Source organism: Terrapene carolina, unplaced genomic scaffold (genome assembly GCF_002925995.2).
Source record: "Terrapene carolina triunguis isolate 2854851 unplaced genomic scaffold, T_m_triunguis-2.0 Scaffold247, whole genome shotgun sequence".
Lineage (NCBI taxonomy): Eukaryota > Metazoa > Chordata > Testudines > Emydidae > Terrapene > Terrapene triunguis.
The window spans coordinates 16,204,113-16,265,060 of NW_020664598.1; the positions used below are offsets into that span (position 1 = coordinate 16,204,113).

General features: G+C 44.5%; 1 protein-coding gene across 2 annotated transcripts; it reads right to left on the reverse strand.

Annotated features, from left to right (window-relative positions):
• Positions 1 to 33,289: 33,289 nt before the first annotated feature.
• On the reverse strand, positions 33,290 to 60,674 carry LOC112125256 (cytidine and dCMP deaminase domain-containing protein 1-like). Of its 2 annotated transcripts, none has more exons than XM_026657547.2 (12): positions 60,575 to 60,674; positions 59,955 to 60,088; positions 58,129 to 58,315; positions 55,871 to 56,347; positions 51,344 to 51,393; positions 49,861 to 49,982; positions 48,986 to 49,106; positions 46,118 to 46,151; positions 44,470 to 44,556; positions 43,917 to 44,032; positions 34,609 to 34,741; positions 33,290 to 33,789 (listed from the first exon to the last, which is right to left on the reverse strand). In XM_026657547.2, exons 2-12 carry the CDS (start codon positions 60,030 to 60,032, stop codon positions 33,734 to 33,736), a joined length of 1,461 nt encoding a protein of 486 aa, XP_026513332.1. In that variant the 5' UTR covers positions 60,033 to 60,088; positions 60,575 to 60,674; the 3' UTR covers positions 33,290 to 33,733. The 2 variants fall into 2 exon arrangements, with proteins under 2 accessions (XP_026513332.1, XP_026513331.1); XM_026657546.2 differs by having other exon boundaries at positions 34,609 to 34,744.
• Between the last annotated feature and the right edge of the window lie 274 nt (positions 60,675 to 60,948).

Genomic DNA, 60,948 nt, shown 5'->3' on the forward strand with positions numbered 1-60,948 from the left:
CAACCTCCCTGCTGAAGAAACAGCACACGGTCTCTGAGACCTGGCAAACTGGTACCAGCACTGAGATGTATGAGGCATTACTTGTAACTGTCTTTCTGGTCACTGGCTTACAGCAGTGCTGCAAAGGTTGTGTTGGCCTGCTAAGCCTAATTCTTATTGGACAGAGACAAAAGGAGACAGGAAAGAGAAGAAAGAAGGTGATAAAGGAAAATGACACCAGGGAAGGGTTAATGACCTATAGCTCACATCCCAGGTGGTATTCAGGAGTTAGCTGATGCCGTTGGAGGTGGTGATGATATCGGTTTCCCTCTCTGGCCCGGGCTGGTCAGGATGCCTTTCAGGATCAGGACGATGAAGGCCCAAAGGTGTCAAGATGGGTCCCAGTGTCCCAGGAGATAGTGGGGGTGGCAACCATGATGGTAAAGCTTGTGTCTTCCAGACCATGTGACCTGACTTTCCCATCAGCAACCCTGACATAAACAACATCCAATTAGAATTAACCAATCAAAACACATTTCAGTGTTTTCAACTTTCATTCCTAGAGTCTTTTAGTTTATTGTTATGCCAACTATGACTTTACCAAAAGCCTTGAAAATCTCTTATCATAATTCTTTTAACTTAAACAAACCAGTTTGTACCAATCTGTTTGTCTCCAACTTTTGCTGACTTTTCATAAACAATTTTATGGAACCGGCTGAGTTGGCCTTTTTTTTTACCTTGGGCAACTTAGAGCACAGGACTTTGCACAACGCCACAAATCCTCATTATTCCTGCTTCCTATTCCAGACTCTTAAATGTATTCCCTCCCTTTGCCTGGCTAGGCCCAAAGCTGTGTTAAAACACAGCAGAACTAGCTGACCACAAACGCAAAAGAGCATTTCAAGCTCAGCAGCAGGGCACGGCTGCAGAGACATGAGGGCTGTTGCTTTTTTAATGAAATGTGTGACTTCTGTTATCAGTGCACTGCCTCTCACCTCTCAGCCGTATCTCATTCTGTGGGACATCACTCAGTTTGTAGACCCAAAGTTCCTGGTGTTCCACACAAATTTGGGTCTCAGTCCTGTTATTTCTTGCATGATGGGTGGACTGCTGGGCTCACACACAAACAATTGTAGCAGCAGGGCCTACACTTTTCTTACTTGATATTACTGAAAAAGGTTTACAGCACTAATATAAACTGAAGGCACAGAAAGAATTATCGACATGAAAGGAAGGAATCTCCGAGGATGTAAAGTTTCCTGCATGGCTTGCTTTTATGTAGCCCTCTTTCTGGGTGTTTGTCAAAACCTGGGTCCCACATTTGGGTCTTGGCAGGTGAAAAGTAGAGCTGGTCGACCTTCACAGTTTTCCATGGAAGGGAAATTCCAAAGGAACATTTATTTTGGAAAAATCAAAATGTTTTGATTTAATTTTTCGGAAGTGAAATGGAGCAGCCGGCTGCCCCAGCTCCCAGGGACTCTGCATGCTGCCCAACACTGAGGGACTCCCCAGGCCAGAGTCAGAGGCAGCCCAAGAAGTTGCCCAGAATTAGGGGCAGCCAGGGAGTCAGGGGCAGCCCAAAGGCTTCCTGGGAATCAGAGAAGTTCCTGTCACAGAGCAGGGAGTCTAGAAGCCCCGAGAGCCTTGGCTTCCCGAGCTACCAAGCTCCTGGCTGCAAGGTAGGGCACCTGGAAGCCCCAGTGGTTCCCAGCCCCCAGGCAGTCTGACGACAGGGCTGTCTTGGAGTCACAGACCCTGGTAGTACAGGCTGCCCAGCAGCCCACTTAGAGAGCTGTCAGGAAACCAGGCAGGTTTTGGTAGAAATTCATCAAAAGTGAAACCTTTTCACAAATCAGCATTTTCCAGTGAAAAACCAGTTTGTTGGGAAATTGCCAACCTGTTCTAGCTGAGAACTGTGCTAACTGCATGTGTACGGTTTAACTCCAAACCCAGTTTTATTGGCTAAACAATGTTTCTAAAATGGGCTTTTAGCCAAAGGGCTCTTTTTAAAAGTGTTTGTTTTCCTGATCAGAACTTTTGTTGAGTGCTAGCCTCAAACTGCTCTGTTTTTTAATGCCTAGGTCATAAAGTGCTGACTAGCAGGTTTCATAATGGAACTGCTACCAGACCTTCACCCAGACTGGCACTAGCGGGTGTTGAATGAGAATCATGGTAGTGATTTGAATCGAGTGACTACTACTGTATCTGTACAAGAACAAACATGGAATCTGCATTGCCCTGACTATACCAAGCTTTTAAACCTTCATACTCCTGGGCCCCAATCCCAGCAAACTTCAGACCTTCAAAAAGAACAGGAGTACTTGAGGCACCTTAGAGACTAACAAGTACTCCTGTTCTTTTTGCGGATACAGACTAACACGGCTGCTTCTCTGAATCCAGACCTTCAGTGAGCTAAATGTAAAATTTGAGCGTGCAAGGAATGCAGAATTGGGCCCGTTATGATTTTGCATTTACATAGGGTTTGGTCCTGAAAACTGTTATTCACGGGAGCAGTCCTTGGTGCTCCCTGATCTAGCTCCCACTCAGTGGAATTAACTTCATTAACTTCAATGGGAGTTGGATCAGGCCCTTGGCTAGTCTCAGGAGACTGCAGAGGAACGTCTTGTGTGAGTCAGGGTTTGCAATATTGGATCAATCAGAATTCCATCGTCATATAGTAGGAATCATTTTAATAGATGCCTATTTAGGGCAAAATGTGTAGCTATAATGTAAGAAAATTCTTATTCTAAGGGTATGTCTACACTACGAGAGTAGTTCGATTTTAGTTAAATCGAATATGTGCAATCGATATTAGAAAGTCGAACGTGTGTGTCCACACTAAGGACAGTAATTCGACTTTGTCAGTCCACACTACCAGGGAAAGCGTCGACATTGGAAGCAGTGCACTGTGGGCAGCTATCCCACAGTTCCCGCAGTCCCCGCTGCCCATTGGAATTCTGGGTCGAGCCCCCAATGCCTTCTGGGGGAAAAAAATGTCTCGAGGGTGCTTTTGGGTAACTGTCGTCATCCAATCGTCACTCCCGCCCTCCCTCCCTCCTTAAAAGCGCCGGCGGGAAATCAGTTCGCGCACTTTTCTGGTCAGTGACAGCGTGGACGCCACAGCACTGCGAGCATGGAGCCCGCTGCGACCATCGCTGCAGTTGTGGCTGTTGTCAACGCCTCGCAGCTCATCATCCACCTTTCACAGAGGCAGATAGAGAGAAATCAGGCGAGGAGGCTACGGCAGCGGAGTGAGGACCTGAACTCCGAGAGTAGCACACGCCTGTCAGAAACCACGACACCCAGTGCCGAGGACATCACGTTTGCAATGGGGCATGTGGATTTTGTTGAACGGCGATTCTGGGCCCGGGAAACAAGCACGGACTGGTGGGACCGCATAGTGCTTCAGGTCTGGGATGAATCCCAGTGGCTGTGAAACTTTCGCATGCGGAAGGGGACTTTCCTGGAACTTTGTGAGTTGCTGTCCCCTGCCCTGAAGCGCAAGGACACCCGCATGCGAGCAGCCCTGACTGTCCAGAAGCGAGTGGCCATAGCCCTCTGGAAGCTTGCAACGCCGGACAGCTACCGGTCAGTCGCGAACCACTTTGGCGTGGGCAAATCTACCGTGGGGGTTGTTGTCCTGCAAGTAGCCAAGGCAATCGTGAAGGTACTGCTGTCAAAGGTAGTGACCCTGGGAAACGCGCAGGCCATCATAGATGGCTTCGCTGCGATGGGATTCCCAAACTGCGGTGGGGCTATAGATGGGACTCACATCCCTATCCTGGGACCGGGCCACCAGGCCAGCCAGTACATCAACAGAAAGGGGTACTTTTCAATGGTGCTGCAAGCACTGGTGGACCACAGGGGACGTTTTACCAACATCAACATCGGATGGCCAGGCAAGGTTCATGACGCTCGGGTTTTCAGGAACTCTGGTCTGTTTAGACGGCTGCAGGAAGGTATTTACTTCCCGGACTACAAGATAACTGTTGGGGATGTGGAGATGCCTACAGTGATCCTCGGGGACCCAGCCTACCCGCTAATGCCCTGGCTCATGAAGCCCTATACTGGCGCCCTGGACAATGAAAAAGAACTCTTCAACTACCGGCTGAGCAAGTGCAGAATGGTGGTGGAGTGTGCTTTTGGCCGTCTCAAGGGGAGATGGAGAAGCTTACTGACTCGCTGTGATCTCAGCGAAACCAATATCCCCATCGTTATAGCAGCTTGCTGTGTGCTCCACAATCTCTGTGAGAGCAAGGGGGAGACCTTTATGGCGGGGTGGGAGGTTGAGGCTAATAGCCTGGCTGCTGATTACACCCAGCCAGACAGCCGGGCGATTAGAAGATCCCAGCGGGACGTGCTGTGCATCCGGGAGGCTTTGAAAGCCAGTTTCAAGACTGAGCAGGGTACCCAGTGACTTTTAAGTTTGTGGACACAGAAGCTGAACTTGCCCCCGTTTCTTTACCCAGTTACCCCCTTCACCCCCTTCCCAAAAAATAAAATCTGTTCTGTTTTGCTAATGAACACCGTTGTCTTCATTACTGTTTTCGCGGGAATGTTTTAAACCTGAGTTTAGTGTTGTGATGCTAATGATGCTTCTAAACTGCCCTCCCCCGCCACAAAGTCACAGAGCAACCCCGCCCCCCCCCCCACAGAACATGAAAGCCACCTCCCAGACTGACCAGGGTAACTAGTCACTGCACTGTGTATGTGCCCTGCTGCTGGGCCTGCCCCCTGCTAAAGGTGACTGTCCTGTCTAATTACCAAGCCCCTTCCCCCCCCTTCAGACAGACTCTCCTCCAAAAGAAGAGGATGGAAACAGTAATGAACAGAAACGTATTTTTTATTAACAACCACACATGGAACGGGGGGGTGAAACTTGGACGGGGTCTTGTGTGAGGCGGGTAGGAAAGGACTTTTCAGATTTTGGGGAATGAGAGCCTTCTAGTGCTATAGCAGTCCGCTGGGGTGGAGTGAAAGTTTTCACGGCCCCTGCCGCCCCTCCGTGTTTGGACTTTGGGTGAGGGGGGTATGGGACTTGGTGGCGGGGCAGGGCGGTTAGAGAGCGACTGCAGCGGGGCTCTCTCCTCCTGCCTCCGGTCCTGCAGAACATCCACAAGGCGGCGGAGCGTGTCCGTTTGCTCCCTCATTAGTCCAAGCAGCGTTTGAGTCGCCTGCTGGTCCTCCTGTCGCCACCTCTCCTCCCGTTCCATGTTTGCCCGGTGCATTTGGGACAAGTTCTCCCTCCACTGTGTCTGCTGGTCTGCCTGGGCTCGGGAACATCCCATTAGTTCAGCAAACATGTCTTCCCGTGTCCTCTTCTTCCTCCTCCTAATGTGCGCTAGCCTCTGGGCAGATGTGGCTGTGGGAATTGGAAAAAGGGAGTGAATTCCTGAGACAGATCAATGTATCTGTGAACAGAGAACATAGTCTTTCTCTGTGAACAAGACCATGCAGAGCACCTATCACACGTGCACTGAGGACAAAGTCGAATTTTCGGCCCTCGCCTACAGTGCCTGCGGTCTTGCTGTGGCGAGCTGAGGAGCGGGGCAGGACACCGGACTTTGTCTAGCTGGCAAACATGGTAAGCCGTAGACTTGTGGCTGCTTAAAACTTTAAGAGTGGCACTGGCCTCCTTTCACATAGAAAGCAATGCGAGTCTCTGCTGGCAGCAATCCTGCAAGCATGAACTCTGTCCCTGTCCCAGCCCCTCGCGGCTGTAAACCGCGTGGCTGTAAACCGGCGGTTGCAGTTCTGTAAAGGAACGGGCAAGCAGTCCCAATACTAACTTTCCCCTACCTAATTCAAAGCAGGGCGTCATGCCAGACATCACCCTCCTGAGGGTCTCGGAGAGCCAGAAGGAGAGGATGCTTCGGGACAGCCTGCAGAAACCGGGGCCATTTGCTGCTATGCTGTGCAAGGCCATGATCCCCGAATACCTGCTGGCGTTGTGGCAGGGAAACGTTTCTTACCACAGGGGGCCTAATAAGCTCTCTCTGCCAAGGAACCTGATAATTAGGCTGGAAAGACACCTGCAGGAGGCCTATGAGGAGTTCTCCCCGGAGGATCTCGCCTCTATCCCCGGACACATCGACCAGTTTTTGGGTTAGGTGCCCTTGGAGGGACAAAAGAGTGGAGCGTCTTGGGCAGTGTAATCATGAAGCGGACATTGTTGAATTTTCTTAAAATGGTTCGGACTATACATTGAAGCGGCCAAAGACACAATAATCATGATACCCTTTGTTCAGATTCCCGTTTTGTTGCACTTTCCTGTTTACATGTTTAGAAGCACTTTACCCATTGTTAATATTTTAAATCTTCCTGTTCTGTTATAAATAAAAGTTTACATACTTGAAAGCACTTTAGCTATTGTTAATATTTAAAATATGCAAGTTCTGTTATAAATAAATGTTAAGATATTTAAAACACTTACTGCTTGATCCTTCCCCTGAATCTGTGTCTGGGGTAACGGCGGGGGACGGTTGGTAGGGGATCTCTGTGAGGGTGATGAAGAGCTCCTGGCTGTCGGGGAAATCAGCGTGGTAAGCGCTGTCGACTGCATCGTCCTCTTCATCTCCTTCCTCATCTTCCCCGTCAGCTAACATGTCGGAGGAACCGGCCGCGGACAATATCCCATCCTCAGAGTCCACGGTCAGTGGTGGGGTAGTGGTGGCGGCCGCACCTAGGATAGAATGCAGTGCCTCGTAGAAACGGGATGTGTGGGGCTGGGATCCGGAGCGTCCGTTTGACTCTTTGGTCTTCTGGTAGCCTTGTCTCAGCTCCTTGATTTTCACGCGGCACTGCGTTGCATCCCGGCTGTATCCTCTCTCTGCCATGGCTTTAGAGATCTTCTCGTAGATCTTTGCATTCCGTCTTTTGGAGCGCAGCTCGGCAAGCACGGACTCATCTCCCCACACAGCGATGAGATCCAAGACTTCCCGATCAGTCCATGCTGGGGCCCTCTTTCTAGTCTGAGATTGCACGGCCATCTGTGCTGGAGAGCTCTGCATCGTTGCCACTGCTGCTGAGCTCGCCACGGTGTCCAAACAGAAACTACGATTCAAACTGCCCAGACAGGAAAAGGAATTCAAATTTTCCCGGGGTGTGGCTGGTCAGAGCATCCGAGCTCGGACTGCTGTCCAGAGCGTCAACAGAGTGTTGCACTGTGGGATAGCTCCCGGAGCTATTAGCGTCGATTTCCATCCACACCTAGCCTAATTCGACATGGCCATGTCGAATTTAGCGCTACTCCCCTCGTTGGGGAGGATTACAGAAATCGATTTAAAGAGAGCTCTATGTCGAACTAAATGGCCTCGTGGTGTGGACGGGTGCAGGGTTAAGTCGATGTAACGGCGCTAAAGTCGACATAAACTCCTAGTGTAGACCAGGCCTAATTCTCATTCTCCTCAACTTCTATAAGCAGCAAAACACACAGCAAATTGACTCTGGCTTGCATGGATCATTGTACACATTCAAAGAACAGCCTCTCTAGTCAATTATTAAGATTAATGTATTTTTAATTTTCTATTTTTACTATACTTGAGGAATAATAAGGGGAGCCCCCTAGGGCTGATTTAATGTAGTTTTGTGCACAAAGCACCTGCGTCACATTTCAAAGTAAATGAGTTTAAATCTTTTACAGATTGGATTGTGTTCACCTTTTGAATAACTTTGTCCAATCAATGCAATTCCAGAATTCTTTTGACCAAACATATTTCATTCTTTATATTTACAAATAATAATTAAAAAACAAACAGGGTCAAACAAACACTAGTGCCTAGCAAAAAGGGCAGTCCTCCGAATATTATTATTAGCAGCCGAGGAGTCCCAGTCATGGAATAGGACCACTTCTTGTCTTTTCCGGGATCGTTGAACAACCGAACTTCAATACAATTACAGACTTAACTTCAAGCCAGGGCTGATAACAGATTCTCACAGAAAGCTCTCTTTTTACTGCTGCAGGTGAACTAAATTTGTCCATAGTGCAACTTGATTGTAGTTAATGGATTGGCACCAGACATGGGTTTGGGCTTTTTTTAGAAACAATCTTTTTAAAGAACAACTTATGTCTGAATTAAGAACTATCAGTTGATGTATGTCAGATGAGCATTGTCTGTATATTCTTGCCCTTCCCAGGACTGGTTTTAATCAAAACAATCCAGGGAGTGTCCATATCACAGGGAGGATTTTTAAAAGTAAACTATAGAACTAGAATTTGTAACCCAAAATATTGCATAACTCTCTGCTTCATTCAGTAGCACTAGAACTATCAAAATATGTACTGGAATTGCAGCCTTTTTATGAGTAATACCTGCATAGTTGGAGACAAAAGTCTGCAACAAAGAGTGGGGCTCACTGCTTCTAGGTCCTTCTCCAATGAGGTTGGTCTGCAACCATTTGCTGGTGGGCTGTGTAAGCAGAAAAGATGCACAAAGTAAGTATTGAGCCTGTGTTTATTGAACTGCTCTTTAGTATCATTAGCTCTCCAAAGACAGGAATGAAAAAAGTGACAGATTCAGAGTCACAACTGGAAAGTTTTGGTGCCTTAAATTTCCATCCATCCTGGCGAGGACGTCCCATCACACAAATGAACTACATGGAATAACACCAGCCAGTTCGAGTAACAATAGCAGTGTAGCCAAAGCAACACAGGAGGCTGCATGGCCTACCCACTACCTTCCCACATACTTGAGCAGCCACTGCCCATGCCACTGCAATTTTACTGCTATTGTTACTCAAGCTAACTTTGATCTGGCTAGACGTGCTGCAGTCACACTTCCTGACTGCACCATCGACAGACCCTTAGTTCTTATTAGAAAGATGCTCCTCGGCTGCAGGACCGGTAGAATTTTCAATATCCAGGCCTGTAAGATGCATTCTTATTCTTTAGTTATTTTGCAGCACTCAGAAATGTGCTAAGCACTTCACACACGACATAGAAAGACCCAGCCCCTTCCAAAAGAGCTTCCAATCTAAAATTAGACACAACACTAGTAGTGAAGGTAACAAACTATAGACCCAGTTCAGGATGGACCAGAGTAAAGCCAATATGATCACATTGCTGTTTAGTGCATGGAATGGGCATGTCTTTTAATGTGCACATGTAAAACGGTGCCCTAGGAAAACAATTGACTCCCTTACTGTGGGTATCACAGAAGAACTGAATTTTCAGGAGTTGTGGCATTCATTCTTGGTTTGGTGAAGTACTAAGAATAGGGTTGCCAGTTGTCCGGTTTCCGACTGGAACACCTGATTGAAAAGGGACCCTGGTGGCTCTGGTCAGCACTGCAGACTGGGCTGTTAAAAGTCTGGTCAGTGGTGCAGCAGGGCTAAGGCAGGCTCCCTGCCTTCCATGGCTCCACACAGCTCCCGGAAGCAGCGGCATATCCCTCCTCTAGCTCCTATGTGTAGGGGAAGCCAGGGGGCTCCGCACACTGCCCCCGCCCCAAGCACCAGCTCTGCAGCGCCCATTGGCTGGGAACCATGGCCAATGGGAGTTGCGGGGGTGGCACCTGCGGACAGGCCAGCACACAAACCTGCCTGGCTGCGCCTCCACGTAGGAGCCAGAGGGGGGACATGCCGCTGCTTCTGGGAGCTGTTTGAGGTAAGTGCCACCTGGAACCTGCACTCCCACCCCCCCTTGCACCCCAAACCCCTCATCCCCAGCCCCACCCCAGAGCCCGCATCCCCACTGGAGCCCACACCCCCTCCCAAACCCCAAACCCCTGCCCCAGCCCTGATCCCCCTCCCACCCTCCGAACCCCTGAGTCCCAGCCCGGAGAACCCTCCTGCACCCCAAATCTCTCATCCCCGGAACCACCTCAGAGCCACCAGCTGGACCCCTCACCCCATCCCATGCCCCAGCCTGAAGCCCCCTCACGCACTCCAAACCCCTCACCCCCAGCCTGGAGCCCCCTCCTGCTCCCCAAATCCCTCATCCCTGGCCCCACACCAGAGCCCTCACCTCCCCCCAGCTCCAGCCTTGATCCCCCTCCTGCCCTCCAAATCCCTCAGTCCCAGCCCAGAGCCCCCTCCTGCACCCCAAACCCCTCATCTCCAGCCCCACTCAGAGTCTGCACCACCAGCCAGAGCCCTCACTCCCCGCTTCCCAATCCCCTGCCCCAGCCCGGTGAAAATGAGCGAGTGAGAGAGGGTGGGGAGAGTGAGTGACAGAGGGAAGGGGAGTTGGAGTGAGCGGGGGCAGGGCCTCGGAGGAGGGGCAGGGCAAGGGTGTTCGATTTTGTGCGAGTAGAAAGTTGACAACCCTAACCAAGAAGCATGAGACGTGCTACTATATATCATTCAATAAGCAATTACAACAAATAATCCCAGGAGAAGGCATTTGTAGAAGAACATCTTCTTTACCTGGAAAGGCTACTGTGATTTGAAAGAAGTGAGTCAATTTGTTGGGCTCTTATATTTGTCCAAGTGCAACCCTAAAAATCCAACCCAACTTCTGACCAGGTTCAGACAGAACAAACACTGCATTAGGCTCTATTTATCTCCATGATAAACACCTCCCTGCCATGGAGCCGACTGCAAACACCTCTTGGCTAACGAGTGCAGATATTTTTTCTTAGTTCAGATTTTTGTGTCCTGGTGGCTGTTGCACAATTCACTAAGCTGGTCTTTTACACTGGCTTTTGTTGTTGCTCAATGGTCTAATAAGTTTGATCAAATTAAATCAGAAGCTTTACGCTGAGCTTTGGGCAATTATGTTTTAATTCCTTTCTCTCCCTTACACATCAATTTATTTATTCCTCCTTACGCTACTTTGTTTTTTATTATTCCACCCAGAGTGGAATTCAGCTGCCACAACAAAGTGGGGAGGTCACTTTCATTTAGTTTGACCTCCCATCATAAGCGATTCTAGGGCTTCTTCTTAAGCTCAGCAAGAAGCTGGTCCAGGGCAGGCAGAGAAAATAATGTCCACCCTGTTGATTCAGTGGTTTATGTGCTGAGACAATAGCCACATAAAATAAAGGAAAGAAGACAGACAAGTGAAAGAAGGGCTAAGAAAAGCTCCAACCCAGAGAGAAATGAGAATCCCTTAGTTAAAATATTTTAAGTAATGCATGTTTTTCTCAGGGCGTCTTTGCTTTTCTGTTGCTTTTTTTAGCACCCTCAGATTGATTTCACCCTGCCTCAGCCTGCAGCCCATGCTGGAAAGGCTTGATTTATCAGTGCCCCATCACTCCTTTACGCTGTCTCTGGCCACAAAGAGTCATAGGTTTTTAAGGCCAAAAAGGGACCATTATGATCATCATATAGTCTGATCGCCTGCATATCACAGGCCAGAGAACCTCATCCAATAATTTCTGCACCAAGACCATAACTTCTGTTTGTGCTCTAGCACATCTTTTGGAAAGACATCCAGTCTTGATTTAAAGCTGTGCAACCTATCGTTGTCTCCTGCCCCGTCACCCTCTGTTCAGCCAGAGATAGCAACCTGGACGCCCTTTTTATTCTCTCCTCCCAGCCATCTCCAGCGCCACGCTTTTTTCCCCACACTGCGCATGAAGCATGGAACGCTCTTCCCAAATCTGGCCTGTCCCATGCTCCTCCCCATATTCAGGTCTCTCCTTAACACTCTCTTCCGCACCACAAAAAGTGAGTTGACGCTGATAACAATTATTTTTCAAAAATGGATTGAGCCGCCTAGGTATGTCTACATTAAGCCATAGCATCATCATTGCTATAACTCTTTCTCTCTCTTTCCCCAGTCCCTCCCTTCTCTTTGTTACCCCCATTTAGCGTGTCACATCTGAAATTAGCTTGCAAGATCTTAAAGCCAAAGGCAGGGCCAGACTTAGGGGTGGGCCACCGGAGCGGCCACCCGGTAGTCAAGGGGGCACCATACAGCAGATCAGAGGTGTGCGCTGCCAGTATAGTGCCAGAAACTGCTCCCTGGGGAGTGCCACATGGGGAGGGGGCTCCCAGATTTCTCCCCGCTTCCTTCCAGCGGAGGAACATGGATGGGGGCAAGCGGTGACACACAGATACTGCTCACCCCCCTCCCATGTTCCTCTGTGCCCCCCTAGGGGGCTGTGAGGGGAGGAGCGAGGAGCAACACCAAGCGCTCCATGCATCCAGGTCACTTTCCCACCTGGGCTGTGCTGAGAGGCATCAGGAGCTGCTGCTCTCCTGCCCTGTCTTTATGCAGCTCAGGTGAGGAAAATGACCTGGATGCAGGGAGCCCTGACATTGCTCCTCACTCTCCCCCCCCCCCCCCCCCACACACAGCCCCCCAGAGGGGTGTGGAGGAGCAGCATTTCATGGGGGACCAAGCAGCAATGCCAGGTGCTCTGTGCAGCCAGGTCAATTTTCCCACATAGGTGCAGGAGGGGGGGGTGCAGGGGTTAGGAGCACAGGAGGGGGCAAGGATTAGGGGTGTAGGAGGGGAGTGCAGGAGTTGGGGGTGAAGAGGAATAGTGCAAGTTTTTGGGGAAGAAGTGGGGGTAGTGGTTGGGGCAAAGGGGGGGAGTGCAGGGGTTGGGGTGAAGGGGGGGTTGGGAGCCTAGGAAGCCCACGGGGGCTGGGGGGCACCCACAGGGTCTAGGGGCAATGAGGGGCACTGCGTCCATGGGGGCCAGGGGTGCCAAAATACAAGTTCACTCAGGTTGCCATTTTCCCTAAGTCCAGCCCTTGGCAAAGGTGATGATGGGCCAGCACGCCAGGTCCAGCTATGTTGAATGTGGAGCAAGGACCCATGGTATATTGGTGTAGAAAGGTGAATCTAAGCCATCCATCCTCTTGTCTGATCCCTGGCCCCCTCTCCTCTGATCCCTGGCCCCCAGCGCACGTTAGAGCAGGCTAAGTGTTGCTCTAAGTTACTATAGCTACAGTGGTCCCCTAGGGACAGTTTCACCAACTGGGAACTGTCAGAGGAGCATGTGCTTTAGCTCCACCATCTTCTGCCAGCCTATTTTGGGTTGCAGATCAGGTGGCATAGAGCCATGGGCTTTACACCACCAGGGAATTCCCTGGCTGCCCCCTTTGAACTAGGCCCAAAATATTTTGATAGTCTGCAAAGAGCCTTGCACAATTTGGGGGCACTATGATAAATATAACTATTAATCAGGTTTCTTTGATTGTCCTCAATTGCAGTAGAAAGCCAAGAAATTCAGGCAGCTCCTCGCCTTGTACTGTTAATGGGATCTTTGTTTAGAGAACACATGCTTTGTCTGAAAAAAGTGCTGAACAACGTCCTCATACCAGGTTAAATTGAGCCAATAGTTTCACATGCAGCAAATTGTTTACCCAGCTGCACCTGGCCTTATGAAGCCCATACAAATCAATGAGCTCCATTGCATTCTGCAGCTGTCTGTTTTTATGATGGGTTCTGAAATAGCATTTCCCCTTATCTACTTACCTTTAAATATACCGGATCTAAGAAATGTAAGCAGTTAATGGTAACACCATAGCAGGCAGTAATGCTGAGCTGCTTCACTGAGTGAGGAAATGGTATTTACACTTTTTCAGGGGAAATTCAGTAACTGCAGGAGGAGAAAGACATTTCCCTTGCTTGGCATTCCCCTTCCTCCCACACACACTGTATCAAGTTTCCAAGCAATGTACGAGTCCTAAAGTAATAGGGCAGATTGTTCATTGCTGCAATATATTTCAAGTATATGCAGAAAATCTAATGACTAATCATTGTTATGGAGATTAGTCAAAGACTGGCTAAGCAAATTTATGACTTCCATGGAATTCTCACCGTCTTTGGTGGCTTTGTGGAATTGGCTTGGTTACAGGATCTAGGTAGCCATAATTTGCGTTGTTACTATACAGAGCTTTGGTTTTCAAAAATAATCCAATAAGCATCATTTTACAGCTTGGGGAACATGGTCATAAATCCAGCTGCTAATGGGAGTGGATGTTAGGCAGCTTCAAAGCTCTAAGAGTCAGTGGGAGTGTTTGTTTATATTTACCATTGATTGAAGGAATGATTGTCTGGACTGACTGACCATTCAGTGGTCAAGACATTAGGCAGTTTTTCAGACTCTCTTGGGTTGATCTGATTAGTGTAGCTGGCAACATTATAACTAAAACAAAGCCACACACACTGCAGAGGATGCAAAATATACAGAGCAATGTGGGTCATTTTGTAAATCGGGCCCATTCATATGAAATGCCTTTTAATACAACCAAATGCAAAGTTATAGATCTAGGAACAAGGAATGCAGCCCATACATACAGAATGGGGGAATGGGTCCTGGAAAGCAGGGACCCTGAAAAGGATTTAGGGATCATAGTGGTCAAGCATCTAAACATAAGTGCCCAGTGTGATGCTGTGGCAAAAAAAAAGGGGGGGGGGCAGGCAATGCAATCCTTGGATGTATAAACAAGGCAGTAGGAGTAGACAGGTGATTTTGCCTCTGTACAAGGCATTGGTGAGCTCCCATACTGGAATACTGTGTACATTTCTGGTGTTCACGTGTTCAAATTGTGAAAAATTTGAGAGGGTGCAAAAAAGAGCCACAAAAATGATTTGAGGAGTCGAAAAAATGCCTTACAGTGCGAGACTTAACAAGCTCAATCTGAAGATTTAGAGGTGACTTGATTATAGTGTATATACCTTCAGGGGGAGAAAATAGCCAGTACTAAAGGCTTTTTTTAACCTAGGAGAGGAAGGCATACCAAGAACCAAAGGTTGGAAGCTGGAGACAGACAAATTGAAATTAGAAATAAGGCACGCATTTTTAACAGTGAGCATGATTAACCTTTGGCACAAACTACCAAGGGAAGTGGTAGATTCACCATCTCTTAATGTCTTCAAATCAAGACCAGATCATAGCATCATATCATATCAGGGTTGGAAGGGACCTCAGGAGGTCAACTAGTCCAACCCCCTGCTCAAAGCAGAACCAATCCCCATCTAAATCATCCCAGCCAGGGCTTTGTCAAGCCTGACCTTAAAAACCTCTAAGGAAGGAGATTCCACCACCTCCCTAGGTAACCCATTCCAGTGCTTCACCACCCTCCTAGTGAAAAAGTTTTTCCTAATATCCAACCTAAACCTCCCCCACTGCAACTTGAGACCATTATTCCTTGTTCTGTCATCTGCCACCACTGAGAACAGTCTAGATCCATCCTCTTTGGAATCCCCTTTCAGGTAGTTGAAAACAGCTATCAAATCCCCCCTCATTCTTCTCTTCTGCAGACTAATCTTCTGCAGATGCCTTTCTGGAAGATATGCTTTAGTCAAACACAAGTTATTGGGCTCAATAGGTTGAACTTTTGGGGCCTATTATATACAGCAGATCAAACTATATAATCTAATTGTCCCTTCTGGTCTCTGACTCTATGAATCGTCCAAAGATTCCCCTTCAAGAGGCTCCTGAGAAATCTTGGCTCTCAACTCAACCAGAGGCTAAAAAAAATCCCCACGTGAGCAAGTGACTGATGTGCTGTTCTAGGTTCCAACACAGGGAATTCAGTCAGTGATGGATTTAGGCAGGCTACTTTGAGCCCCGAGATCTGAGCCCTCAGTTTATAGGGCACTAGACTATGAAGGAGGGAATCTCCTCCCTCCTACAGCCTTTGGAACAGAGACTTCAACTTGGCTCTTTTACATTGCAGGTGAGGGCCCTAATTACTGAGCTGCTGGGTCATTTTTTTCTTGCTCTCTCTCTCTGGCCCAATGACTATTTAATCATTTATACAAAATTGGATAGCTCTACCAGTAGAGATTGAGAGACCCACCCCAGACTACCCACATCGCCCAATGGCTAGGGCACTCATTTGGGAAGGCGGAAGCCCTCGGTTCAAATTGCTGCTCCAAATCAGGCAACATGGGGATGTGAACCTGGCTCTTCCAGGGTGAGTATACTAACCCCTGGGCTAAAAGGTATCCGGGGGCAACCACCTACTCCTCCAGTATCTTTTGTGCATGGTCCAATCCAGCAGGCAAGAAAACATTTCACTTGAGGATCCTGCTGGGGCTTAGTCCTGAGCTGGGCACCCGGATTTAGGCGGCTGGGCACCACCTACTGGCAGACATTTGAACACTATGGGAATTTTACTAGCACCTAGGGATTTTGACACCTTCAGGGTTAGACAGCAGTTGACCAGGAGTTTTGAGGCTTTAAATTTGGACATAGGCACCAGAAATATTTTGTAGATCTAGCCCTAAGTAACTTGCCCAAGGTCACACATGGAGCTATAACAGATCAGGGCAGGGCCGGCTCCAGGGTTTTGGCCGCCCCAAGCAGCCAAACAAAACAAAACAAAAAGCTGCTATCGCGATCTGCGGTGGCAATTCGGCGAGATGTCCTTCGCTCCGAGCAGGAGTGAGGGACTGTCCGCCAAATTGCCGCCGAACAGCTGCCCCTCTCCGAAGTGGCTGCCCCAAGCACCTGCTTGGTAAGCTGGTGCCTGGAGCCGGCCCTGGATCAGGGACTTCAACCCACAGCTCTCAGTTCACAATCAGCCTCACAGAGGAACTAGATGATATCTCTGAGTAGCTGGGTATTGTTTCTTTAAAGGGTGTAGCTGGAAGAGGAGCTGACAAAGGTTCTAGCAGAAATCTGCAGCGAAGTAGAGAGAGAGACACACGCACACAGAGACAGAGTAACAGTATTTCAATTAACATCTTTGTTCACTGTAAGAAGAAAGCAGATTCTTCTGTGATTCTTTACCATTGTCATATGACAATGTCACAGACTCCATGCAACTTTAGTAGTACCAGTTACAACTGGTGGGAATGGGAAGGGGATTGACATTTTAATGATTAAAATAGAAGAATAGAGTTGAAAATGTGCCACGTGACTTGCAATTCGTTTTCGATAGACGTTTGTGTGCTGTATTAAGCCTGTTTATCACCTAAAACTTTGCTTTAGTTGGGAGGATGGGAACATACATTATGCTGGTACCAGCAGATTTCTCATGCTTTCCTGTTCTCTCACTCTATCTAACATACTCCAATAGGTGAACTAGGTCACATCTTAATCCTCTACTGATATGAGCAGTCAAACACTGCAGACGTATTTGGCAATATTGTAACAAGCAGCATTGTGCAAAACACTCAATCTTTGCTTGTTGTGAAAACACTGATTTATACATCCCCCCAAAAATGTGGCTCTGTAAGTTTGCACTAATTTTCATTATCCCCCACCAAGTGAGACCAAACTGTGCGTGAAGCTGCATCGTAGAGTAGATGTTGTCATCTGTGTTTGGTGTCCTCCCAGGGAAATGAGTTGGTGGCTTCACTGTCATTCCTAATGGACAGGTTTCCACCACAAACCCCTCCCCACCAAAATTGGCACTAAGGCCCAGATCCTCAAAGGTATTTAGGCACCTACCTTGCGTTGATTTCAATGGGCATTAAGCACCTAAATATCTTTCAGGATCTTGGCCTAATTCCCCATGCCCCTCTGTTGGCATCATCAACAGAGATACTGAGAGACGAAGAGCCATGGAGACCAAACGCCACTCTCAGCCCAACCAGGGGGCTTTCTAGTTCAGGATGGAGGCACGTTGGCAGGCCAGCATGGGGATGCTTTGCACTGTGCCTGCCATGTTATGCTTGTTCTGTTGGTAGAGTTTCTAGTATCCAGGACCTTTCACCACTACTAAAGTCACAGTCACTTTTTTTTTTTTGAACCCTCTCACCTTAAGCACTTTGCCTCTTTTTTGCCAGAGCATTTTTTTCACCAGGGAATAACCGTTTTTGCCACAGTGACGTTGGCAGCAAGACATTTCTTAGGATAAAAAGGAATTTTCATCTGTGGAAAAGTTACTTTCTCCTTAGCGGAAAATACCACCTTTGAGGTGAAAACACTAAGTTTTCTGCAAATCCAGCAAGAATGTTACTTTTCAGGGTTCTCACCATCTTGAACTTTATGTGATTGGGGACTGTGCCTTTAAGGGCTTCCCAGGCAGTGTAGCTGGGTGGGGTACTGTGAAGCTCTTGTTATGCCCATCCAATTGGAAATGGCCACAGAATAAAGCAGATCTCAAGCACCTTAAGCACCAAGTGATAATTGATAACCACAAACTTCATAGGATAGCCATCATTTTGCTGTGTCGCCTTAATATCCTCCATACCAGGTTAGATACTATGGCACTGGGATACTGCAGTGATGGGCATTCTATAAACATGATTAGATTAAAGCATCCTGAAAGATCTTTGGGGATTCATGCAATGTTATCACTTCATGCCATTGCAGCATGATGTGCTGTTTTTGCACTGCAGTGAGCTTGTCCAGCTGATCTATTGGTGACACCTGCAACAGGCAGTGTTTGTCATGAGAGCGCCCTCTCCCCCTTGAGCGCTATGGGAAAGAATGGCTACTAAATTGCAATGCAAAAGCCTCCCTGCAGAATCCTAGAGGTGCTTTAATGCATTAGCTTTCACTTTTCAATAGTCCCCTCTCTATTTTATCATGAGGAAGAAATATGTCTTTTCACAACAGTTGGGCATATTCATCTGACAAATACAGTACAACAAAGGAGACATTTGTATAATAAAGTTTCTTTTTTCTTCTTTGGGCCAAGCCATTTCTTTTAAATTAGTTTGCCATGACAAGTTGGGTCCTAATTAAACTATGCATGTGAAAACACAGCTCTACACTTGTCTGCAATTTAGTTTTTATACCAGTCACTCCCATTATATTTAAGAGCTATTTGCATGGTCTATGAAAGGAACAATCTGTTTAATGAGCGAATATGATCTTGAACCAATATTTTGGCAGCTTTGCAGTTACACCTAAATGTAAACATCCCCCGTTGAGACTGAATCTAATCTCTCAGTGTTAATCCAAGATCTGGGAAAGTATTACTGTGATAGAGCAGTGTAGGAATGGAAGTTTACTGTAGACTCTCCTATAAAGTTATCTCTGACGATAAAGCCTTTGATGATTCAGCCCTGCTGCCGTTCATCAGAAACCCTTGTTAGCTTTTTCCACCCCCTCATAGTGGAGGCTTCACACTTCTTAAACACTCCTGTGAGGGCATGTGCACTGTGTCTTGACCAACCTGAAAACTGGGTCAGATAGCTGTGCCTCAGTCTTAAGCTACTCTTCAAACTCACTGTAGCCCATCTCCACACACAAAGGATATGGCTTCCTGAAAGAATCCTGCCCAGAAAAATCAAGGGCCTCTGAGCATCAATAACAGACAAGTTGGATACTAAAATAAAATGTTGCTTTTATAGAGCATCTTTTCTCTGTGGTATATACTATTCCTACTGAGTCGGCTACTCCAGCACGAGTCCATGCTTCTCCACAGCGCAGGCTGGTGTTCCATATAAATCTGGGTATCGGGGGTGGGGCGGGGTCCAGACGCACAGGGTGAGTGAACAGGGGAGCAGTTCCCTGTTCAGTGACCTCTCCCCCCATGGCTGAGGAGTGATGGGGGCAAGAAATGTGGGGATTGGAGCTTCCTGCACCTAGGGAGGTTTCTGGGGATGTGTCTGACTCAGCCGTGACCAAGGCCACTCTTTGCAGGGGAAGAGGAAGTCCCGTCCTCCCTTGCCCCCAGCCCAGCCGGGACTAGCAGCTAAGCCTGGTACAGGACAGGCGCCAATGTCCAGAGCATCCCCATCCCCCAACCCTCAGATTTACCTCTTCGCTGGCTGCTCTGGGCGCCCAAAATGACATGTCCACACTGCTGCGCAGGGGCGGGTGACTGCTCTTGCAGCTTCCCTCTGCTTCCCTGTCAAAAAGTCATTTTTCTGCAGGGAAGCAAATAAATCTGCAGGGGACATGAATTCTGCATGCACGCAGTGGCGCAGAATTCCCCCAGAAGTAACACTGTGTACAAGGCCATCAGTGAAATGTTGCCTAAGCCTTCTTTTGAGTGGGTCCATCCATGGCTTTAGTTGGAAACAGCAAGGATCCCCAACTACTGCTGCTCCAGAAGACGTTCAAGCCCATTTTGCTTCCTTATTGTTTCTCAGCAAGTGGGAACATATTTCTCATGCAAGAATGCACTAATGGAATGCCAGCTTTAAGATCACAGCATTGTTATGTTACACGTCTAGTGTGTGAAAGCAAGGAACCTATAAACACCCCAGTGTCACATGAAATGTGGCTAGAGTCCTCTCTATACTGGGGGCTTTCCAGCACTGTAGCTACACCAGAGCAAATCCCCACTGTAGGTGAGCTATACCAATGGCAGATAAGGCTTGCACTGGCGATTTCCACTAGTAAGTTGCCAGAGTAAGTCAAACTGGTGCAACTAGGGGTTTGCACCTACCTCAATGTAATTACACTAGTGCAAATTTCCCTTAGCTATGCATACATATGAAAACTACCACAAGAATGCTTTATAGGTACATTAAACATGAAGGCACTTAACTGCAAATAAATAAATGAGACACATATTAGGTGTGTTTGTCTTAGCAAGGTGTGGCACGGAACTCTTCTCTGATGAAAACCCTGCATTGGGAACTTTGTTGACTATTGGCATTTTCAGCCTGTCGCAATCTCTATCTGTAGGGTGTCTGTGGCATACTCAGGAGAGCTCTCATGGGCTTAAAGGCCTCTAAATGGACTCCTGTTGTCTGATTCGCCATTGAATCATATGGAGGTAGAGAGAAAAGTGAGTAATGAACAGCCTGAACTAAGTGCACTGACTGGCAATTCCTAGGAAGAAAAAAGGCGTATCCCCTTTGGGTAAAGAATCAGTATTTCATGTTGTTCATATGGGAAGTATCAGTGACACCTACGGTGCTGTATAAATAAAAACATGATTATTAATATCTACCTCCACCCTATTATGAAAACACGAGCTGTTCTCTAGCAGTCAACTATGGCTCTCGTGATTCTTTGATGTGGTCAGCAGATGCCTGCTTTTTCAATGAAATGTTTACTGAACGTTTTAAAACACCATGCATAGAAAAACACACACCAACTCTGATCCAATGCCCATTGAGGTCAGTTGACAGATGCATTGGCTTCAGAGGGAGCAGACGTACATAGAATGCTGAAGACATACAAAAGACCAGCAGGACACAGAGTTTGGAGTAGGAATTATATTTGATGTCCTGAATGGTGTATGGACAACTTTTCATCATTACTTACCAATCAACCCACCCTCAGCCTGACTGAAACAAAACATGAAGAATTCCAGGCAGCTTATGAAGACATTCCAAGAAGATTTTCATGCTATTTCAGACTCCTGGCAAGATTAGGACAAACTATTTCTATAATAACAAAGATCCTGCATTTTAAGGTCGCTTCTGCATATTTCAGAGCCCTTTCCCCCTATCTACAGTGTCTTAGTCATTACCAAATTCCAGGCAAGAAAACAAATGACATGCTGAAAGCAAAACACACAAGGATGCTTGCTTGGAGACAGTCACCACACAGCCAGCTGGGCATCTCAGAGGATGAAGCTAAATAAAGAAGGAAAATAGGGAGAGTCTCATCTCTTCCGCAAGGTAAAGTATGTAGTAAATAAGCTCTCCACCAGCTATCCAGAGGTGATGCATATCTGCCCCCCCCCCAGATTGGCCTGCCAGGGACAGGGAGGGAGAGAGGCTCTGGCCTGCTGTCCCTGCGCCTTCCCCCCGGCATGTTCGGACACTCTCCCTCGAAGCCGGGCGGGAAGCGGGATGGAGCCGCTCCTACCTGAGAGACCTTGGGTGTGAGGCAGCAGTAGCCAGCTCCATGCCTGGGCTCAGCTGCCAGGGACTGGGGCTAAGTGAGCTGGAGCCCCCCCACACACACACCTGGCATGCTTGCCCCCAGGAGCCTGGGCAAGGAGTGGGCCGCTGCTACCTTACAGCCAGGCTCTCTCAGGCAGGAGTGACTCCGTCTCGCTCCCCACTTGGCTGCCAGGGAGAACAGCTGAACATGCGGGGACAGAGAGCCGCCCCCCACCCCCGCCCCAGCACATAATGTGGGGCGGGGAGAGTGCTGCAGCCCCAGGCTGGGCGCGGGGTGTGTCACTGGGCAGGGGAGACAGGTGGGGTGGTCACAAGTCCTCCCCTTTACATTGTGCCCCCCCAGTAGAGGGAGGCATCAGTCATCCATGCAGAGGCGACACATTCGGGGGGGGGAATCAAGAGCGGCCGAACGTGCCAGAGTCAGAGGCTGATTACCGCACGGGCCGACAGGGCACATTCCCAGGCAGGGCCGGCTCCAGGCACCAGCTTACCAAGCAGGTGCTTGGGGCGGCCACTTCGGAGAGGGGCGGCACGTCCAGCTGTTTGGCGGCAATTCGGCGGACGGTCCCTCACTCCTGCTCGGAGCGAAGGACCTCGCGCCGAATTGCCGCCGCAGATCGCGATCGCGGCTTTTTGTTTGTTTGTTTGGCTGCTTGGGGCGGCCAAAACCCTGGAGCCGGCCCTGTTCCCAGGGGCCCCGGCCCTGCTCCTCCTCCTCCTCTCCATTGCCCTCTGCTGTGGTAAGAGCCCCAGACCCTCCACCTGCCTTGACGGGGGGGGCTGGGGTGCACAAGAGCAGCCCCTGGCACATGGCCCTGCCCCCAGGGCATGCCCCAGGCCAGGTGGAGGGTCCAGGGCTCCCCACAGTGGGAGCTGCCTGAGGTAAATGCTGCCCAGCTGGAGCCCACACCCGAACCCCTTCCCACATCCCTACCCCCTGCCCCAGGTCAGAACCCCCACCTAGCACCTCCTCCCGCACCCCAGCCCCGATCTCCCTCCCGCACTCAAACTCCCTCCTGAAGCCCACACCATCACCCCCCACGCCCAACCCACCCTGCCCCAGCCCTGAGCCTGCTCCTGCAGTCTGAACCCCTCAGCTCCAGCCTGGAGTCCCCTCCTATACCCCAAACCCCTCATCCTCAGCCCCACCCCAGAGCCTTTACCTCCAGCTGGAGCCCTCACCCCAACCCCCTGCCCCAGCCCAGTGAAGCTGGGGGCGCACGAGCGACGGAGGGCAGGGAATGGAGTGAGTGGGGGCGGGGCATCGGGGAAGGGATGGGGCAAGGGTGTTCGGTTTTGTGCGATTAGAAAGTTGTCAACCTAGGGGAAGCACGGGGAGAGAGGGGCAGCGCATCTTCCCCTCCTTCCCCCCCCCCCCCGCAGGTAATGAGGGGGCAGGGAGAGCACTGTGGCCCCAGGCTGGGCACGAGGGGATGGTCACTGGGCAGGGAGACACATGGGGCGGTCACATGTCCTCTTCTTTAGATTGTGCTCCCCCACCCCCACCCCAGTATGGGGAGGCACCAGTCATCTATGTTTGGAGGGAAGATTGCTTTGCGACATAGAAAGAAACACTTCAAGGTTGTTGGTAGCATTCACAGAGCAGCTGCAGATGATGGAGAGCTGGTCCTGGGCCCAAGAAACAAGTACTGACTGGTGGGATGACATTGTCATGCAGGTTTGGGATGACAAGTGGTGGGTGCAGCATTTTCGGATGTGCATTCCTGGATCTGTGTGCCTGACTCTCCCCAGCTCGCCTGTGCAGGGACGCCAAAATGAGAGATGCGCTGACAGTTGAGAAGCAAGTGGCAATTGCACTGTGGAAACTTGCAACCCCAGATTGCTACCAGTCAGTTGGGAATCTATTTGAAGTTGGGAAATCCATCCCAGGGGTGGTTGTAATGCAAGTGTACAGGGCCATTAATCACAATCTGCTATGCAGGACTGTGACTCTGGGCAACGTGCAGGAAATAGTGGCTCTGGGGTGGGTCCGGGGCCAAACTGCAGTGGGGCAATAGATGGCACACATATTTTAGCACCAGCCACACAGTATATAATACAAGCACTGGTGGATCACCGGGGTCGTTCTACTGACCTCAGTTTAGGCGGGTCAGGGAAGGTTGCATGATGCACTCATCTTTAAAAACATAAAACTGTTCAGAAAGCAGGAAGCAGGGACTCTCTTTCCTGATTGGGGGATTACCATTGGGAATGTTGAAATGCCCATAGTGATACTGGGAGACCCAGCCTATCCCTAGCGCCTCTGGCTCATGAAGCCTTACATGGGCACCTCAGCAGCACCAAGAAGTGCTTCAACTACAGGCTCAGCAGGTGCAGCATGACAATGGAATATGTCTTTGGCTGTTTGAAGGGGTGGCTGGCATGGTTTACCTTCTAGATTGGACCTCAGTGAGAGAAATATCCCAATGGTTATAGCTGCCTGCTGTGTCCTGTATAACTTCTGTGAAGCTAGGCAGGGAAATTTTCCGCTGGGGAGGAGAGCAGAGATGGAGCAGCTGCCTGCTAAATTTCAACAGCCAGATATAAGAGCTATTAGAAGAGCTCCTTGTGGAGTTTTATGGCTCAGGAAGATTATTTTAATAGTGAGCCAGTGTAGTGCGTGTTGCTGTAGTGTGCTCTACCTGGCCTTGCTCTTTTGCAGCTGGGCATGAATCATGTAGCGATTGCTTTGTATGTAGGACTATAACATTGTCAATTCACTTGTTTATATGGTTTGGGAATGATGTTATTGGTTCTGTGACACAATACAGTAGAAGGTTTCAGAGTAGCAGCCGTGTTAGTCTGTATCCGCAAAAAGAACAGGAGTACTTGTGGCACCTTAGAGACTAACAAATTTATTAGAGCATAAGCTTTCGTGGGCTACAACCCACTTCGGAAATTAGTGGGTGTCAGACCTGTCCAGCAGCAGCCAGAATATATTGTGAAATAATAAAGATGGATTTTGTTCCAAAAATAGAATTTTATTCTGTTCCACGAACTGAGAAATTTTTTAAAAATTAAAACTTACCAAATTAAGGAAACAGAATTTATGAAGGGGAAAGAACACACATGTCCATTTCAGGTACACATACACCAACCGTGGCTTTCACAGGTCAGTGTATGGGAAGCTGTGATTGTCTTGAATGTCCCCCAGAGTAGAGTGGTAGGGGTAGTGTAGTGACCCCTTGATGACTTGTTGAGGTGGGATACAGGGCGTTCCCGATACTGAGTTCTCTATGAGCTGCAGAGGGAGGTGAGCATGGGCTTGTTGAACCTGCAGGTCTGCCAAAGTCTGCAGCAGCTCAGTTTGCTGTTTAAGAAGCACAAGAATCTCCTGCTGCACATCCCTCTCCTTTCCCTGCGCCTTTCTGCTCTCCACTGTAAAAGCACCAGAGCTGCGACTCAGCATCAGATCAATTGTTGGCCTCCCTTGCCTTCTGATATGCCTTGGCTTTCATGCAGCACTGCGGCTGGTCCCTCTTGTAGCCCTTCTCCAGCATCCGCCAAGCAATCTGCTCATAGATGTCCATGTTTCTACAGCTGAATCGGACCTGTGCCTGCACAGCCTCTTCTTCCCACAGTCCTGTGGGAGCCAATACCTAATGGCAGGCGTGCATCTGCAGTGTGTAGCCGGCATATCAGCTGGGCAGTTAATGGTAACCATGGAGAGCTGCTAGGTGCGCTCACCAAGCCAGGCCACCAGGAAAAGACATTTCAAAAATTCACGGGGCTTTAAAGGGCAGGGGGCAGCTTCCTGTGTACCTGGCCCCTGGGTAGCAGAGTTCACAATGGTGACCACAGCGGCAGCTCCTGGAGGTCAATAACAATCGATCTAAGTAACACAGTGTCTACACTATCACTGCGTTGACCTAACTACATCAATCCTGACTCTACACCGCTTGGGGAGGTGGTGTTATTAAGTCAGCATAGCAGAGCGCTTACATCAGCAGGAGTGAAATTTAAATGTAGTCACATAAACAGCTAGGTCGATGTAACCTGCCTTGTGTTGACATAGCCATGTAGTGCAGACTAGGCCTAAAGTTTGAAAACTTCTGACACGTTACCCTTCACCAAAATGCAGCCAGCTCTGGCATGGAGCATGGCCCTTATGTAACAGTGTATAGCAACACTAAACTATAGCCTGGGACAAAGAGTAAAGAGCCTCAGCTTGTTAGAATACTGAAATAGCAAAATACTATATTCAGTTGCAAATTTAGGTAACTAAAACTATCACTGGATGTGTAATTTGGCCAGGAAATTGGGACTGGTTACCCCCTGTCTTTTATAAAGTATTGCATGTGATCTTAAATATTGGGGGCCTCCATTTTCCACCTAATCCCAGATCTGGCATCTTTGGCCACACACTGCTCCACTATTGTATTGGCTCAGTACTAACTTGCAGAGGAGACTGCCCATTATGGAATCCTTTTAATTTTCACAGAGGTCACCCATCCAAATAATGACCACATCACATACCTTTTGAAATCAGCCAAGAGCACAGCCTAAGGATGCATGGCTGCAGGCCACACGGCTGTAAACAATCAAACAGCTGATACACACATACAAGAAGGCTAAGTCAGGGATCAGTATAACTATTTGCCTCCAGAAACAGATCCATCCTTGAGGGAGTCTTAGACCTTTTCCCAGAAGAAAACTCCTATTATCAGCTTTTAGGACAATGTCTTATTTATAAGCTATCTAAACAGGCAGATAAATGGACGTTAATAAGTTTACTGATAGTTGGCAGCACAGCACCTCAAGCCCAAGGGCCTTTTACCGAGAACTGTGTTTAGCATACTGCATGCATGTAAGTTTGATAACAGCAGCAGAGACGCATATCTAGCAAGCAGAACCACAGTAAATAACATGAGAGGGGGTGCTGCTAGACAGCTTCTTAGTTCAAGATTCCTTGCCCTGAAAACTGTTTGGAATAATACAGTCTGTCATGTCCTTGCTCTCTACACAACATTAAGAGTATGGGGAAAATCACTTGGGCACAGTTGGACGTCCAAAAAAAAAAGTGTTTATTAACTATGTACAATTATACAAGACCTAGCTCCCTGTGTACACTGCTCAAAGGCGGTGGTTATAAGAGGACAGCGGAGACTAAGCCTCCCCAAACAGCCAGCCCGCTTCCTTTGGAGCATATCGCTGCTGAAAAGGTGGGTGCCCTGGCCAGGGCCCCGCTCGTGCTCCGCCCTGACGCCCTGCTCCCACTCATCCTCTTCCCCTGAGTCTCCGCCTCTTCCCATCCCTGCTCCGCCCGCATGGGAGCCTCATGGGGGTGAATACGCGCATGAGGGACAAGCAGCTGGCTGGCTGGCCAATGGGCAGGTGGCGGGGGTCCAGGGAGGGGTCAAGAGACGTGAGTGTTGGCCCTGGGGGAGGGGGCCGAGCGGGTCCAGGGATGCAGCATGGGTGGGGCTTCAAGCAGAGGAGGTTGAGTGGAGGCAGGCCGCGGGGCGGGGCCCCGGTGTGGGGGCGCACAGCCTCCCCAAATGGAGGAGTCACGCACCACCACCCATGACACTGCTGTTTTCGCAGGATCCTGATGGGTTCAGCAATAGACAACAGGGAGGCTCACTAGAGAGCACCCAGACTATTTAAAGAGCTAGTCCCCAGTTCCCATACACTATCTGGAATTAGGTTTGTAAAACTAACTGTATTTTACTGCAAGTAAATAGTACTCGTGCAGCTGTGTCCACAACAGATCAGAGAGCCTGACCACACCCAGTACACACTCTGAGTTGGCTTGCTAATGCTTCCTTGTTAAAACACTCTTAGCTCAAGAGAAACAATTCTACTTCTTATGGGTTTCGTATCTTCTCATGCTCCTTGGTACTGTTCTTCATTTACTTAACCACACACTCACTCAATACCAAAAAGAAGAGTTATGCAATATCACACCGAATCATAGTATAGCCTCAAAAACGTGACATAAAAGTTTCCCAATTTTAAGTATTTATATAGCACAATGCAACATAATGACCTTGATTAGCTTCATAGATATTCTCTCTCTAAGGGTACGACTTCACTACCCGCCGGATCGGCGGGTAGTGATCGATCTATCGGGGATCAATTTATCGCGTCTAGTGTAGACGCGATAAAATCGATCCCCAATCGCTCTGCCGTCTACTCCGGAACTCCACCGCAGCGAGAGGCGGAAGCGGAGTCGACGGGGGAGCGGCAGCGGTCGACTCGCCGCCGTCCTCACAGCCAGGTAAGTCGACCTAAAATACGCAACTTCAGCTACGCTATTCGCGTAGCTGAAGTTGCGTATCTTAGGTTGACCCACTCCCCCCCCCCGTAGTGTAGCCCTAGCCTAATGCAGAACAATTCAAATTCTGATAAGTGAGAACAGCAACAGTTCTGCAAGCTGCTATGCCTTAGAGCAAATTAGCAAAGCGCTGGTTTCTGATGGGTTCCTCATCAGTTTGTATTACTAATCTGTAAATAGTAATGGTGGCTACAGTAGACATGCGACACATGCTGCAGAGTTAAACAACGTATCTCAACTAAGATCCATTCCTGGCTCTACATAATCAGGTTTCTGTGTATCTGCTTTAAGGAAGAAATAGTATATGCTGTAATGCTGTAGATTTAAATTAATCTTGAAGGCATAATGCTGAAACTGAATAATGTCTTATATATTTTATTCCTTACAGGGTCAGAGAAATGTGACCTTGCTATTGAAGATGGTGTTGATGCTCTTAATATTCTGGAATCTGCAACTGATATGAATTGTTTTTAGCAACAAGAAAGGAGTGGAATGATTACCATTTTAATTTGGTTTAATACACTGTCCAAAGAACTAATGGTGATAAGAGTCAGACATGCTGAGAAGTGAATGAGCAACCCGGATGATAAAAAGTATTAAATAAAGAAGGCTGGGGTTTTCAAATAGCACCTAAGAGAATTAGGCACCTAGCTGCTCTGGAAATTCAATGAGAGTTGACTTCAGACTCTCTTGAAAATCCCAGACTAAATTTTAAAAGCCCAGTTAAACAGTAGACTACTCAGGATGAGTTAGAGCAGCTTTATGCCACTTTGGTACCGTCTCTCCTGAGCTATGCTGTGTGCTCTTAGGCTACAGTTGAGTATCCAGCCCTGAACCTTTTATCAGCTGCTTAGCTTCCTAAATGTAGGTACCAAGTTACCAACTGCATAATAGGGACTAGACTTAAATTGTACTTGAGTTCGTATGGATTAACACTTGACCATTCTCAATTTGTGCACAGAAAAAAGTTAATGATGTATAATGTGGGCTAACTGTTTATTATTAGGACAAAACAAATAGTCAAACACAATAGCAACACTAGACACTGAAAATATATCTGTCTCAGTTAACTGAGAATAAATGTAACACAACCTCAGCGAATGAATGTTAGCATTATCACTTAGTGGATAAAGCCGTTATACTGCCACCCAGTGGTTAACACATATATGAATTAATTTATTTTTGCCATCTGTGATAGGAAAGCCCTTTGTCCACCATTTTATCTGAGTAACTGTTGTATCTGTAGTTTTCATAGGCAGGGTACCTAACTATCATCATGGCAAGTAAATTAGATCAGAGTATTTTTCTCAGGGAATACTTATTTATGGGATGTACTATGCCATATCACTGTGAGCCCATATTATCCTGCTGGTCTGAAAAGCCTGAAGTTGTGCTGCCAAAAGATATTGACACTCAAATGTGGCGAGCTGTCTGGCTCAAAGGAAAAATGAGCCAATTCTGAAATACTCCCTCTCAGTAACACTTCAGCTTCTGACTTGGTTACCCCCATCCTTTATTGGTCATCCAAAACCATAAATGTTCCAGTAAAATTTATGAGAAGCCTAACACCCACTTAGAATACAATCCTAGCATATATATTAAGCATATTTTTAACATGTGAAAAAGCTTCTCAGAATAAGTTTATTTTTCTCAGGGTATTTCTCCTGTGAGCCCCAATAAAAATCTTTAAATCTTTAACTCAGTGCTAAATAGGATCCTGGACCTGACAAGACATAAATACATGTAATTTTACTCACATGAGTAGGCTCCTTAAATAAATAATATAATATAAAATATAATATAAAATATAATATAATATAATATAATATAATGTATCACGCATATCAAACTTCCCCTATTGGTGTCCAGTCCATAGATCAATTATTGGGCCAGTCAAATTTACATACAATAAAGTAGCAGCCAAAAACTGACTAATTGCATGTATATTTGGACAGGACTACCAACTCCACTTTCAACTTAGCTAATTTGATCTACGGTGATCAGAATGTATATAAAGAATTCCTTGCAGTGACTAGCAACTTACTGTCTGGCACAAGGCAATGTAGAATTTTAAATTTCAACTTGTGCTTAATGTAAATACACCTCTACCTCAATATAACGCTGTCCTCGGGAGCCAAAAAATCTTACCGCGTTATAGGTGAAACTGCGTTATATCGAACTTGCTTTGATCCACCGGAGTGCACAGCCCTGCCCCCCTGGAGCACTGCTTTACCGCATTATACCCAAATTCGTGTTATATCGGGTCGCGTTATCTCGGGGTAGAGGTGTACATCTCTGTGGAGTTACTATCTGCCTTCTTGAAAGAGAGAGAGTTAAAAACATGACAGAATGTTAACATACAGTCTCTGTTATGCCAGTTATAGCCTTTGCAAGAAGAGTGTAAATTAGATAAGAATCCATTATTTAGCTATCTATCAATATACTCTATTACGCAGAAACTTCACTTAGTTACCCTGGCATTATTTTGTTGGTGAGGCCAACATAAGAGTACCATATCCCAGAAAACTAACATGTCACCATCACTAAGCAGTGGATTACAGGATTATTTTAATATGATCCTTCTGGGAAATTCCTGTAATAGTTCAGGAGGCCAGGGAGTGACTCTGAATTTAGTTGGAATTGAGGCAATTCTGTTTTACCTGTAAATTTATCTTTTTCTCAATTCTTTACAATATAAACTTTAACCATAAAATATACATATCACCATTAATTGGGCATGTAAATGAAACAGAGTTGGAGGCTCATATATGAGTTTTTGTGAGGCTAAAGGCACGAAGCAAGATCGATTGCTCCTCTTCTTGAGTGAGTGACAGTACCGTCAAGGGTCACAAGTGGCCCAGCTCAGACATCTGGGACCTGGTGTTCATTGCTAAAACTATATAAACGCGTAGGAAACTGCAGGCAAAATAATATTCTGAGAGTAAGACTCAATCAGTTGCTCAGCTGGAGAGCGTCCAATCATATGACTCACCAATACATATAAAGTTTTTAATTAAAAACAATACAACTTTATTAGTCTCAGCTCTGTTAACTAATCAGTGGGTAATAATGTCATGTCTGGAGTCTATCTTCCAAAACTTCATGATACCCACACTACCCTTCAAATGTATCCCTGGCTCTGTTCCTATTTCTGAAGGAAAGATAGAGACAATGCCACGCACGCTCAGCTTTGTTTTGATTCATTTATTTAAATGGCTTCCAGTACAAGGTAATTTGACAATTATAGCACTAAAAAAAATGGAAAAAAACATGTAAAAGCTGTTACCAAAGCCTCATATCTAATGCCAGAAGAGGCTATTATGCTAGTAAGGGCAGGTCTACACTAGAAGCACTACATCTGCATAGATGCACTGAGTGTAGGGTGACCAGATAGCAAATGTGAAAAATCGGGACGGGGGTAATAGGAGCCTATATAAGAAAAAGACCCAAAAATCGGGACTGTCCCTATAAAATCAGGACATCTGGTCACCCTACTGTAGTGTGTCTGGTGAAGACGCTGTATGCCAATGGGAGAGCACTATCCTGTCAGCATAATTACTGCACCTCCGCGAGCTATGTCAGTGTGAACAGCGCCTAGGTTGCTGTAACTTGCGTTGCTCAGGGGGGTATTTTTCACACCCCTGAACAATGTAAGTTACATTGATTTAAGTGGTAATGTAGACCTGGCCTACACCATGTGTGTGTGTGTACATATATATATATATATATATATACACACACACACATATATATATATACAGACACACACACAAACACACACACACAGATACACACACACACTCTCTCTCTGAAGCGGGGCAATTACTTCAAAATTCTAGTAGTGTATAATTGTTTATATATATGCTAACTGAAGAGGGAGTTTCTTTAAGAATCTAGGATACTTTGGTTTCTTTGAAGCTATTGCCAACACAAGTTTCCAGTTATTTTCACCAGGAAGGATGGTCTTGTGGTTCAGACTCTGATGTGGGCTCAATTCTTCACACCCTTACAGGTTTCTGGTGAAAGTCACTTAGGGTATGTCTACACTACCGCGGTAGTTCGACGGCTGGCAATCGAACTTCCGGGTTCGATTTATCGCGTCTGGTCTGGACGCGATAATTCGAACCAGGAAGTGCTCGCCGTCGACTGCGGTACTCCACCTCAGCGAGAGGAGTACCGCGGAGTCGACGGGGGAGCCTGCCTGCCGCGTGTGGACCGCGTCTGAACCGCGGTAAATTCGAACTAAGGTATGTCGACTTCAGCTACGTTATTCACGTAGCTGAAGTTGCGTACCTTAGATCGAATTGGGGTGTTAGTGTAGACCAGGCCTTAGTCTCTATGTGGCTCAGTTAAAATGGGCGTAATGAAACTCTCTCACAAACTGTGTTGGTCTGATTTTTAAATGAAGCATGTTTGCAAGTGGTCGCAGGTTCAGGGCCTCAGGCTGTGAACTCTTTGGGACAGGGATTGTCTTATAGTATGTGTTTGCACAGCACTTGGCACAATGGGGCCCCACAATCGCAGCTGGGGCCTCTAGATACTATTATAATAATAAAAATAATTTTCCTGCATATGTCCAAATATTTCCACATTGTATGTCACTGTGATTATTTGGGGACTCTAGGTACAACTTATGAATTCTGTTTGATGTTATGAAATTATGAAATTGTTGTATCAGGAAACGCCTCTATGAGGATGTGGATTCCACCAGACCAGGGAGTTGTGAACCTTAATGACTGTTCTCTGACCAAAGGGTCTGCTAAGGAGATTGCCCAAGTAGGGAAATCAGTTCAACCAAGTTTCTCTGCAGGAAGGGTAATCAGAAAATACCCAGCAGGAGAACAAAGAAACCAGATGTTGGTAGTGGCCATAAAAATTTGAGGGAAGACTCACAGATCAAGACACAGGAAGCTTTGGGCAGAAGAGAGGAAGAGAAGTGCATGATTTCTTAGTAGGGGGTCCAGGGCTAGCCAAGTTCAGAGAAACCTAACTAACTTAATTATTCTAACTCAATGATTCTAAAAAGAAATGATGAGCTGCAGAAGAAGGATCCTGGACAGCCCAGAGGAAGCCCAAGTCCAAAGAACTCTCCAGAGTGGTTAGGAAACTGAGGTGTGCTTATTATGTTGTCTGTGTATCTCTTGTGTTGCTAAGTAAAGCGTAATTGTGTTTTAGGCCTGGTCTACACTGGGGGGGGGGGGGAAATTGATCTAAAATACACAACTTCAGCTACGAGAATAGCGTAGCTGAAGTCGACGTATCTTAGATCGACTTACCTCCCGTCCTCACGGCGCGGGATCGACGGCCGCGGCTCCCCCGTCGACTCCGCTTCTGCCTCTCGCCCTGATGGAGTTCCGGAGTCAACGGGGAGCGCGTTCGGGGATCGATTTATCGCGTCTAGACGAGACGCGATAAATCGATCCACAATAGATCGATCGCTACCCGCCGATCCGGCGGGTAGTGTGGATGTACCCTTAGAATGCTGTGCAAAGTTTCTCTGTGTGTCTGTTGGCTTTCACTGTCACAGGGGTAAGGTCTGGACTCTGTTCAGGAGACTTAAAGAGCACACAGGGCCCATCTCACTGGATCCCAAACACAACAGCCTGGGAAATGCCCAACCAGATTATGGAGCTCTACTAGGGTGGTTTGTGTGGAACTGTCATATATTATGTTTTCAGTTATTTTTGCTAAGATGCCTAGAAACTTACGGAAAGAGGTACCTATACAATTAAAATGCATTATTATTTTAAGTTTATAACATCATATAGTGCCTGGCATCTCAAGATTAATAACCTGATACTGAACTATCTGAGATTTTTTGGGGGGTTGCCATGTCCCTAAAACTCTTCTGATTGTTCTGATGTTTATGCTGGTTCATCTTCTGCAGCATTCACAGATGGCCCCTCTGCATTATGTGACTCTGAAATTATTGCAAAAATATAAGACATATTAAAAATAATTAATTGGTAAGATGATTCCTGGCTGATACTTTGCTAGTCATTGAATTAAACAGATATGGGTCAACTGAGGATATCACTCACTAATCTGCACCCCAGTGTCATTTTAGTGCCTTCCAACTTTATTCTAAAATCATCACAGGTACTCTTTCCACTTCCATATTAATGTGCTTCAGTTTGTTAATGTAGTTCTACACAGTGCACTTCTCAATTCCAAAAGGCCCTGTTTTTACAGACTATCCTGCACAACCTACACAATCATTTCACTGTGGCACTGGTTTCCTGCTTATTAAATGCAATGGCCCACCTATTGTGGGTCAATTAGTCGCTTTCAGACCTCCTCATGGTTGGTCATGCTTCAAGGAACTGCCTTTCTGTTCTGTGTTCGTACAATGCCTAGTACAATGGGGTTTTGGTCCATAACTGGGACTTCTAGACACTAGAGTAATACACATAAATAAATAAATAAATAAATAAAAATAATAATAAATGCTACTCTGGCTCTAGCTACTTCCAAAATCATGAGTTAAAATGACACAAGGTTACATCACTGACTCACCTGAATCTGTGTAATGAATTCCTTCAGTCGGTGAGACTAAGTATTTAAGAAGCCAAGAGTTAGCAGGGGGTTCTTCTTAAGACATTTCCCATGTGATAGAAGGGGAATATGTGTCAAACTACAATTTAGATTTTCCTGCTTGTCAATTGAGAAAGTACAGGATTCCCAATTTGAACCCCTCAGATAAAACAGAAATATTAGTTCATTGGTCTATGCTAGGTACCTTTTGGCTTGTCCAAGGATTCAGTTTCTAGCTCTGATTCAGTCTCAGTCAATAAAGGATTTGTTTTTTCACTGTCTTCTTTCACTATGCCATCTCTGTGGGATGCAGATGCTTCGGATGAATTTAAAATGGCCTGCTAAAATAGAAATTGAATATATATAAATAAATAAAATATAAAAATAAAATATAAATAAAATAAAATACAAATAAATATAAAGTTTTGTGATTGGTTATATACAGTGCAGAGTATAATAAATACAGAGTATCTGAACAGAAATACCTTGTTCATAGGCAACGATGGGAACAGTAATTACAAAATTTTCTGTTAAATAGGGGTCGGAGAACATATGGTCTGCATATATTAGACAAAATGCAGTTGAAGAACTAGAAGTTAATTAAATATTAAACATTTCAAGCTGTTATATGGTACTTGAGTCTAATAAAAAAAATCTTGCAACTATCCCTTGGCTTTAAACCACTGCTTGAACATTGGGCAGTAGTTCTCAACCAGTGGTCCGGGGCCCCTTGGGGGGCCGCGAGCAGGTTTTAGGTGGGCTGCCAAACAGAGCCAACATTAGACTCACTGGGGCCCAGGGCAGAAAGCCAAAGCCCTGCCATACAGGGCTGAAGCCCAGGGCTCTGTCACCCGAGGCTGAAGCCAAAGCCTGAGCAACTTAGCTTTGCGGGTCACTATGTGGCCCTACTTGCTACCACCTAATGCTGGCCCTGGCTTTTATATGCAGAAAAACAGTTGTGGCACTGGTGGGCTGTGGCATTTTTATAACATGTTGGGGGAGCCTCAGAGAGAAAAGGGTTGAGAACCCCTACATTAGGGGAAGATGGGAGGATCCATGCTCCAGTAGGCACCTGAAAAGGAATTCCCCATGTCCTCTGGCATAGCTCACAATGCATCAGCAGCTCCAGCACACTTTCAAACAGTGTAGTGTATTCTCCCATCCATACCATGCAGCTCTGCTGGCCAATGTGAAGCCCTGGCCCCATCCCATCACTTTCTGGGAAACTAACACTGTCAACTGCACTAGCAAGAAGAAGTGCTTCCATCGCCCCAGAGTGCACCCATCCTGGAGTGGATATAATCTGACCTTAATGTTTTAGAACTGCTGAAGAGATGGAAAATAACCTTCGTCTTTGCTGTTTTACAGACAATTGTCTGCTGTGTTATTAATTTAATTTTTAAAAGTTACACAAGGAGAATCTCTCAAAACACTCCTTACACGAAGTGGAAGTAGTCAGAACTATTATTAAGCATAGCCATCAGCATTTGTCACCTCTACAGCCAGACTAGGGCAAGTCTCCATGGTGCAGCAATGTGCTCTACAGGGGTGTGATTTCTAAAGTTCACTAACGTATTGCACACTAATTGGTCCACGCAGACCATCCTGATGTGCACTAGAATTTCCCTAGTGTACTTTAATATAGTACTATTTGAAGAACACTAGGGAACTTTTAGTGTGCACTAGCAGGGTCTATGCTGACCAATTAGTGCACGTTAGTGCACTTTAGAAATCACACTCTTGTAGTGTGCATTGCCGCACTGTGTAGACAAGCCCTAAGAATCTTGTCCCTTAGGACCTTTTATCAAAGGTTAAGTATTTTTCAATGATGTTGACCTCGTTATCAGAGGCCTGTAGCAGTTAGAGAAGCTATGATTATGTACACAAATTCTTCCCACACTATGAGTAATGAAGATGAGCAGCTCAGATACAAGGACAATGATCAATGTACATAAATGTAAAGAGATGGAAATACCCCAAGAAATGTCCATGAATGTTCACTTAAGTAAACAAAGGATGTGTTTTGGTTGAGCTTGCACCCCTTGTGTGTCTGCTTTCCATAACTACACTACTAAATGAGCTCACTAGCGGGGATATTCATTCATGGAAACAGCGTAGCTTAACAGAATATTAGAGGTTATTTGAGGAAAACAAATCTTAAACTCATAAGTGTATTTTCACTAGAAAGAGAAGGTTACTCACCTTGTGCAGTAACTGAGGTTCTTCAAGATGTGTGTCCCAGTGGGTGCTCCTCTTCAGGTGGCGGTGCATCCCAGCGCTGTCCATCGGAGATTTTGATAGCAGTGTCTGGTCGCGCGCATGCGCAGTAGCTGTCTTATGGTGGCACTGACACCTCTTCTGGCATGTGCACGCGCCAACACCCTCAGTTCCTTCTCTACCATGGAGCAGTTGATTCTTACTCCGAAGTAGAGGGGAGGAGGGTAGGTAGTGAAGCAACCCACAGAGACACATATCTCAAAGAACCTCAGTTACTGCACAAGGTGAGTAACCTTCTCTTCTTCATTGACTGGTGTCCCTGTGGGTGCTCCACTTCAGGAGAATGTAGAGCAGTGCCCTCATGCGGATGGAAGGGGCTTCGGAGTTGATTGTGTAGCTGCTGCTAGGACCGTGCAGCCTAATTTAGTGTCTGCGCTCAAGCTAAGCATGATTGCATAATGATTGGTGAAAGTGTGTTTGGATGCCCATGTAGCTGCTCTGCATTTGTCAAGGATGGGCACATTGTGCAGGAATGCTGTAGAAGTTGCTGCTGCCCTTGTTGAGTGTGTTCTGATGCCTGTTGGGGCTTCAGTGTTGCATAAGGAGTAGCACAAGTGGATGCAGTTTGATATAGCTGCGCCTTTTGACATTTCTGTTGTTGATACGAACAGTCTGGGGGACTTACGAAAGGTCTTTGTGCTGTCTAGGTAAAAGGCCAGGGCGTGGCAGACATCTAATGTGTGTAATCAGTGATGAGCTCCCAAAATCCTAATAACCGGTTCCTTGCCGGGTCCTCGGTGGCACTTCGGCGGCGGGGGCCCTTCACTCGCTCCAGGTTTTCGGCAGCATTTTGGGGGCGGGTCCTTCACCCGGAGCGAGTGAAGACCCCTCCCCCCGCCGCCGAAGTGCCGCTGAAGACCCGGTAGGGAACCGCGCGGAGAGTACAAGCCCCAAGTGCCTGTCTCCCCCCCCCCCGACCCATTCGACCCCAACCCAGTTCCTGCCCCCGACTGCCCCCCTCAGAACCCGCAACCCACCTGGTTAAGGTGGAATGAGAACGATATTTTGGGCATGAATTTTGGGTGAGTCCTCAGAGTCACTTTGTCCTTGTGGAATATTGTGTATGGGGGGTGAGCCATGAGCGCCCCAATCTCACTCACATTTTTGTGCCGATGTGATGGCTATTAAGAATGCTACTTTCATTGATAAATGGAGCATAAAGCAAGATGCTAAGGTTTAAATGGTTTTCTGGGTAAGCATTTGAGCACTACGTTTAACTCCCATACCAAAGTGGGTTCACGGCTGTCCGGGTACATGTTTTGTAGGCCCGTTATGAATCTCTTTGTAATTGGGTGGGCGAATACTGAGGTCCCTTCTATCTGTTGGTGGAAGGCGGTTATTGCCGCGAGGTGGACCTTGATCAAGTTTGTAGCCAGTTCTGATTTCTTTAACGATAGTAGGTACTCCAGGATCAATGGGAGTGGGGTCTGGTTTGCTGATATTTGTTTTGGCACCAAATGGAAAATCTCTTCAATTTTTGGAGGTAAGTATGTCGTGTGTTTTGTTTTCTGCTGTTAATCAGTACCTGTTGTACTTGATCCGAACAGGTTAATTCGTCCCCTCGGAGCCATGAAGGAGACATGCTCTGAGGTGAAGTTTCCCTGGATTGGGATGGAGGACTTGTCTGTTGTCCTGTGAGAGGAGATCATGTCATCAAGGGATATTGAATGGAGTGCATATTGCCATGCGATTCAGATAAGGGAACAAAGTCTGTCTGGGCCATGTTGGCACTATGAGGATTATCTTGGCCCTGTTGATTCAAATTTGGGTATGACTCTGGAGATTAGAGGAATTGGAGGGAAAGCATATAAGAGATGGGCATTCCATTTTATCAGGAACATGTCTCCCAGTGATTGCGCTCCCTGTCCTGCTCGTGAGCAGAATCCTGGGCATTTCTTGTTTGCTTGTGTGGCAAATAGGTCTATGGACGGATTTCCCCACCTCCAAAGATGAGTTGTGTTATTTCATCATTCAGTTCCCATTCGTGTTCTTGTGAGAGCTGTCTGCTTAGTGTGTCCGCCATGCAGGGCCGGCTCCAGCATTTCTGCCGCCCCAAGCAATAAATAAATAAATAAAAGCTGCGATCGCGCTCGGCGGCCGGGGCAATTGGAAAAAAAAAAAAAAAAAGCCGCGATTGGCGGCGGCAGTTCAGCGGCAGGTCTTTCGCTCCCAGAGGGATTGAGGGACCTGCCGCCCCCAAATTGCCGCAGGTGCCGCCCCTCTCCCTTGGCCGCCCCAAGCACCTGCTTGTTAAGCTGGTGCCTGGAGCTGGCCCTGCCGCCATGATATTCAGGCGGCCTGGTAGATATGAAGCTGTTATAGTGATGTTGTGATTTATGCACCAGTTCCATAACTTTGGAGCTTCCACACATAACGAATGGGATCGTGCTCTACCCTGGCGGTTGATATAGAACATGCAAGCGATGTTGTCTGTTAATATCCTTATCATTCTGTTTCTTATGAGTGGAAGGAAGTGGTAGCATGCATTGCGGACTGTGCGTAGTTCTAGTAGGTTTACAAGAAGATGCATCTCTATTAATGACCATTTGCCCAGGGCAATATATTGTTTCAGGTGGGCCCCCCATCCGATCAGGGAGGCGTCTGTTGTGATTTGAACCGATGGTGTTTCCTGTTGGAAAGGTATGCCTGAGCATACATTTGATGAGTTTGTCCACCAGTGCAGTGATTGAATCACCTCTGCGGTGGATGTGATTCTCTTGTTTAGGCTGTGCCTTCATGGTATGTAGACTGTATTTAGCCATCTTTGTAGGCACCGCATGTGTAGCCTGGCATGGTGACCGCCATGTGTTCCAGTAGTTGTAAGCAGATGCGTGCATGCATGAGCTGTGCGAGACCACCGATATCAGGGAGGTCATCGTGTTAAAGCGGGGCTCTGGAAGGGAGTGAGTCCAGGCAAGCACCTATGAATTCCAGTTGTTATACTGGAGTGAGGATGGATTTCTTTTCATTGATTTGAGCCCCAGGGAGTGGAAGAGGGAGATGGTTAATTTAACACCTCTTTCTGTTTCTGTCTTTGTGGAGCCCTTGATTAGGCAGTTGTCTAAGTAAGGGAATATGAGTATCCTTTATCTGTGCAGGTGCACTGCTACTACTGCCAGTGTTTTGGTGAATACTCTCGGTGCTGTCGATAGGCTGAATGGTAGCACTCTGTATTGGAAGTGTTCTTGTCCTACTGTGAACTTTAGGAAGCGTCTGTGAGCCAGGTTGATTGTAATGTGAAAATATGCATCTTGTAGGTCGAGGGCTGCGAACCAGTCCCCTTCTTCCAGCATAGGGATGATCAAGTTCAGGGTGACCATTTTAAATCTGTGGGCACTGATGAATTTGTTGAGTTTCCTTAGGTCTAGGATGGGTCTCCACCCCCATTTTTCTTTTGAGTCAGAAAGTAATGGGAATAAAATCCCTTCCCTCTGTGTTGTATTGGGACTAGTTCCACCACACCTATTTGCAGAAAGTGATGCACCTCTTGTCTCAATAGATGCTCGAGAGAAGGGTCCCTGAAGAGGAACAAGGAAGGAGGGTGGGTAGTTGGTATAGATGTAAAAGGGATGGTATAGCCTGATAGAATTAGTTCTAAAACCCACTGATCAGATGTGATCATGGCCCAGTTGGTGTCAAATGGCCTGAGTCAGTGCCCAAAGATTTGTGTGTTGTCCGCTGACGCTGGTGTTATGGGGAGCTCATTCAGACCCTCGACCAATACTTCAAAATTGTGGTTTGTTTGGTGGTGGTTGAGACGCTGAGTTCTGGGGTTGATTCTGTCAGTATCTTTGTGGTATATTTCTTTGTCCCCTTGATTCATATGGTCTCTGCTGTCGCTGAGACGTGTTGTCCCTGTTTCTGTTGTATGGCTGATAAAGTTACCACCTGTTTGGTGTTATGTATAGCCCTAATGTTCTGAGGGTCACCCTGGAATCTTTCATGGACTGGAGAACTTCATCGGTTTTGGCCGAAAATAGTCTGTGTCTGTCGAAGGGCAAATCTTCCACTTTGTGTTGCAGTTCTTTGGGGATTCCTGATGAATGCAGCCATGATGCCCTGACATTACAATGGCTGTTGCCATCGTGTGAGCTGCTGTCTGCCACGTCGAGGGCGGCCTGTAGTGCTGTCCTGGAGATAAGCTGACCTTTGTTCACAATGGCCTGGAATTGTTCTCTTTTCTGCTCAGGTATATTCTGGGTGAATTCTGTGAATTTGTTATAATTCTCATGATCATAGTTTGCCAGTAGTGCGGTGTAATTTGCAGTGAGGAATTGCTGTGTGGCTGATGTGTACACTTGTTGGCCTAGAAGATCCAGTCTCTTCCATTCTTTGTTTTGAGGACTGGATTTATATTGTTTCTTTGATTTACTGCATCCACCACTAAGGAGTTTGGTGGTGGGTGCACAAATAGGAATTTCATCCCTTTATTTGGCACGTGATATTTCCTATCTGTGCGCTTGTTGGTTGGTGGGATGGAGGCCGGTGTTTGCCACATTATATCTACTGGTTTCAGGAGGGCATCATTGATGGGGATGGCAATCTTGGAGGAAGTTAATGTATGGAGTATTTTCAGGAGTTAGTATTGTGTCTCCTGTACTTCCTCTAGAGGGATGTTCTGGCTCTGTGCCACTCGCCTGAAGAGCTCCTGGAGGTGTTTGAAGTCATCAGGGGCCGTTGTAGTTGTGGGTATAACTGTTTCATCTGGAGAGGTTCACCATGTTCTGATGTGTCATCTCTCTCTTCTTCCCCGTTCTCTGTCTCTTCAGAGGGTTCCCTATCTCTCCTTGCCCTTGCCTTTGGGTTACTACAGTGAGCGCACTTTTGAGGGATGTGCGACTCCCACAGGCAGCGTACACAGAGTGAATGTACGTCTGAGACCGTCATGGCGTCCTTGCAAGATGCACACTTTTTTAAATCTGGTGATCCAGGCATTTTTGTTTTCATCCCTCTTCAAGGTTTTGAGGACGGGGAGAAAGAAATGTAAAAAAAAAAAAAAATTTTTTTTTACACTACACTATTAAAAACTACATCTACTTAAATCCAAGCTAAACTAACTATTAACACTATAAGTACTATCCTAAATCTCTAAAATCTAACTAAAATCCGCTGACGGACTCCATCTCAAGCCGAGGACGGTTGAGAAGGAACTGTGGGAGTCAGTGCATGCACGTGCCAGAAGAGGCGTCAGCACCACCACAAGACAGCTCCTGCGCACGCACGCCCCGACCAGACACTGCTAGCAAAATCTCCGATCAACGATGCTGGGATGCACCGCCACCTGAAATGGAGCACCCACAGGGACACCACTCGATGAAGAACCTGACTCTAGGAGTTATGTTCCTCCAGTCGTGGAACAGAAATTTACCATGTGACTTACGTACTCCCTCAGAACTAATCAACACCACTTGAATTTCAGATATTAAATTTTCACAGTGAACAGTTAGTGAACAATCTATAGCTCAAGAATGATTCACTCAAACAATTAAGTCAAGAATTTCAAATAATGAAGACATTCAAGAAAATCAGACTGCTCACAGAAAATCTGTGAACTGAAAATTTGTCATGTGAATCATTGGCTCTGAATTATTGATATTGCCACTTCAAAACTTTGAAAGGAATCTCTCAAATTTGGGGCTATTTTCTGCCCCAGTTATTGGTAATCACAAAGATAATACAATTAACCACTGGAACAGTAGTTCTATTATAAGAAATTTTACAGTAATCTTGCAATTGCTTTCTAATAAGAGTCGCATGACACATGATTATAAGCCACCATGACTGGATATGCATAAAGAAAATGAATGAGTCGAACCCTACATTATGGACTTCATTATACCTCTAGCTAGCTATAACAGGTTCTTTATGGCCCTAGCATCACTTCTTCAATTTGCCCACCAGTCCTCAGTTTCCTTTCTGCTACATTAGTTTGGATTCTGGCCAAACTATAAAGTCCTCACTTTCAGGACAAACAAAAGCAAGCCAAGCACAAAACAAAGTAGTTCCTTTGCCAGGATTTTATCACAAGTCTGAGGATATTTGGTGTTTTCGTAAAGCCCCAGCTCCTAGAGTTGTGTGATTAAATGAGACTCTCAGCTTTCATTTAAACAGAAAGGTAAGTTTCTAGCCCTTCCAGCTGTGGAGAAAAGCTTGAAAACATGAAACAGAGGCTCAAAAATCAGAAGTCAAACAGAAAGCACCTATTTAAAAAACACATGATTTTTAAGCCAATTGCGTGATTAATTTTTTAGGGCCCGACTCGTGATTTTTGGCCCTTTTGGAATGGGAAGCCCCATTCTGGTGTTGAAGTGGGACTTCCTCCCATCCTCACTGGAAGCTCTGGACTGGGCACCTAAACAAAAACTGATGGCAAACCTGCACCTCCAGCATACACCAGTACTGTATTGTGGCAGGTCTCTTCTTTCTTTTACTCTACCTCTTCCTGGGTCCTTTGATGTCTTGTCTCTTCAGGCCCTGAGAAACTTACTCCTCCTCAGGGTTCCTGCATCTTCACCAACATTTTCCACAGACCCTTCTGGGCTCAGTGCCTACCCAGTTCTATAAGTGGACAGTCCCACACAAGGCCTGGTCTTTCCAGAGAACTTTCCCCAGCAAGTACATGCTTCCCTCTCTCCTTTCTCCCTCCCACAACATCTCCAGTCATTTTAAGGAAAGGTTGCCTTTTAAAGGGCCTGCTTTTTCTCCCACCATGCACTGCAGTTCTGCCCACAATTACCAAGCATCTGTGAGAACTACATCTCCCAGAATCCTTAGTTTTGAAAGGCCAAGCTCCGTTAGTAGGAAGACCAGCAATGCCTGCTATTAAAGGGGCCAGCAATCTCAGTTACAGTAGCCAACGAAATTATGGTAAATTTGTCAGTCTCAGAAAAGACTAGACAATCAGACCAGCATACTTCTCAAAATGTCAACTACAATTAAAGTCAAAGGGATAATCTCCAACCAATTAAAAATGTTGGCATTAATAATTTTATTCATCGCTCAAAGGCCAATTTAGTGAGTTTTTATCTTTACCATATTATTAATTATTATTATTTGTATTATAGTAGCACCTAAGAGCTACTGGGCACTGTACAAATACAAATACAAAATTAAAGGATGGTTCCTTGCCCAAATTGCTTACTATCTTAACCATTCTAATATAAATATTTAAAGCATTATGTAGGCATATTTTTCTGATTTTATCCGGTTTATTATTTTTTTTAAAAATGTGTTTACCTGACCAGAAGCATGTCCCTCATCTGCTGGTGACTGTATTTCCATTGTCTTTCCTTCCTTCCCTCCTGAGACTGAAGTTCCTTCAGTATCAGTTCTATTACATTTCTCTCGATCAGCTGTAAGTAAAACTGCAACTATAAATACTGCCTGATGAAACGTAAAACTAAACAGAAACACAACTCCCTCTCCTCCTTAAAAGAAAAGTACATTCTTATGTAAGTAAATTTGTAAGTCTGGGAAATACGGGTTGCAACAATTTTTCAGAACTATGCTAAGGCCTTTTTGGTGGACGGTGTGTTCTTGACCACAGTTTTGTCTTAACATGATTTAACACACCTGATAATTTCTGGAGGACTAGTATGGATACACTAAACTGATTTTGAAAGTGATTAGACTAACATTCACTTTCAAACTGCATTTAAAATTGGATTAAACTAATGCGAGTGTGGGAAAGGCTAAAAACACTGATCAAACTTCCTGCTGAATTAAACCTTAAAGTCATTACAGTCTTCAGCAGATCTCAGAGAAAGTATTAAAAAGCCAGAAAACTCACCTTGGAGTGATAAAATCTTTTCATCAGAATGTTTTTTGATGCTGCTTTTTACTTGAAACGGTTCAGTGCTTGGATTATTTTCTTCTACTGAATGTGGAATTCCATGTGGGGGAAAATTTAAAGTATTAGTATGTTTAGGCAATATGCACTCAGAAAGCAGTTTAGTGTCAGTCTCCAAAGTCATGGAGTCCATCCACCTCAAGAGTTTGATACTTTTACTCCAAATAATTTCTTAAATTGGTACCATTTTTACAAAATATGGAAATACAATAAGATAAGACAAATGTGTATCAAGATAGCACTGAAAAACATAGTAGTTCTACAAAATGCTGCAGAAACAGTTGCACAATTTTTGCAAATCAGTCATTTCTCTTGATGTATATGAGCAGTTCTCAATATTATGCATAACCTACTAATGTTAACATGAGTTACATATTTATTAAAGGAATAAATTACTTCATCTTTCTACATGACTTGGTGTTTCTACATTAACTTGACTATTTTATGTATCATTGCTTTCATGATTAAGCAAATATATGTCAATAAATCACAGTAAGTAAAAGTCAGACTATAACAAGTAAGACAGAAGTTAATGTGCATCTGAAATGAGGATTCAAGTTGTTTACTTTGTGATCTCATATGCCTACAGAAAGATTAAACTGTTCTGATTCTTAGGGTCCTCTTTACTTTTTTTGAACATATAAGTTAGCACCAACTTTCTAGTTTCCATATACTGATTTCTGCTTTTAAGAGAAAGGATGGCAGCAGATCCTTGACGTATAGCGGGGTAGGCAACCTATGGCATGCGTGCCAAAGGCGGCACGCAAGCTGATTTTCAGTGGCACTCACACTGCCTGGGTCCTGGCCACCAGTCTGGGGGGCTCTGCATTTTAATTTAATTTTAAATGAAGCTTCTTAAACATTTTAAAAACCTTATTTACTTTACATACAACAATAGTTTAGTTATATATTATAGACTTATAGAAAGAGACCTTCTAAAAACATTACAATGTATTACTGGCACATGAAACCTTAAATTAGAGTGAATAAATGAAGACTTGGCACACCACTTCTGAAAGGTTGCCTACCCCTGATGTATAGTGTATATGCCTCTCTTCTCAGGGGAGAGTTCATTGGCGGGGCAACACGAGGGTATACAGCGGGGGAGAGATAGCTCAGTGGTTTGAGCATTGGCCTGCTAAACCCAGGGTTGTGAGTTCAATCCTTGAGGGGGCCACTTGGGGATCTGGGGCAAAATCAGTACTTGGTCCTGCTAGTGAAGGCAGGGGGCTGGACTCAATGACCTTTCAGGGTCCCTTCCAGTTCTAGGAGATAGGATATCTCCATATATTATATTACAATTTAGGAAAGAAACAGTAGGATACAATAATAGAAAGTCTCCTAAATAACTTTGATAGGGCTCATGTATGATGGTAGATAAAAGGACTGTCACAAAGAGAATAAAAGGCTGAATTGAAAAGGCAACTCTGCTGTGAACATTTATGCATGGGAGTAACTTTACATATGTGACAAGTCTCTTTAAACTCAATGGGTCGTCGCATATGTAAAGTTATGTATTTGCCGATCGGGGCCTAAAGCAGTATTTTCATGCATTTAATATTAGCTCATATTTTATATAGTTGCCTACCAGTTGGATCGTTAGTTGCACCTTCTGGTTGCTTCTAGGAGAAAAAAAAGAATACATGAGTGGAAAATATTGAACATTTCGCTTTTCTAATTAAAAGTGGCACTATTTAGTAGCTTGTTGTGCTGAAGGGATTTTTTTAAATAATCTTCTGGATTCATTTCATAGTGGGGCATAATAGTAACTATCACCCTTGACATGAGTTGTGACTGTCAAATAATTTTATTTCAAACTCTAACCAGGTAAGAGAGTTGTGTACATTAATTCTTGTGCTGAAATGACTACAGAATAATTTATACAGTCATTAAAAAAGATCTTAGTTCAATGAGCTATATTATCTTCAGAAAAAAGAAGTCCTCATTCTACTTTAATAATTATACTGTAGGAATTTCCGTATATAGGAAGTAACTGCAGAATCAGGTCCTCTGGCCCCAGTCATGGAATTATTTGTGAACATAGTCCCACTGAGTTAAATCTCTGCAAGATTGAGACTTGTGACTCCAAATAACAGTCCTAATTCACTCTATCAAATATTAAATGAAACACTGTTAATGCAGTATCATAGTTGACACATATTTAACAAGCACCAAGGTCAGAAAATTCAGTTATGTTTCCCACAGCAGCTGCAATTGAGCCCCGGATGCATATACAGGACCAAACCCTGCCCCCTTCCAAAGCAGAAAACTCTAAAATACAGCAAAACCTCCATGGTTTTATCATGCAAGATGGCTGGGCATGGAGAGGGTGTGCAGGGGGAAAATCACATTCTATATCATGGAATTTCCCGATTTTTGTGCCTGGGTAATTTCAGTTATAATGCTTTTGTTTGAATTTAATGTCTTTGGCTAGTTAAAAATCATTACACCATGAAATGGAAGTCATAGCACCTGGTCCTGTAACCACTGAAGTCAATGGTCAAACTACCACTAACCTCAATATTGCAGGATCAGGTCCATAAAGCACTATGATTACATATGCAAATAAATGCACTGGGGCCTTTGATTAAATATTAAAATAAAACTTTCCACATATGTTCAGGCAGCCCTGGTTTGAACTTCCCCATCTTGTAAGAGGAGAGATCAGCCAGGCATTCTGCTAGGTATTACCACTGGAAATTTCCAATTTCATGTATTCTATAAGTAGGGCCCTTCATTTGCAATTTTAATTTAATTTAATTTAATTTTTATTTAATTAATTCCCAGGAATTTATCAGTGTTTATTACCACAAAAACAGGTGAAAATCAGTGCAAAAAACTATTAATAATTTTTCTGGGTAAATACTGGAGTTTATTTTGGTGGACAGAAAGACAGGGGGAAAAAATATTCAGTAGATTAATGCTTTGAATTTTGTTCATCAATGTGGTTTGCTGCAGAACTAAAACACAACTCAAAACACAATGCCACTTCTGAGTTTAAGAAAACAATGTCTCTGTAATCCCCAAATAAAACTTTTCATTTGAATAAATAATTTACAGTTGTAGACTTAGAACTATTAGCCTATAAATATTTACATTTAATAATTGGGCAATACCATTTGCAGCGCATACACTCAACTTCATCCTATTTTCCTGTTTTTGTTTTTTTAAAAACTTTCAAATACTTCCTTGTGTTCTGAAATGTATTCCGATACAGATTTTCGTTTTCTTTCCATTTTCATGTGTCAAATTTTTAAACAATTATCTGCTAATAGTTTGAAAAGTGTACATGGTGGGCGTGAGATTCATCAGTACATTCAGATGCGCACGCACTTCAGAGCTTGCATGTGCACCTGTTTGTTTATTGTGTGCATCTTCTAGACTAATACATAGCCTAACTTCAACAGGCAGCTTGGCATATACACACACAGACGAATGTATTATCATAATACATATATCTCATGCAATGTATTGTATTTTCCTAATAAAACAAGTTATTATTTATAGATTTGAATGATACAAAAGTAGGGTGAAAATCAGAAAAAAAATGAATAATACTTTTTGGAAAACCAAGAAATTTTTCGGTAAAAATCGGTTTAAACGGAAAATGAAGGGGCTTATCTATAGGGCACAATATTCTCTGGGGCACAGAGCTTGTGAAAATTGCCATGACACACTCCATCAAGAAGGCTGATAGTCCTGTTATGCCTCTCCTAATGCCACTGTACAAGTAGGAGTCGTCGGAGGAGATTTCTAAAGGAAATGAGGCAAAAGATGGATTACCAAGATTGGGGAGGGGGTCAGGGAACCAATGGTTGACTGGGACTATGTCTACACTATGAGCTAGGGGTTTGATTCCCCTGCTTGTATACACATACTAGCATTTGCTCTCAGCAAGCAAGTGCAAGTTTAAATAGCAGTGTAGTCATAGCTGCACAGGTAGCAGCAGCAGAGACACAGCTGAGCCATGCTGAGTATTTATCCACTAGTTTCAGAGGAGCCTGCAAACACAAGAGAACAATAGGATTTGTTCTTGATTAAAAGACATGCTCTCACGGGGAGCGAAAGCTAAGGTGAACCAGGGCTGTCTGAGGCAAGCTAGACCTTTCAAGGGCCCCTTGGTTATTTTAAGATCCTTTTCTCTTAAGTGCTTTGTACTTATGGGTAAATAAACAATACTCTTTTTTAAGAAGGTCACTGTAAACAGAAAGTCATAGGCTTCCAAAGGGAAGAACAGCAGATACTAAACCCAGTAGGACCTGCTGGGTAAACATGTTTGGTAAATAGAGTACTGCAGCCTAGGGCCATTTGAGAGTGGGAAAATCATGTGATTCCACCCAAAGAGAGGTAGTCATGAGGTCTGAGACTTGAGGCAGTGCATTCAGAGAAGGGACAGAGTTGCAGTTAGCCCTGTAACTGACACATGGCTTTTAGCTGTAAACTTTCTGCCACCTACTTTTTCATCTCGATTAGGCCAAATGATTTTCTTTATCTTCATTGCTTTAATTAGGTTTTCACAGTCACTACAGGGCTCACATGTGGTGATTAATTCAGTGTCACTCAGATCATCCTCAGTTCTGTAAAAGACAAAAACACTGTCATTTTTATAAATTAGCTCTTTTCTGGTTGAAGTTGTTTCTCTTAGCATATCTAAAGCGAGTTCTTCTTCCTTCTCTTCCTCTGCCACTGACCAAAGGAGACTAGTAAGGAACCTCAGCCCCATGGCTAAGACTCAGGATATACTGTGGACTCACTGCCATGGGAAGTGATGGAATGAGGTTGCATAGACTATCTAAGGAGGAGTCAGCATGGTCCTCCATTCAGCTGTGTGCTCCCAGCACTGTAGAGATAATACTCCTGTCCTCACACACACACACCCCTGCCCGCCACCACCCAGATCCTCCCAGTGTCCTAGCCCAGCTGCCTTCCTCCCCTTCTCTAGTAGGGTGAGGTAACATACTCTAGTGTACCTTTTTGTAATCATGTCCATCCGCCATTCATCCATGGCTCTCACCACACCCCTCTTCTACATCATAGCATCCATCATCATCCTCCCTCCCCCTTTCCCCATGGTCTCCATTTCCTCTCCCTTGTTACTCTCACATCTCTACAGTTCCCATCAGGTCTACCTACTCCTCTTCCCCTTCTCACCTCTATCTCCTCCCTCCTCCCACCTGCACAAATTTAGGTCCCACATTTGCATTCTCCTCCTCACCTCTGGTGACATTTGCCCCCATTCTACCCCTTCCTCCACCCTCTCCACCTCCCACATCCACACCCTCTGCCACCACCTCTTTCCCTTTTCATGCCACTATTCCTCACACTTCTTACCTCAGAATAATTGCATTAGCTTCTGCACATATGATTGCATGCCGGTCACAACTACCATCATCCTTCTGTGCAAAAAGACTATTCACTGTCCCTTTTGGAAATCCATTGTAGCCAACAGCGACCTATAACAACACCAGGCAAAAATAAAAAAAAGGAAGAATACTTTCCCAGGACCCTGATGCATTTAGGCCCAATCCAACTCCCAAAGATTGTCATTGACTTCCATAGGAGTTGCTGTATTGTTGTGCACTTTGATCAGCTCGTTGTTATTCTTTGAGCATGTAGATTTCCATCTCCCAAAATGTTTGGTTTTTGAAAAATGAATACTAAATGTATCTGAAGTCCCAGTTAGGGGTTAACTGCAAAATCCTAACAGCAAATCCTGTTTTTAGGACAATTTTTCTTTCAAGTTCCATGAAATCTTGTTCATGCAAATTTGAAGTTTGCTTTCCATGAACAGACGTCTCAGTAAAACCTGATTAGTTATGAAGACAAATGCAAAAAAGGTTAAGGTGCATGAAGTGAATAATTTAAAAATTTGAGCAAGACTGCAGTGTTTGCCCAGCTGAGGTGGAATTATTTATTCATTTTGCAAGTATTTATACTGTAGAGATTGCATGAGTGTAGTAGGACTGGAATGCAGGGAAGTCAGCTGACTAGTAATAATATGTATCAAATAGAGGGGGCTTTGCACAGTCCAAGCACTGTGTAGATATTAAATAATTAATCATCACAACATTCCTGGGAAGTAGGTCAGGAAGTATTTTTTCTGTATTCTTCACATGGAGATGCAGACACAGAGGGCCTAATTCTGATCTCACAGTGTTGTGCCTCCACCGACTTGGTAATGGACCTCAAAGGTGCATTCCTTAGTCCTAGTCCCATCCTCAATCAGCTACACCATGTTACGTCTCGGCATGTGTAATTGTGTGAAATATTAGTAGGGCTATGGGTGTACTAAGACAATAAGTTCTAAGGCCTATAGAAGACTGCAGCTGCACATTTTATTAGCCTCATTATATTCTATCTGAATGTTTGATTATTTTTTATACTCTGTTAAAAATAGTCATGTGGAAACATGACCACGTGAATAATTTGCTCCTTGTGCAAGTTTCATTGTCTTTAAAATCCCTTCAGATTTTGACTTGCATGGAGAGGGGTGGTGTAGGAGAGTTTTTAAGAATCGTTATTTATATGTCAGTAAAATTAACTTGCTCACTTATATAAATAATACTGAGGAAACCCCACAGAAATGCAGTGCATATCTATGGCAGACTTGAGCTCTTTTAAATATTTCTATGCATCACAATACATTGCACAAAAATCCTACAAGCAAAAGTTTAATGTGACAATCAGCTATAATAGATTAATGTTTGTATCAAAAATGAATACTTGACGGTGAGACTGAGGGGTTTTCCTCATCATTTTCAAACTGTATCCAGACTAATATTAATAGTTCTTGGGCTGCATATATTGTACTTACAATGTCTTCTTTCCTGTAGATCAGTGTCCCCACTCCAGTATTAGGACTGTCTGGCATGAAAAAAAAAATCAAATAGTGAAGCTACCAACAAAGTCTCAGGACTTGATTCACCCTGTTGGTGCAAAGATATGCAAAGTGCACATCCCTAAGCCAGAAGAGGTTGCTATTACCACTGCTGCCCTCCAGAGGGTATTCAACCAAGGAAAGAAAGTGTTAAGTTGCAGTGAGGGCTCCATATCAGCACCAGCAGTGAAGACTATCCAGGGATGTGGTGAATCAGCACATTCCACATGCAAGCAGATGGACATCATACCAAAAGGACTAAAGGTAAAAATCCATTACAATCTACATATCACACAGACTATGCTGAGAGACTGTGTCACACACTCTCAAAGAAACTGCGAAACCACCTGATCAGCATCCTATACAGCAAACAGGGAAAGATTAAGAATGAGCTCTCAAAACTGGATAATCTCATAAAAAACCAACCGTCCACACAAACTTCCTCATGGATAGACTTTACAAAAACTAGACAAGCCATTTACAAGACAAACTTTGCCTCTCTACAAAGGAAAAAGGACACTAAACTATCTAAACTGCTACATGCCACAAGGAGCCACAACAGTAGTTCCCTTAACCCACCCAGCAATATTGTTAATCTTTCCAGCTATACTCTTAGCCCAGCAGAAGAGTCTGTCCTATCTCGGGGCCTCTCCTTTTGTCCCTCCAGACCCACGAACATGATACAGTTCTGCGGTGACCTAGAATCCTACTTTCGACGTCTCCGACTCAAAGAATATTTCTAACATACCTCTGAACAGCATACTAACCCACAGAATCCCCCCTACCAGCACTACAAAAAAAAGGATTCTGCGTGGACTCCTCCGGACGGTCGAAACAACAGACTGGATTTCTACATAGATTGCTTCCGTCAATGTGCAAAGGCTGAAATTGTGGAAAAGCAACATCACTTGCCCCATAACCTCAGCCATGCTGAACACAATGCCATCTACAGCCTCAGAAACAACCCTGACATCATAATCAAAAAGGCTGACAAAGGAGGTGCTGTCGTCATCATGAATAAATTGGAATATGACCAAGAGGCTGCTAGACAGCTCTCTAACACCACATTCTACAGGCCATTATCCTCTGATCCCACTGAGGATTACCTAAAGAAACTACACCATCTGCTAAAAAAACTCCCTGACAAAGCACAAGAACAAATCTGTACAGACACATGCCTAGAACCCCGACCAGGGGTATTCTATTTGCTACCCAAGATCCATAAACCTGGAAATCCTGGATGCCCCATCATCTCAGGCATTGGCACCCTAACATCAGGCTTGTCTGGTTATGTGGACTCTCTCCTCAGACCCTACGCTACCAGCACTCCCAGCTATCTTCGAGACACCACTGACTTCCTGAGGAAACTACAATCCATCGGTGATCTTCCAGAAAACACCATCCTGGCCACTATGGACGTAGAAGCCCTCTACACCAATATTCCACACAAAGATGGACTACAAGCTATCAGGAACAGTATCCTCGATAATGTAACAGCTAACCTGGTGGCTGAACTTTGTGACTTTGTCCTCACCCACAACTATTTCACATTTGGGGACAATATATACCTTCAAGTCAGCGGCACTGCTATGGGTACCCACATGGCCCCACAGTATGCCAACATTTTTATGGCTGACTTAGAACAACGCTTCCTTAGCTCTCGTCCCCTAACGCCCCTACTCTACTTGCGCTACATAGATGACATCTTCATCATCTGGACCCATGGAAAAGAAGCCCTTGAGGAATTCTACCATGATTTCAATAATTTCCATCCCACCATCAACCTCAGCCTAGATCAATCCACACAAGCGGTCCATTTCCTGGACACTACTGTGCTAATAAGCGATGGTCACATAAATACCACCCTATACCGGAAACCTACTGACCGCTACACTTACCTACATGTCTCCAGCTTCCATCCAGGACACACCACACGATCCATTGTCTACAGCCAAGCTCTAAGATATAACCGCATTTGCTCCAATCCCTCAGATAGAGACAAGCACCTACAAGATCTCTATCAAGCATTCTTAAAACTACAATACCCACCTGCTGAAGTGAAAAAACAGATTGACAGAGCCAGACGAGTACCCAGAAGTCACCTCCTACAAGACAGGCCCAACAAAGAAAATAACAGAACACCACTAGCTGTCACCTTCAGCCCCCAACTAAGACCTCTCCAGCGCATCATCAGAGATCTACAACCTATCCTGAAAGATGATCCTTTACTCTCACAGATCTTGGGAGACAGACCTGTCCTCGCTTACAGACAACCCCCCAACCTAAAGCAAATACTCACCAGCAACCACACATCACTGAACAAAAACAGTGATCCAGGAACCTATCCTTGTAACGAAGTCCGATGCCAACTCTGTCCACATATCTATTCAAGTGACATCATCATAGGGCCTAATCACATCAGCCATACCACCAGGGGCTCGTTCACCTGCACATCTACCAATGTGATATATGCCATCACGTGCCAGCAATGCCCCTCTGCCATGTACATTGGCCAAACCGGACAGTCTCTACGCAAAAGAATTAATGGACACAAATCTGACATCAGGAATCATAATACTCAAAAACCAGTGGGAGAACACTTTAACCTGTTTGGCCATTCAATGACAGACCTGCGGGTGGCTATCTTACAACAGAAAAACTTCAAAAACAGACTCCAACGAGAGACTGCTGAGCCGGAATTGATATGCAAACTAGACACAATCAACTCAGGATTGAATAAGGACTGGGAATGGCTGAGCCATTACAAACATTGAATCTATCTCCCCTTGTAAGTATTCTCACACTTCTTATCAAACTGTCTGTACTGAGCTATCTTGATTATCACTTCAAAAGTTTTTTTCTCTTACTTAATTGTAAGTAACTCCCACCTGTTCATGCTCTCTGTATGTGTGTATATATATCTCCTCAATATATGTTTCATTCTATATGCATCCAAAGAAGTGGGCTGTAGCCCACGAAAGCTTATGCTCTAATAAATTTGTTAGTCTCTAAGGTGCCACAAGTACTCCTGTTCTTTTTGCACATTCCACAGTTGACTTGCCTGAACGAAAGACTTCAGCCCACACAGCCCTATGTCCCTATGCAATCCACCTCTACCCCCCACCTGGTGGTGTCTTCTTGAGTGGAAGTGCCAATGATCTGTTAAATTCCTGTAGCACTCCTTGCTACTCATTCCAACAGTTATTATATCTCCCTGTATCTCAGAAAAAGCATAAAAAATACTATCTCCACCTGAGAAAGCGAGTCATAATGGTTTCTGCTAAGCCTTCTCACTACAAAAGGTGAACTCATCCACTCAGTGAACCAAAACCAATACAATACGATCCTGGGGTTTTTCGCCTTTCTCTGCAGCATGGGGCATGGGGTCACTTGCAGATTTAAGCTAGTGTAACTTGAAGTATTTAAATAAATATTTGAGGACTTCAGTAACTCAGCCAGAGGTTAAGAGTCTAATACAGGAGTAGGTGGATGAGGTTCTGTGGTCTGCAATGTGCAGGAAGTCAGACTAGGTGATTATGATGGTCCCTTCTGGCCTTAAAGTCTATGAGTATGACCAATCACAGCCAGCCAACCCAGCTTGAAATGCAAAAAAAGTAATATTGTCTCAGAATTGTTTTTAAACTGTTATAAAATTACCCCAAATTTGCAAATGAACTAAAAACCAGGAAAATCTGAATAAAAAAAAATATATTTTGGACCAATATGTCCAACATCTTGTGTGAGTGCACAAGAGTGGGAGCAAAAGAGTGGGCAAGGGACCAGCCATAACTGTAGTGTCTGTGCTCAGAGCAGAAGGACGACTGTCTAATAGCACCCCATGAGGTGCTAGAAACCACAAAGGGGTGCGGGTGAAGGTAGGGTCATGTCCCTGCTGGCTAGTTAGAGATAAAATGTGAGCCATCCTCCTAGAGGTTAGTGGAATGAATGTTCTTCCTTTGCTCATCATGGACCTCTAGGAAGCATTGTGCTTCTTTGGGGCATAATTCTGCATGGAATTCTTGGTAGTGCAGCATGGCTCTTCACCAAATGCAAGCTGGTCTAGGGTTAAAGGTGCAATTTGGTCCTTTGTTACGGATATTTTTGCCAATCTCTACTACCTTTGAAAGTATCTTTTTCAGGTGACCTGTATTGGTTCTGTAATATTGAGGTATAATTAATTTAATTTGGTCTGCATACCACAGGCTAATTTTCTAACATGGGCAATACCACTGTAATATTTCACTTCTAGTGTAACAAGTTAGCTAAATGCATGCACAGCTTCCTTGAAAGTCATTACTATGAATAAGGTCACAGAACTCAGCGTTACAGCTTCATAGTTGCTTCCTAAATCACACATTAAGTACATATAATTCTCTACTACCCAGGACTCTAAAATCCTGAACCCATATCTTTCCTATACCACATTACTTACTGACTTTACCTTAATACTAATCATTCACTTACCATTTCTGGCTGCTAGTAAGTTACAGAGCTGCAATGCATGAGTATACTTGAGCTGTCTTTGAATGGCATGTTTATCCTCTTGAAAATTATTTTCCTTTATTTCGGTATCAATGCCACCTGCCAGTGTCTGAAAAGATTCTATTGCTTTTTGAATATCATCTTCATATGAGTCTCGGAATGATTTATCTTTTTTAATGTGCGTCAGGTTAAGTATTTCTAAAAGTTTAGGTGATTGTTTTTGATCATATACAGAGGTAATTCGAGTGGTGGTCTTATCATCTGGAGGTGATCCTGTTCGTGGAAAAATCCTTCGCTTCACCATTTCAACATCTAATATTGGTATGTAGACTGCTGCAGTGATATAGCTTTCCCTAAAGATGTTATCAACATGTTCAGCTTCCATTTCAATTTTGTTCAGATTTACTTCTGTTGTTTGTATTTCAAGATTAGGCCAGTAATACACTTGAGAAACTTGAGCTGTATGAAGAAAAATATATGTAAGATAATATTTTAAAAGAAATATAATAAAGTGAACACACCTTCTTAACTAGTAAAATTAAAGCAGTACTGGAAGTAATTATATTAGTTATACTTTTTCATGTATTATTTATTATTCATGAGAACAGCAGTGTGAGGCAGTTACACTTAATACACACAAAGGGGTCCTGATCCATGACTAGTGTTCCTAGGTGCTACTGCATTACAAATAAATAATAATCATCATCATCACCCTCTACGTACAGCACCAGCTACACAAACATGAAAAAATGAGAAATTAACAACTATGTCATTAACAATCTACATCTTCCTATTAATCTCAGATTTAATGCATCCTCTTCACTGAACACATTCAGTAAATTGAAAACATAGCTCAATCAATAATAAAACAGAAATTTCACCCTTGGAGCAAAACAAATTATTATTAATAGATATTTTAAAAATTGACATCCTTTGAATTACAGACATAATATGAAGCCAGGTACTTGTTTTGTCATATTTATTTTCAGAACTTTGTTGCCACTGTAAATGGAAATCTCAATACGACCCTAAAGACGGAACTGCCCACACACATAAATAATCCATTTTAATGCTCACAGAAAGATACATTTTAAAATTAATTTCACCACTATAAATCTTACAAACATAACTCCATTTAAAATTCAGCTTAGTCAAGTAGATCTTGATGTTTCTATTTGTTTATAATGGGATCACTTAACTGTGATTGGACTAAGGATATAAATGATTCCTTTCTATTTAGCACGGTGTTACCATATTACAGAGTGAATCTCTTTAGCCCATCCAGGAAGCATCGTTTCAGGTGATGGGATTAAACTGAGTGAAACTACAGACTACTCATATTTATCAAACCAGGTGTGACTATCAAATGCTAATATTCAAAAATATTAAACAGGTTCTATATGGTTTTGGGTTTTGGTTTTGTTGTTGATAAGTTTTGTTTGTTTATTTGTTTTTTGCAGGCAAATATACTTTGAGTATTGAATAAATGGCAACCAAATATCTAACTATATATTTGTCTTCTGCCTTTTTTGCTAGGCATAGTTGATACATTAATTTTTCCATAGCAACACCCTCCCTTAATTTTTTTAGAATTATTCCTCTAGCTTTGTATTATTTTTCTTTTTCCAATCAGAGATTATCAGTAGCCTAGAAGCTGCGAGCAGATGAGAGATGAATTTTCATTTCTTTGAGTGTGACCATTTCTTCTAGGAAGCCCCAGAAGGCTTGCCAAAGGATCATTTGGTAATAATATCCAATAATTTGTATTATCAGGTTACAAATTGCATCCTAATACTCTCTAATGACTGGACATGTCCATCACATATGCATAAAATCTTTCTGTCACCACAATTTCTACAATATTTATTCCCATACAATCTCTCTCTATTTTTAACCTGACTGGAAGCGTAAAAAAAAAAAATTCCTAACCTGATCTCCCAGCAGGCCACCTCTGGTCAGAGTTAAGGTTGCAGTTTCCATTTTAATTTGACTCATTTACTCACTCATTTTCAATAACAGGATTGTGGTATGAAAGTTAATTGAGGAGGACAGGATGATTTATTTCTCTAGCTAAACCATCACTCAACAATAGGATGAGTTATTCAGCAGAAGGAAGAAGGGAATGGGAAAAGAGTAGAGAGGGAAAGGAAGTAACCCTTGACATCACTATTTGATCAACCTGTGAGTCTTTCATAGGTATGATGCCAGTTAGTTACAAGTATAGTATCTCTGATACTGACCTTGAATCAAAAGTTTTGCACAACTGATGCAAGGCATTCGAGACAGGTAAACTTCACAGCCTTTCAGTGCATTTGGAAATCTTAACAATGCTTTTGGCACAGCATGAAGATCATTAGTGGAGCAGTCCATTGTGATAATCCTTTTCGGTTTGTTAGCTTCACAGATGACAATTCCAGTTCTGAAAAACTACCAAAAAAATGCTTTTACAATATCTTTAAAACAAACAAAAGGAAGTATTTCTTTACACAACGCACAGTCAACCTATGGAACACTTTGCAAGAGGATGTTGTGAAGGCCAAGACTATAACAGGGTTCAAAAAAGAACTAGATAAATTCATGGAGGATAGGTCCATCAATGGCTATTAGCCAGGATGGGCAGGGATGGTGTCCCTAGCCTCTGTTTGCCAGAAGCGGGGAATGGGCAACAGGGAATGGATCACTTGATGATTACCTGTTCTGTTCATTCCCTCTAGGGCACCTGGCATTGGTCACTGTTGGAAGACAGATGGACCTTTGGTTTGACCCAGTATAGCCATTCTTACGTTCTTATGTTTAAACCTGCCAATTAAAGTTGTATGACTGACTGCCAGCCAATATGGTGAACCCTCCCCCAGTGCAACTGCCCCTTGAGGTACAATTTATGTCCTCTGCAACTGCAGGGATGAAACAAGCACAATAATTTCACTGCAGGAACTAACAGGAAAATATTGGCTAAGGTACAATATTTTAAACAGAGGTAAGTGTATCTAATAACCATTGTAGAAAAAGTTATAAGATTAAAAATATAGGTAAGAATTATATATTTTAGTATTACTTATTTTAAAGCTTTCTTCAATATGAAAGTCTTGCTTTTATATTTCTGTCCTTGAAAACTAAGGCTGACTATACTACAAACTTAAGTCTTCCAAGAGCCAAATATTATCAAATATATTATTGGTATTATTTAACATTTATATTGCTGTGTGGTACTCAAAGCCCTCAACAAAGTTGAGCTCCACTGCACCAGGCACTGTGCGAACATATAACACATGTCAATCCCTAGCCCAAAGAGCTTACCCTGGACATTTTTAATAAGGAGAATTAGTGAGAAGGAAGGAAAGTAGTCCTTCTGTCTGGAAATTCTTCTCCAGACAGACACACAGATCCATCAATATCCATAAGGAACTGCAATAATTTAGTACTAATATAGCCAAACTATTCTGCTTACCACTCCTAGTTCTGCAGCGCCACGTTAACAATATCAGAACATCCTAGACAATGTCACATATAGAATTCCTGATTTGGGGGACTAAATTTTGTGCTTGTGAAAATGAGGAACTATCAGAGTTGGCTTGAGGCAGACACTTTCTCTGCAAGCCTTCTGTACACAAGTGACAGTGCACTTCAACCCCAACCTGCAAAATCTCTGCTCATCTGGTCCTGAACCACTTTAAAACAGACACTATCAACTGTGCTGTGTGCTTGTTTTAGGATATACCAAATTTGGACTATGATGAGATCATGTAAGACTAAACATTACATGACCACGTGAAAACACTAAGATTTGGAAACCACTTCACTCATATGAAATCTTTACCAGATAACGTTGTGATAGTTTTAAAGGCTATTCCACCACTGTTGGCTAGCATAGGGGCCGAGTATTTATGCAATTTGGAAACATAAAAGGAGTTTTTGATTTATCAGAACTTCTTGGACATTTTGCATACTGTAGGTTAAAATCCTAACCAGTCAAAATCATAATCAGCAATATGTAATAGTTAAAATCCTAATTAATATCATGGCCTCTCTTATTCTGCATAATAGATACTGAATTCACTCAACTCACTTTTAAGATATTTGTTTCTTTTTGTTTGTTACCCGCATATTTACATCTTGGTTCTTGACAGTTTGGTGAATTTTCCATATGGAGTGCTAAGAAGATGCACAAGTCTTCTTTATTTGGTAGTCGAGAAGGAGGATCTGAAGAAAAGAGTGGAATTAGAAGCTAGTTCATCAAAACAAGCATGGAGCAAAAGCAGCAAATGGAGTAAATGTAAAATAGCCAATGGGACTGAGCTACAGAGGATAATTCCCAAACTATGCAGTCTCTGGTTAAAACGAATGTTGCTGTACCTTTCATTGCTATGTGTATTAAAATAAAGAACTATATCCTAAAACCACATTAAAATTTGGTCCACCTGACACTCTGTGAAAATCCTCATTCTTGAACTTTTCTGATTCTGAGATCAATCTGTGCCTCTCCAATCCCTGCTGTAAGTTACACTGGCCGTTCCAGCAGCTGGGGATTGCCAATGTGCAATGATACCCTAGTCTTGCTCCCTTCTCTGGCTACTCTGCCTGTATCTGCTGAAGGGAGAGTAACTCCTATGCCTACCCCTTCCTTCGGCTGGCACAAGGAGTGACTTCAACAGGTTTTGTATCAGGCCCAAAGCGGATATCCTATACCTGGGACAGCCTTTTCCTCACTCACTCAACTTCACGTTCCTCTCCAAAACTCATTTATTTCAGCTACCATACTGCCATGTATCTTCTCTTTGATGCTATATGTCCTTCTCTGTTACCTGAACATTATTTAAATAAATAACTCATAATTAATACAAATAATATAAAATAAGACAATTTATACAATGAGCTTTACTTAAAAACAACACTCTCCCAACAGCTATATTCCCTTCCCATCCATTACTGTTGTGTCTATTCCCCTCCCCACAATGATCTGTTGTCACTCTCCATTTCATTACCTGTGTATTTTAGGTTGTAAGATCCCAGGGACCTTACGTCCGTACATGTCTGTAAAGCACCAGTGGCACAGCAGTAGT

Excerpts from the sequence above, each read along its gene's own strand:
- LOC112125256 (XM_026657546.2), bottom strand. The coding sequence starts at position 60,032 with ATGGAAAATTCACCAAACTGTCAAGAACCAAGATGTAAATATGCGGGT. Across the intron at positions 49,983-51,343 it reads TCTACAGGAAAGAAGACATT|GTCGCTGTTGGCTACAATGG; the intron begins GTAAGTACAATA and ends GTGTTGTTATAG. Across the intron at positions 44,033-44,469 it reads AAAGATTTTATCACTCCAAG|CTGATCGAGAGAAATGTAAT; the intron begins GTGAGTTTTCTG and ends TTTTACTTACAG.